At 44.0% G+C, this 72089-nt stretch overlaps 1 protein-coding gene across 2 annotated transcripts; it reads left to right on the top strand.

Annotated features, from left to right (window-relative positions):
* The first annotated feature begins 21185 nt into the window (after nucleotides 1–21185).
* On the top strand, nucleotides 21186–57467 carry LOC148535459 (galactoside alpha-(1,2)-fucosyltransferase 2-like). Of its 2 annotated transcripts, XM_088462635.1 has the most exons (3): nucleotides 21186–21232; nucleotides 43793–43937; nucleotides 55574–57467. In XM_088462635.1, the coding sequence occupies exon 3, from the start codon at nucleotides 55591–55593 to the stop codon at nucleotides 56653–56655; it is 1065 nt and encodes a 354-aa protein (XP_088318761.1). In that variant the 5' UTR covers nucleotides 21186–21232; nucleotides 43793–43937; nucleotides 55574–55590; the 3' UTR covers nucleotides 56656–57467. The 2 variants fall into 2 exon arrangements, with proteins under 2 accessions (XP_088318761.1, XP_088318760.1); XM_088462634.1 differs by lacking the exon at nucleotides 21186–21232 and having other exon boundaries at nucleotides 43769–43937.
* The last annotated feature ends 14622 nt before the right edge of the window (nucleotides 57468–72089 follow it).

Below are 72089 nucleotides of genomic sequence, written 5' to 3'. Positions count from 1 at the left end.
CAGCCTGTAACTCATGTATCCAAAATGACTCATTTTGTAGCAGCATTCTGCCCCGATCTCCACCTCTCAGCCTGGGAGCAACCCAGTCAATCATCTTGTACTTAAGACACGCCAGGTTATGGCGATACTGTTTAAAATGTCTGGGTACCGGTAAGTCCAAATGTTTGCCCTCCATTGCTAGCCTTATAGAGGACAGATGAAGAGCCATCCGCTCTTTGAATATTCTAGTAGTTTTACCTACATATAAGAGTCCACAGGGGCATTTGATGTAATAGATGACAAAGCGTGAGGTGCAAGTGAGCGGGTATCTAATTTTATATTTTTTACCTGATCTTCATCCTCTCCTGTAGCAGGGCAGTATACATTTGTTTTTCAAGGCGGGGAGGTCTGGATCCTCATTAATCAACAGCCATGTATGTTTGGCAACCTTTGTTAGTTGGTGACTCGCCGTCGAGTAGTCACCAACCCAAATGATTTTATCACTGGTATCCTTCTTAGGAGATGATATCAGAGTTTTGGTCTTCGATAGAGCCTGCACTCTTTCCTTAGCCTGTTTCAGCATCTTAGGATCATAGCCACTACCAACAAATTTGTTGAGCATCAAATCAATCTCAGTAATAGCGTCTTTTAAGTTACTGCAGATGCAAAAAGCCCTTAAAAATCGGGAAAAAGGAAGCCCTCTTTTGAGGGGTTCAAGATGGTAACTGCCTGCTTCAAGGAGAGTATTTCTGTCAGTATTTTTGTGATAGACAGAAGTACACATTACATTGTCCTTAACACAAATGAAAACATCCAAAAAATGAATAGATTGGAAACTGGTCTCACAAGTAAATTTTACAGTATCACCGGATTGATAACATCAATCATAGCCATAAAAATCCTCTTCTTTGCCATCCCATAGCAAAAAGACATCATCTATATACCTTGTGTAGCCTTTACTTTTTTTCTGGTTGCTGCTGAATAAATTGAAGGAGGAGATGTCGTAGTGCTTGTGAGACTTTCCAACTTGCTCACCAGTAGCTCTTTGCATCTTTTAAGGTCTGGGTCAGTTGGAAAGAAAGACACAGCATACAACTTAAACCAATCAAAGCAAACTTCAAGCAAAGTTGCTAAAATGTAGTGATCAGATTTCAAGATCATGGTCACCCGTGGATCCTGGCGAAGCGAATAAAGGACTTGATCTACAAGTCCAGCATACTTTGCGTATTCGCTTTGTTTAACCTCCTCCTTCAATTTCTTCAGCTGAATTTCCAAAAGTCTAATCAGGGGATTCACCTTGCTCAAGCTAGCAGTGTCAGCACTCCCTTCACATGTGGCTACTTCAAATGGTTTGAGCGCCTTGCACAAGACACAAAGTACTCTCCACTGTGTTGGGCTAAGCTACATTCCCCCTCCTCTCCCAGCTTATTACTTATTATAACAAGGAATAGTCCTAAAGCTGGCCACACACATAGCAATATTTTACCCGATCTGGCTGATTCCGACACTTTGGAATGACAGATCATGTAAAGTATGGCCAAATCCTGAGTAAATTGTGAGTCCCCACTCATGATCACGATGCAATGCGCGTCCCCGCTGGTCGCACATTGCATCTTCAGATCTGCCATGCTGTAGGGCAGATCTGTCAATCTGGGATACAAATGCACTGGAGAAAAGTCTGGCTGCGCGATATATCGTTTGAAGATTGGACACTGCAAACACCAAATCGTGTAGAGATCTGGAGAGGAGAGTTTTCAAAGGAAATCGTGGACGATGTTGGATCGTGAACACATCGCTATGTCTGTGGCCAGCTTAAGAAATATTATATACAGAAATGTATTAAAGAAAGCACTGCAGATAATATGTAAATATGAAGTAATATCATAACAAAAATTCTATAGGTAATATAAATAGGAAAAATTACTCTGATATGCAATCATCTCCAACCATCATATGCTAATGTATGTATAGATCCAGAAAAATATATATAAAGTTAAACCAAATATATTTCATTATAGAAAGCAACCTAAATGGTTAGTCTCATTTAATCCATAAGGATTTATGGTATTCAGGGGTCTATTTACTAAGTAGTGTTAGGAGACAGAGTGAAAAGTGATACGAAAGTGATAAGGTGCCAGCCAATCAGCTCCCAACTGTCATTTTTCAAACACAGCCTGTGAGATGACAGTTGGGAGCTGATTGGCTGGCACCTTATCACTTTCTTATCACTTTTCACTCTGTCTCCTAACACTGCTTAGTAAATAGACCCCTCAAAGAGAAAAAACATTGTGCCTCTAATTGTAAGAGGCAATTGGCTCTGTTGCCCCCTCTAATGTCCTTTGGTACACAGTCCAGGATATGGTATGTACCGCGGCACTCTCTACTATATTGTGGTAACTGCAGCACCCTCTGTATTATATAGCGGTCACTGCGGCATTCTCTGTATTGCATAGAAGTCACTGTGGTACTCTGCAGTATATGATGGTCACTGTGACACTGCATTATATGGTGGTCAACTCGACACTCTCTGCATTATGTGGCAGTAACTCCGGCACTATGGGCCTGATTCAAAGCCGGACGCTATTTGCGGACGGTCGTTCTGAAAAAGGGGCCGGATATTTAAATTAAGCGCTCACTCTTTGTGGTCTGTTGACGCCTCGATGTCTGAACGAGTGACTGAAACATGCGCTCGCTATTTTTAAAAAAACGCCCCCTGGCCGCTCGCATCATATGTCATCTCCGCTATTTATTAGATTAATCGAGTACATCGAACGGCGTATGAACTGCTCACTATTCTTGTGGTTGGATTTTCCTACCGCAATCATGCGAGCAGTTCAGGCTAAAAGACAACCAAGTGACGTGGTCGATGACGCTGCTTTGTTAATTATGCACACCCTTATAACGCCCGTTTTGACCGTTTGGCACGCCTGCGTTCGGATCTCCACTCCCCCTTTTCAAGCACCTTCCCCTGTTACCACCCACAAACGCCTCATCCTGTCACTCAAATTAGCAGGCATTCGCTATTTTGCGAGCACACGATTTCCGACCACACTGACTGGTTCGCGCATGCATATTACAACCCATACGCATGCGCAGATGTGCGAACATCGCTCGGAACGAACGAGCGGCCGCTTACGAGCGGCTCTGAATCAGGCCCTCTGTGTATCATATGGTGATCACTGCAACACTCTGTATTATATGGTGGACACTGCGACACTTTGCAGTATATAGTGGGCACTGCAATACTCTCTACATTGTATAGTAAGCAATGCGACACTGTCTGTATTATATGGAGGTCACTATGGCACTTTCTGTATTACATGGCAGTCACTGCGGCACTCTCTGTATTACATGGCAGTCACTGAGGCACTCTGTTACTTGGCAGTCACTGCGACACTCTCTGTAAATATATGGCAGTCACTGCGGCACTGTCTGTATTATATGGCGGTCACTATGGCACTTTCTGTATTAATAGCAGTCACTGCGGCACTCTCTGTATTACATGGCGGTCACTGCGGCACTCTATTACATGGCAGTCACTGCGGCACTCAGTAATTATATGGTGAGCTCTGTGACACTCTGTATAACATATATGTCCGGCATTACGACACTCTTCACTATATGCTGGGCACTGCATAACTCTCTGCATAATATAGTGAGCAATGTGACAATCCTCTGCATTATTTGGCGGTCACTAAAAATCTCTGTATTATATGGTGGGAACTGTGACACTCGGGCATTGTGACACTCTCTGCATTATATAGTGGGCATTGTGACACTCTGCATAATATGATGGGCACTGCAACACTCTTTGCATTATATGGTGGGCACTGTAACACTCTACATTTTATAGTAAGCAATGCGACACTCTGCACTATATGGCAGGCACTGCTGCACTCTCTGTATTATATAATGGTAACTGTGGCACTCTCTGTATTACATGGCGGTCACTGCGGCACTCTATAACATGGCAGTCACTGCGAAACTCTGTATTATATGGTGATCACTGTGACACTCTGAATTACATATATGGCGGGCACTGCGGCACTCTGCATTATATGCTGGGCACTGCAACATTCTCTGCTTAATATAGTGAGCAATGTGACAATTCTCTGCATTATATGGCGGTCACTGCGACAGTCTGTATTATATGATGGGCACTGTAACACTCTGCATTACGTATATGGCGGGGACTGTGAAACTCTCTGTATTAAATGGTGCGCATTGCAACACTCTCTGCATTACATGGTGGGAATTGTGATACTCTCTGATTTGTATGATGGGCACTGCGGCACTCTGCATTATATGGTGGGCCTTGCGGCACTCTATATTACATATATGGTGTGCACTTCGATACTCTGCATTATAATGTGGGCATTGTGACACTCTGCATTATATGGTGGGCCTTGCTGCACTCTATATTACATATATAGCGGGCATTGTGACACTGCATTATATAGTGAGTAATGCGACAACTCTCTGCATTATATGGTGGGCACTGCGGCACAAAGTGTAGCAGGTGCTGGCACCTTAATGTAACAGGACTATCAATGGGTTTTTCCCTCACCATTCATACAGTCAGACTTTACAATGCTCAGAGCTGTATCCAAGGTAGCCCAAGGTGACTAAAGCTGCCGCTTCTAAACCCTATGCCTTCTGGAGACTGGACGTAAAAGTTATTACTTACCTGGTTTAAAATTTAAACTATAACTAGAATACCAGATTTATTATTATTATTGTTGTTATTTTTAATTTGGCTATGGACCTGTGCATTTTTTTAACATTTGACCTATGCGCCTCTGCTAGCCAGCCACACCCCTAGCTGGCCACACCCCTTTATCTTTGCTCTGCCTCCCTTCAGTGAGCCCCCACCATTGCATTCCCCCTGGTGGTCCTTCATGACCCAGTCCGACACTGTATCTATAGATATATATATATATATATAATCCAAAGGGTCCTGCACTCTGCTCACATATATGATAACTGCAGGGTGTCCCCAGAAAAAGAGACAAATACCATACAAGGTGCAGCTCTCCTGGCGATAATAACTGACAGACACTGGCAATGCTCTCAGCCTTGACCACCGTCTTCAGGATACAAAGAATAAAAACACATCTTACCTTATATAAGCACCCAAGTGAAGCCACATTGCCGAGGACAGGACGTTGCTCCTGGTCAGTGTAACGGGTAAATGACGTAATTGCACACTTGGCGCATGACGTCTGTGATACCACCCATCACCATAGAAACATAGGAGCTGTAGTCAAAGTACAGTACAATAGATACATATAAGATGATTAAACACATTACAAGTACACTAATTCTAAATGTAGCACTGTACAGCAGTAATGAGTTAAACCTTTTAACAGGCTAGATCTAATTGTTCATATTATAATAAAATACTCGTCTACTTACACAAAACATGCTAAGGGTAGACAATCATTTAATCCACTGGGGTTTATCACGTCCATGCGGTGAATCCACAGAGATTCACATTTTAATAAAAGCAGGTTATGATCACCCCCCCAACAGTGGAAGGGATATGATCTCTCTAGCTATATTTCAGGCTAGCTAAACTACAGTATGTCCTGCAATAAAAAATGTTGTTCCACTGGTTGTGTAACCGGTTGCTCGATATTGCCACTAGCAATTGCAGCCCTAAACTATGTCCTACAATAAAAAAATATTGTTGCAGACCTAAACTATGTCCTACAATAAAAAAATCCGGTTGCTCGCTATTGCCACTAGCAATATATATATATATATATATATATATATATATATATACATAGCAGCAGATGGGCGGTCCTCATAGGACTTGAATGTCAGAAAAGGTACTTGACCTTTAAGTCAGTCAATGCCAATGTTTCAATCCCGCTCAGGGGATTTATCTCAAGGCTCAACAAGATAATGCAAAAGACAAACACTTAAATACAAACAAACAACTCACCCAAGTGCTGAGACTGGACGCCGCGAACCAGGAGGAGTGACATCACTTGGCTGCGTCCCGCAGCCCACGTGTTCACCACCCGCGTCCTTTTTGGTAACCGGGGCAACCAAGACTCCAGATTCAACAGGCAGGAGACGCATGTGGGGATACAGGGACCACATCGCAGCAGAGCACCTCCGTCACAAATCCTGAGGGGACATCAACAAAAATGAGTGACATCAAACCACACCCAATTATTAAAGAACAAGAGTAAATAAAGAAAACAAAATAAACATAAAAAGATACCTATAGATAGGGACTAAAGATATACACAAACATATAGGCAGAAAATATATACTGAAGTATTTATAAAATCCAGTATCAAGGATTATTAGGTAAGTAACAGAAGATAGTATTTCATGTAATATGTAAAAAATAAATCAATAATGCAGTACAGAGCTCCCATCAGAAATTACGGGGCCGGGGACTAACAAAGTAGGCAGGCCCCCGCCGGAAAGGGAGGGGGGCATGGCAGAGGTGGGTGGAGCTACAGCAGTGGGTGGTACGCCAATTTTTTAAAAAAGCCAGTTTAAAAAGCTGTAAAGCAATTTTGATTTCTGAAATATATATATATATATATATAAATTAGGGATGAGCGGGTTCGGATTTCTGAGATCCAAACCCCCCCCGAGCCCCACCGGACCGAGCCGGGAACCGAGTCCGGCTCAGGTTTTTACGCCTGACTCGGAACTGAAATCTAGGCAAAATGTCATCATCCTGCCTTCCGGATCTCGTGGATTTTAGATTCTATTAAAGGTCCCTGTGTCGGCGCCATTTCTCACTCCGGCTGTGGGCAGTGAAGAGGGAGGGTGGCAGTTAGGGCTAGCTGGGCTGTGTTGTGTTGTGCTGTGCTGCTGTTGTCCATAGAGGCTGTGTCCACTCCTCCAAAGTCCATAGGGGCTGGCTGGCATGTGCTGTGCTGCTGTTGTCCATAGGGGCTGGCTGGGCTGTGTTGTGCTGCTGTTGTCCATAGGGGCTGGCTGGACTGTGTTGTGCAGTCAGTTGTCCACAGGGGCTGTGTCCACTCCAAAAGTCTATAGGGGCTGGCTGGGCTCTGTTGTGCAGTGTCCCATAAAGACTGTAGGCCTAAAGGGGTGCTGTAGTGTTGTCCAGGGGGTGATCTGTCTATCAGGGGTGCTCCACCCAAGTGCAAAAAAAACATTTATTTCTGTGTTTGTGAATTGTGTGCACTGTGGCTGCATGTGCATCAACAAAGGAGCAGCGCCAAGCGTGCGCCTGTGTCATAAGTAAAGGGCCAGCTGGCTCATCTCTTAAAGGGTGGTGTAACTCCCGAAGTGCACTTAAAAAAAAATAAAAAATTCTTCTTTTCTGTGTTGTGAATTGTGTACGCTGTAGCCGCACGTGCATCAACAAAGGAGCAGCACCAAGCATGCGCCTGTGTCATTAGTCTGTTAAAGGGTGGTGTAACCCCCAAAGTGCACTCCAAAAAAAATTAAAAATGATTTTCTATGTTGTGAATTGCGTGCGCTGTAGCTGCACGTGCATAAGGAGCAATGCCAAGTGTGCGCCTGTGTCATAAGTCTGTTAAAGGGTGGTGTATCCCCCAAAGTGCACCCCAAAAAAATTTAAAAATTCTTCTTTTCTGTGTTGTGAATTGTATGCGCTGTAGCCGCATGTGCATCAACAAAGGAGTAGCGCCAAGCACCTGTGTCATACGTAAAGGGCCGGCTGGCTCGTCTGTTAAAGGGTGGTGTAACCCCCAAAGGGCGCTACAAAAAAAAAAAAAATTCTTATTTTCTGTGTTGTGAATTGTATGCACTGTAGCTGCATGTGCATCAACAAAGGAGCAGCGCCAAGTGTGCGCCTGTGTCATAAGTCTGTTAAAGGGTGGTGTAACCCCCAATGTGTGCTCCACAAAAAATAAACATTTCTTTTTTCTGTGTTTGTGTGTGAAATGTATGCGCAGTAGCCGCACTTGCATCAACAAAGGAGCAGCGCCAAGCATGCGCCTGTGTCATAAGTCCAATAAAGGGTGGTGTAACGCCAAAATGCGCTCCACAAAAAATAAACAATTCTTTTTTCTGTGTTTGTGTGTGAAATGTGTACGCTGTAGCCACACGTGCATCAACAAAGGAGCAGCGCCAAGCATGCACCTGTTTCATAAGTCCATTAAAGGGTGGTGTAACGCCAAAGTGCGCTCCACAAAAAATAAACAATTCTTTTTTTCTGTGTTTGTGTTGTGAATTGTATGCACTGTAGCTGCATGTGCATCAACAAAGGAGCAGCGCCAAGTGTGCGCCTGTGTCATAAGTCTGTTAAAGGGTGGTGTAACCCCCAATGTGTGCTCCACAAAAAATAAACATTTCTTTTTTCTGTGTTTGTGTGTGAAATGTATGCGCAGTAGCCGCACTTGCATCAACAAAGGAGCAGCGCCAAGCATGCGCCTGTGTCATAAGTCCAATAAAGGGTGGTGTAACGCCAAAATGCGCTCCACAAAAAATAAACAATTCTTTTTTCTGTGTTTGTGTGTGAAATGTGTACGCTGTAGCCGCACGTGCATCAACAAAGGAGCAGCGCCAAGCATGCGCCTGTTTCATAAGTCCATTAAAGGGTGGTGTAACGCCAAAGTGCGCTCCACAAAAAATAAACAATTCTTTTTTTCTGTGTTTGTGTGTGAAATGTATGCGCAGTAGCCACACGTGCATCAACAAAGGAGCAGCGACAAGCGTGTGTCTGTGTCATAAGTCTGTTAAAGGTGGAGTAACCCCCAAAGTGCACTCCAAAAAAAATTAAAAATACTTATTTTCTGTGGTGTAAATTGTGTGCGCTTTAGCTGCACGTGTATCAACAAAGAAGCGCCAAGCATGCGCCTGTGTCATAAGTCTGTTAAAGGGTGGTGTAACCCCCAAAGTGCACTCCAAAAAAAAAAAATATTTTCTGAGTTATGAATTGTGTGCGTTGTAGCCGCACGTGCATCAACAAAGGAGCAGCGCCAAGCGTGTGCCTGTGTCATAAGTAAGGGGCTGGCTGGCTCATCTCTTAAAGGGTGGTGTAACCCCCAAAGTGCACTTCAAATAAAAAAAATTCTTCTTTTCTGTGTTGTGAATTGTGTGCGCTGTAGCCGCACGTGCATCAACAAAGGAGCAGCACCAAGCGTGCGCCTGTGTCATAAATCAAGGGCCGGCTGGCTCATCTGTTAAAGGGTGGCATAACCCCCAAAGTGCGCTGCACAAAATATAAACCATTCTTCTTATTTTCTGTTTGTGTGTGAAATGTATGCTCAGTAGCCGCACGTGCATCAACAAAGGAGTAGCACCAAGCGTGCACCTGTGTCATAAGTAAATGGCCGGCTGGCTCATATGTTAAAAGGTGGTGTAACCCCCAACGTGCGCTCCAAAAAAATAAAAAATTATTTTCTGTGTTTGTGAATTGTATGCGCTGTAGCCGCACGTGCATCAACAAAGGAGCAGTGCCAAGCATGCGCCTGTGTCATAAATCAAGGGCCGGCTGGCTCGCCTGTTAAAGGGTGGTGTAACACCCAAAGTGCGCTGCACAAAAAATAAACAATTCTTATTTTCTGTTTGTGTGTGAAATGTATGCGCAGTAGCCGCACGTGCATCAACAAAGGAGTAGCGCCAAGCGTGCTCCTGTGTCACAAGTAAAGGGCCAGCTGGCTCATCTCTTAATGGGTGGTGTAACCCGCAAAGTCCACTTCAAAAAAATAAAAAATTCTTCTTTTCTGTGTTGTGAATTGTGTGCGCCAAGCATGCGCCTGTGTCATAAGTCTGTTAAAGAGTGGTGTAACCCCCAAAGTGCACTCCAAAAAAAAATTTAAAATCTTCTTTTCTGTGTTTGTGTGCGCCTTAGCCGCACATATATATCAATATTACATAAATGGAGGACAAAAGTTTGTCCGATAAAAATAAAATAGGGAAAGATCAAGAACCACTTCCTCCTAGTGCTGAAGCTGCTGCCACTAGTCATGACATAAATGATAAACTGCCATCAACGTCGTCTATCAAGGACGATGCCCAATGTCATAGTAGAGGGCATATAAAGTCCAAAATGACAAAGTTCAGGAAAATTACCTTAAAAATAACATTTAAATCATCTGAGGATAAACGTAAACTTGCCAATATGCCATTTACGACACGGAGTGGCAAGGAACGGCTAAGGTCTTTTCCTATGTTCATGATTAGTGGTTTAGCTTCACATGATGATGGAAACCCTCCTCCCTCTACAAAAATCAAACGAGTTAAGCTGGCAAAAGCACAGCGAAGAACTGTGCATTCTAAGAAGATATCACAAATCCCCAAGGAGAGTCCAAGTGTGGTGGCGGTTGCGATGCCTGACCTTCCCAACACTGGATGGGAAGAGGTGGCTCTTTCCATGATTTGCATGCCTTCTGCAAGTGCTGGAAGGAGCACCCACAGTCCACTTGCTGATATGCAAATTGAAGATGACACTGTTGAAGTACAACAGGATGAGGATACTGGTGTAGCTGGCACTGAGGAGGAAGTTGGCGAGGAGGATTCTGATGGTGATGTGGTTTGTTTAAATCAGGCTCTGGGGGAGACAGTTGTTGTCCGTGGGATGAAAAAGCCCATCACGGTCATGCCTGGGCAGAAGACCAAACATACACATCTTTGGTCTGGCAATATTTCTATCCAAATCCCGACAAAAACTGTCTTGCCATATGTACCATATGTAAAGGTGAAATAAGTAGGGGTAGGGACATTAACCACCTAGGAACATCCTCCCTTATAAGTCACCTGCAGCGCGTTCATTAAAAGTTACTGTCAAGTTCAGAAACTTTGGCTAAGACCGTAAGCAGTCCAGGGATACCTAAATCCCTTTGTCCTGTTTTATCCAAGCACCTGCAAATCACACCGTCAACTCTCTCCTCGTCAATTTCCTCCTTAATCAGGATCGGAAGTAGTCCTGCAGGCCATGTTACTGGCATGACTCACTCTCCTATCCAGGATTCCTCCGGAGGATCCTGCATTGCTACGCCCACTGCTGCCGCTGCTGCTGTTGCTGCTGGGAGTTGTTCATCATCCCAGAGAGGAAGTAGGAACACCACTACTTTTGCTTAACAATTGACCCTCCAACAGTCCTTAGCGAGGAGGATGAAGTACGACAGCAGTCATCCGGAAGTAAAACGTATAACTGAGGCCTTGACTGCTATGTTGTTGTTAGACGAGCGTCCGGTATCCGCCATTAGTGCAGTGGGATTTAGACAATTGATGGAAGTAGTGTGTCCCCGGTACCAAATCCCATCTAGATTCCACTTCACTAGGCAGGCGATACCGAGACTGTATGAAGTCACTCCCATAGTTCCGAGGAACGTGCGCCAGGAACGGAAGGCAGCAGCACTGGAGCGGGTTTTCAGGTAAGTATTGTTTTTCTTGTATGTGTGTGCGCTCACGGGGGGGGGGGGCTCACTACAGGGGGCATTACTGGGGGCTCACTACAGGGGGCATTACTGGGGGCTTACTACAAGGGGCATTACTGGGAACATTACAAAGGGCATTATGGGGGCTTACTACAGGGGCATTACAGGGGGCTTACTACAGGGGGCATTACAGGGGGCATTATGGGGGCTTACTACAGGGGCATTACTGGGGGCTTACTACAGGGGGCTTACTACTGGAAGCACTACAGGGGGCTTACTACTGGGGGCACTACAGGGGCCCTTACTACTGGGGCACTGCAAAGGGGGACCACTACTGGAGGTACTGCATAGGGGGACCATTACTAGTGGGCACTACATAGAGGGACCTCTACAGAGGGCACTGCACAGGGAGACCACTACTGGGGGAACTGCATAGGGGGGCGGCAGCTAAGGCTGGCATAGGTGCTGGGGGGGTGGTACATTTTAATTTGGGGGGCACCAACATTTATCTTGCCTCCGGGCACCTGGGTGAAGTTATGCCACTGGTGGGCATTACATCTGGGCAAATTCCAGCACGTCCCATATTTTGCTCACACAATAAATTTGGTGGTGCAGGATTTTCTGAAAAATTACAGGGGCATGCAGGAGATGCTTTGAGTGGCCCGAAAAATTACTGCCCACTTTTGCCATTCAGCGACTGCGTGCCGAAGACTGGAGCACCAGCAAACACTCTTGAACCTGCCCCACCATCACCTGACTCTCCTGGGGATTTGGGATATCTGACAACGCCACCAATATTGTGCGGGCATTACATCTGGGCAAATTCCAGCACGTCCCATGTTTTGCTCACACAATAAACTTGGTGGTGCAGAATTTTCAGAAAAGTGACAGGGGCGTGCAGGAGATGCTTTGGGTGGCCCGAAAAATTGGGTGGAACTCAACCCTCTATATGCTTCAGAGGATGGAGGAGCAGCAAAAGGCCATTCAAGCCTATACATCCACCTATGACATAGGCAAAGGAGGGGGTATGCACCTGACTCAAGCGCAGTGGAGAACGATTTCCGTGTTGTGCAAGGTTCTCCAGCCCTTCCAACATGCCACATGTGAAGTCAGTTCAGACACTACCAGCTTGAGTCAGGTCATTCCCCTCATCAGGCTTTTGCAGAAGCAGCTGAAGAAAGTGAACGAGCAGCTAAGATGGAGCAATTCCACTCAGCATGTGGGACTTATGGATGAAGCCCTTCATTCGCTTTGCCAGGATTTGAGGGTGGTCAATCTGTTGAAATCAGACCACTAATTTTGGCCACCGTGCTCGATCCTAGGTTTAAAGTCTACGTGGTCTCTCTCTTTCCGGTGGAAAAAAGCCTGCAGAAGTGCAAAGACCTGCTTGTGAAAACACTGTCAGCTGAAGCGGAACATGATACGGCAACAGCTCCTTCTTCATTTTCTCCCGCAACTGGGGTTGCCAGGAAACAACTTAGATATCCTAACCAACCCACTGGTGGTGATGTAGGCCAGGCAGGACCAAGTTTGGACATCTGATCCGGACTGAAGGACCTGCCAACAATTTCTGGCATGTCTACTGTCACTGCATATGATACTGTCACCATTGACAGAATGGTGGAGGATTACATCGGTGACAGCATCCAACTAGGCATGTCAGACAGTCCGAACCTGTACTGGCAGGAAAAAGAGGCAATTTGGAGGCCCCTGTACAAACTGGCTCTATTTGACCTGAGTTGCCCCCCCTCCAGTGTGTACTCCGAAAGAGTGTTTAGTGCAGCCGGGAACCTTGTCAGCGAAAGGCGTAGGAGGTTGCTTCCACAAAATGTGGAGAAGATGATGTTCATCAAAATGAATTATCAACTCTTCCAGGGAAACCAGCCTCCAGAACGTACAGAGGGACCTGTGGTGGTGGATTCCAGTGGGGACGAATTAATACTTTGTGATGATGAGGATGTACACAGAGGGTGAGGAATCGGTGGATGAGGAGGATGAGGACGACATCTTGCCTCTGTAGAGTCAGTTTGTGCAGGGACAGATTAATTGCCAGCTTGTTTTGTGGGGACCTGAACAAACCAATCATTTCAGCCACAGTCGTGTGGCAGACCCTGGCGCTGAAATGATTGGTTTGTTAAAGTATGCATGTCCTGTTTATACAACATAAGGGTGGGTGGGAGGGCCCAAGGACGATTCCATCTTGCACCTCTTTTTTTCTTTGCAGTATGTACTGTTTGGGGCCTAGTTTTTCAAACTTTCATCCTGTCTGCCACTGCAGTATCACTCCTAGATGGGCCACGTGTTTGTGCTGCCCACTTGTGTTGCTTAGCATAGTCATCCAGCTACCTCGGTGCAACCTTTTGGCCTAAAAACAATATTGTGAGGTGTGAGGTGTTCAGAATAAACTGGAAATGAGTGGAAATTAATGTCATTGAGGTTAATAATAGCATAGGAGCAGAAAAACCCACAAATTCTGTGATTTTAGCTGTTTTTATGCTTTTTGAAAAAAAATACAGATCCAAAACCAAAACACAAAAAGTGGCCAGGTGCACACCCTAGTTAATATAAATAAAGGCCAGAAGCACATAATACATTGAAAAATACAGACTGGGCGTGGGGTTGGCACATGGCAGAGAAGACTGGGTGGACTGGGGGGACATGGCAGGGATGGCTGGCAGGACATGGAAGGCTGCCTGGACTAGTGGGGGAAGCACAGTGCAGAGAAGTCTGGCTGGACTGGGGGGGCAGGACAGGGAAGGCTGGCAGGACTAGGAGGGAAGGAGACAGGGCAGGCTGGCTGAACTAAAGGGGGAAGTACTGGGTAGGGATGTATGGCTGGAACGGGGTGGACAATGCAGGGACGGCTGGCTGGACTGGGGGGGAGCACAGGGCTAAGTCAGAGATTTCTGAAAGTGTACCTGTTGAATTTCTTCAGCTGGCTGCGCCAGCGCAGCCAGCCCACCAGAATCGCAGCTGACTGCATTTGAAGAGAGAGGGCCCGGGTGGCTCTGGCAGTAGTGCTGCACCAGCGGTGGCATTTCAAATATGGTGCCGGCCGTGAGCCAATCACAGCTCGCGGACCGGCAGCCAATCAGGAGCGCCTGCTCCTAATTGGCTGCCGTTCCGAGAGCTCTGGCTAACTCACAGCTGTGCACCATACATGCCTCCGGAATGTTTATAATTCTACCTGGCTTCTGGCGCAGCACCGCTGCATCCAGGCCCCCCTCTCTTTCAGCTCTCTCCGGGCCCGGGACTCCAGGCCTGCCGGTCCCCCCCCTGATGGCGGCCCTGATGCAGTAATTCAAACAAGGAAACCAAGAAAATAAAGCATATAGATTAAATTAGTAAAATGCTCCAATACATCAAAAAATCTAAAAATTTACAGATTAATCGAAAAGTGCTCCAATAAGTCAAAAAAAGGGGGGGGAAAAGATAAGAGTATGGGACAAACGAAGAACAACCAAACTAATAATAAACACTATTAATGAAAAACACAAAAAATTGCCAAGAAGAGGGTTATGATACACCTAGATATAACAGGTCTCAAAAGTAGATCAGAAAAAAATTAAACAAATGGGGAAAAAAATTGGGAAAATATTATGAAAAATTATAAAAAAAAAGAAAAACAAAAGTTGTAAATTTTCTTTCAGCCCATGGGGGACCACACTGTTCATCCGATGGATCTATCTTGCTTCCAGTCTCAAAAGGGCTTTTTCCCTATCGCCTCCTCTAATAGGGGGTGGAATATGGTCAACCACTTTGTAAAGTAATGTAGCTAGAGAGTGATTATTTGTTTTAAAATGTTGTGCAACCAGCTGGTCTAATTCTCTTCCATTTAAAGCAAGACGGATAGCTGAACGGTGTTGTGTAATTTCTGCATTATTGATTTATTTTTTACATATTGCATAAAATATTCTTTTCTGTTACTTACCTAATAATCCTTGATACTGGATTTTATAAATACTCCATTATATCTTTTCTGCCTATATGTTTGTGTATATCTTTAGTCCCTATCTATAGGTATCTTTTTATGTTTATTTTGTTTTCTTTATTTACTCTTGTTCTTTAATAATTGGGTGTGGTTTGATGTCACTCATTTTTGTTGATGTCCCCTCAGGATTTGTGACGGAGGTGCTCTGCTGCGATGTGGTCCCTGTATCCCAACGTGCGTCTCCTGCACGTTGGATCTGGAGTCTTGGTTGTCCCAGTTACCAATGGGGATGCGGGTGGTGAACACGTGGGCTGCGGGATGCAGCCGTGTGACGTCACTCCTCCTGGTTCGCGGCGTCCAGTCCCAGCACTTGGGTGAGTTCTTTGTTTGTATTTAAGTGTCTGTCTTTTGCATTATCTTGTGGAGCCTTGAGAAAATTCCCTGAGTGGGATTGAAACGTTGGCATTAAATGACTTAAAGGTCAAGTACTTTTTCTGACATTCTACAAGTCCTATGAGTGCCGCCCTTCGGTTGCAATATTGTTTGGGGTTTTCACCCTTGGGAAGGCAACAAGGCAAGTTTTTTTACGGTATTGTGGAGTGCCAGTCTCTTGTTTATATATATATATATATAAATATATATATGTAAATATTATAATAACACTCAAAGTATTCTTAGTAAATTCATAGACACGTCTTCTTTAATGAAGCAAAGTAGTAATTAATAAAATTCTTAAGGCTGTGCAACTGTATTGCCATTGTTTGTAACTGACCATAAAAATTCTCCAATCTGAGGTCTTAGGTGCAAAGTCTGTACGATAAAGTTGGAGAGGTTAGGTTCAAGCACTAGGGGGGTAGGTTAGGGTTAGACACCAAAGACGGAGGATTAGGGAATGAATAGGGGAAGGGTTAGCATACAGAACAACAAGTGTCGGTATGCTAGCCCTGTCGGGATGCCGGTGTCGGGATTCTGACAGCCAGGATCCCGACTGCCGGCATTCCATACCCAACCCATATATGTATATACAATACATATCTTATATATAAAATTCATTGGTCTGTTTGTCTGCATTCGGACCCCTCTGCATCGATTGGGATGAAACCAATGCGAGAAGGTCCAGTTGGATCCTATCTATATTTTAGGGGGTTTGGGTCCCGGTTGGACCTCCTGTTGGTGTATACTGGTAGAACTGTTATTTCGGTCCAGCATGGTGGTCATTACTGGAAAAATTGGGGGACCATACCGGTTTTCCCAAAAAAATTTCAAGTATCAGACCAGGCTCAGAGGTCCGGTGCTGGTATTGCTTTTAGGGGGGACCACACCCACATTTAGCTTTTTTGTAATATTAAACCTTTATTTCCACTGTCACACACCAAAATCTTTATAGATCATACTGATCTGTGCAGTGCTTCAGACAAGCATGCCTGCCACAACCAGGTTTTTTGATTGCCTCTGCAAGTTTGGTGTGATTTTGATTACGTTTGACAACAGGAATCTTAGTAAATCTTGTTTTACGGGATCATTAAGTCATTAGGGGGTTTGTGCATGTTGCTGGATGTTGGATATCGAACACCCAGCACATACAGGACGATCAGATAACGATTGTTATCGTTAGCTGATAGTCTTTAAAGTCTGACCGTGTGTACCCTCCATAAAGGTGATGATTGTAAAAACAGGTTGCTTAAACTTGTTAGGAAAGACAGATGCATGGGAACATGCATCATTCTAGCGGGGAGGAATGTGATACCCCTAAAGTGTTTACTGTTAAACTCATAAATGTTTAAAAGACTTGTAGTTGATATATATATACATATACATAGTTGTATGTAAAACTGCCCATTTTATTCATATGTGTAACCCCCCCCCAACGGGGGAGAAATGGAACGAGCTGCTACTTAGGACTTCAGAAACTGTGTATAAAGATGTAGTACCCCAAGTATTGGGAGTGCTACTTGATGTTTAGATAATACTGTGTTTGTAAAAGTTATATTTATGCTGTCAAACTGGGAGTCAAAAACGCTGTTCACAATATTTAGTTAAGTGTTATTGATGTTTATAATGCCTTGTAATTAATGTTGGTGCCCAGGCTGGCATTACCCTATTCCCTTGGGAGTTATAGTTTCTCCCGTTCGGGCTCAAACTGCTGTTATATACGGGGGGCACAAGGCAAGGATGCTTCCATAGCACTTTTAGGGGAGCCCTGCACTGTGTTCAGAGAATGGAGGACTGCCATTATTTGTATAGGGAGCAGCACGAGATTGGTGGGAGGAGAGGCGGCGCGTGCAAAGGACCCAGAGGCAGTTGATATAAGGGGCTGCTGAACTGACTATTAGTGAGTACTGAGGGAGCCATCATGAGGAGGAGAAACAGCCTGTCAGGAGGTGATCGGCGCCCAGACACGGACAGCGCAGCGAGAGGTCCCGGCAGTGAAGGCAGAGAGTGAGTTCCAGAGTATCACCACCCTCCGGAGTGCAAGTGACAGGGACCAGTCAAGGCGGAGCTGGATGCGGACGGGAGGCATTCGTGACAGCCCTTCCCTGTTTCTTCACTATGTCCAGAGGCGGAGGAAAAGGCTGTACTAGGTGGAACCTTCGGAAAGAGGTCGGAGAAGCGCTGGTGAGTGACAGCTCCCTCAGGGATTTGCAGTACCCAACAAAAGCACTTTGCAGGATTGGAAGACAGAGGGCCATATTCAATGTGGGGTGAAAAGTCCGTTATCACCGATAATTTATCGCCGATGACGTAATTTTCGCCTATTTCCAATAAAAAGTGCAGAATTGGAGTTTAGGGGTGCAGGCTTATAAAAAATAGCCTGCACCCCTGGGAATAGCCCCTAAAAATTAACTGTGTCAAAAAAAGTTTAAAAAAAATAGGGACACCCAAAAAAATTATTTTAATTTTGGGGTTAAAAAAAAAGATATATGGAACAAGTTTTAACAAATGAAATTATTTCAGGGGGGGTTCCCAAGAATGCAGCAGGTGTTTAAAAGAATGCGGGTGGTAGTGGCAGGTGCATTTTTGAAGAATTTTCAAAATGCACTTTAGGGACTTAAAAATATGCTTGTACCCATTTTGATGTACCCCAAATTTAATGGTAATAGTTATTTTTCCCCCCCAAAAATGCAAACTAATATTCTTCACCACTTCTTCATAGCCGTTTTAATGCAAAATTCACAACAATATGTAAGGCCTAATCAGGGGTACCTATAGTGATTCAGTATATATATATATATATATATAGTGAAATATGTCAGGACATATTTTGGAGTGTGCCAGGATCAATTCCCGAAAATTCAGAGGACTTTTCAGAAGTGAGTTTTTCGCCAGGTCCCGATTCCGCACCTTTTAAATTGAATACAGGGATAAGCGGGCACTCGCGCGATACTTTATCCCCACTCAAACCTCCGATGTGGAGCTAAAAGTCCAGCACGAACTTTTCGCTCCCATATTGAATATGCCCCAGAGTCATAAAAAATCCCCATATAGTACAGTTATCAGGAAAGAGCTGTAGTCTCATTAAAAAAACCATAACACCGTCTGTCTACCCAGTCAGCTTTCAGGCTCCACAGACTTTAGGGACTGACCTAGAACTTTTATCTATTCCTCAATTTCTGTCAGCTATAATTGCTCCAGTTACTTACACTGCTCCCATCAAAGCCTTATTGAACTCTTCAAGTCAGTACCAGCGCAGCCATATTGAGGTTCAGCAAAGTAATCCTCCATCTTATTCTGCAAAGCTATCTTTTTGAGAGTGATTAGCAACAGTGACACAGAACAGGATTACAGTATAATTACAAACTTTGTTGACAATATAAGGCAGAAATAAACCTGTGCCTCATTAAACAAACAAGTTTTACAAAGATAGGACAGGACAATGCAGCAGAGTTAGTGTCAGGATTTAGGGCTCTATTTATTATCATTATTTTTACTAAAATAAAGTGAAAAGGGGTGTTTTTCACATTATTTTAGTTTCACCTAAAGTTACTACAGGGCAATTGGAGAAGAATTCGTAAAATTCTACTCCAACCCCCAAGTATCACTTATTTTTAGTAATCAGATCGCATATCACATAATTGTAATGGGAAATGCGATCTGGGTGCAAGTTACTAAAAATAAATTGTAAAAAAAATACAGGGGAAAGCCCTATAATAATAACGCCACCTGGAGGTGGTGTTATCCAGGGTCTCACCCGATTATCAGACTCCTGCTCTGCTCTAACGGGCAGAGCAGAGCCCAGAGCCGGCCCCAGTGATCAGCTGTGTGGTCTAAACAGACCACACACTGATACACTGTAAAAAATAAAATAGTAAAAAAATAATTCACCTACCTGAGTCCAGGGACCAGAGTTCGGGGCTCCGGTAATGTCTTCCCTCCGGTCAGCTGGTCTACCATACTGCACTGCGGCCCAGTCATCAGGTGACTGGGTCCCAGTGCACTATGGGATGTCAGCTGACCGGAGCCATGGAGGACATCACCGGATTCTGGATTATGCAGGTAAGTGCAATTAAGGGAGGTGGGGTCACGTGGGGGTCTGCGATCACAGAGGGCGGGGCTTAGCACCTGGGGGAATAGCAGCAGCAGCCAGTCAGTGCATGCACTGGCACTTGTCATGGTATTTTTTGCGAAAATACCGTGATAAGGCTGCGAAGGGGATTCGCAGGGACAGAGCTTTATCGCAAGCTCTGTCCCTGCAAGGGATTTTATTAAATCCCTGTGATATCCCTGCAATGTGAATTCAGTCGGTAATATGACACTACAATCTGCATTCCCAATGTGGATTGTAGTAAATAGAGCCCTTAATCACTTAATTAATGCAAGTCAACTGAATTTCTCATGAGATTATAGACTCATTGCGCACCACTGTTAATAACTTAACTGGCCAGCCATCTGTGAAGTATCATATCTTGAACACTTATTGTACTGTATGTTTTTATTATTGTTATTGTATTTGGGTAATGATACATTTATTGCATGGGTTCTGATACATGCCTAATGTATTGAGTTAACCACCTTAATTTACAAATAGACAGCCATGAAGGTTTCTCTGTTCCAGTGAAATAAATTATCCATTGGACTTGTGTCCCTTTACTACTGTGAACTGTTATAATATGTATGTTATTAATTGAATGTATTAAGTCATACCTTGTTACTAGTGTATCTCACTTGCTACCGTTTATTGTAATAATAAACAAAGACACTTTTAGCACCAATTGGTTTGATATATTGTGTAACCTGAATTGTTCCAGAGTGTGACTTCTCTGTCACATTGATAAGGCACCCACTATACATTACCACACAAGGTATTGCATTACAGGTGTGTTACACAGACCCTGCAGCAGTGACAGGGTTAAGTGCTGCTGATGAAATTAAGACAGCTCGAGGACACCGGAGAGGACGGTGAGAAGCATGTCGGTCTGGCGGGAAGGTAGCTGGCAATTGCAGGGAGAGAGATGAAGTCTATAAAAGACGCAGTCTCCCCAGTGGTCAGGGAGTCTGCGTGAGGTGACCATCTGAGGAGGCAGAGTTGGTCTGTAGGCTGATTACCTGTGGTCCTGTGGAGACCGGCGAGTGGCAGCTCTGACTCAAAGGTCCGGGTGTGGCAGGGACAGAGAGCTGGGGCTTTTGCTACAGTACAAGCATTCACTCGCCATGCTGCGGGCACGGTGGCTCGCTTCGCTCGCCACAAGAATATATTCCCCCTCTATGCCCACTTGGATGGTAGGGAATGATGTTGGACACTGGCAGATGACGTCATCGTACATCTACGGAAGGGGATCTATCTCTACCCATACGAGCAGCAGCAGCAGGGGACTGTGACAGAGAACAGTCCCTCCTCCCCATAAGGCGGGCAGTGGGTGGCAGTCTGCGGAAGGGACCTTCCCCCAGTGAGTGGCAGAGTTTGAAGCAGGCTCTCAGAGGAAAGAAGTACAGCGACTCGTTCACTGACAGAAGTCTTTTTCAGGACACCTGGAGCAAGGTCTGTAATAAATGACTTATCACAGTTCTACACATCCGCCTGACACTTCAGCTGAGAGCTCTAATCAATCACTTATCAGTGACTGTGTTAAGGACAGAGAGGCTCTATTGGGTATGGGCTGCACATCCCCACAGAAAAACGCTGTAGGGACAGAAAGCAAGAAAACGCAACTAGTTAATGACTGGATGTTCAAAGTGCAGGTCAGACTTTAATTACGCTGCCTTCCTCTGCTCACCTTATTACAGTATCCCTGTATAGTCTAATAGCCTGTAAAGGACTTTCTGCTACAGGACATATGCAGGCAGGTGAAGACAGACAGCACAAACTTTGACAGACTCCTTAGGAAAGCAATTGTAAGAAGCAGCATAAGTACAGTATTAAGCAGCTATTGCATCACTGCAGGCAGGAAAATGTTTGCTCAGTCAGTAAGTATACACTGTAACAGCCAGGATTTACATCCAGCTGGAGAAAACTAGATGTATCCTCCTTTTAAATTAACCCGAGCAAAGGTCTGCAGCATACCCTCAGCCAATGCTTATATAACCAACTAAAGTAAATTAACGTGCCACACCTCTACCGAACACACTGCAGTAATTTATCTGTATTTAGGTAGATCGGAAATTTGAGTTCTAAGAATACTTACAGTAGATAAGAGAAGTGTTTGTGAATCTTGAATGTATTGTTCTAATTATTACCAGTTATTTAGATAGCACACACATATTCCACAGCGCTTTACAGAGCATATTTGGCCATTCACATCAGTCCCTGCCCCAGTGGAGCTTACACTCTATGGCCCTTATGCAGAGCCGGACGCTCTGACAGAGCGCTCGCTCTGAATCAGGGCGTCTTTTTTTTTTTGCTGTGGGTTGTCACCCACAGCTAATGCGAGAAGGATGATGGTCGCGATGGTCAAGACCATCGCAACCATCGGGTTGTGGTAGGGTCTCGTGGCCGCAAGCCCCAGAGAGCTTTCGGCTCAAACAGAGCCGAAAGCTTTTCCACTGACATCACTTGTGATGTCAGTGGGGCCGCCCCCAGACGGTAGGCGTTCTCATGGGAATGCCTCCATCTGTGCAGCCACCCCCCCGGCCCGCCCACCAAAGGGGCCGTGCTGTCACTCAACATCGACAGCACGCCCCCTTTGGTGCGAGACCCAGAGCGACGGATTGCCCGTTGCTATCCGGGTCTCGCGCATGCGCACGATGGAGCCGGCTCTGTCGTGCGCATGCGCTCTGGGCCACCATCGGCCCGGTTGCGAGTGCTCAGCGCTTGCGACCGGGTCTGAATCAGGCCCTATATTCCCTACCACATGCGCACACACATACACACTAGGGTTAATTTGTGTTGGGAGCCAGTAACCTACCAGTATATTTTTGGAGTGTGGGAGAAAACCGGAGTACCCAGAGGAAACCCACGTAAGCACAGGGAGAATATACAAACTCCACACAGTTAGGGCCATGGTGGGAATCTAACCCATAACCTCAGTGCTGTGAGGCAGCAATGCTAACCATTACACAGTCTATGCTGCTAATCCGTGGTGTAAATTCATCCCAGATTACCGGAGGCAAGTTATAATTTGGTGCCCCCCCCTATAAAAATAGGGAAAATAAATATGGTGCATATCTATCTGTCAATGCTGCCGCCCGGCGGTAGATGCCTCCATTGTCTCCCATAGTTCTGCCCCTGATTATCACTCTGTCATGTAAGGGGGGAGGGTGATATATTTAAAGAGCATATGTTTTATCACTATAATGTTAGGGCGGGGGGGTGATATTTTTAAAGAGAATATGTTTTATCACTCTGTAATGTTAGGGGAGGTGATATGAGCATATGTTTTATCATTCTGTCATGTTAAATAATTTAACATGGCACTGGCAGAGTGACAAAAGATATGGGGGTATATTTGCTAAGCAGTGTTAGGAGACAGAGTGAAAAGTGATAAGGTGCCAGCCAATCAGCTCCCAACTGTCATTTTTCAAACACAGCCTGTGAGATGGCAGTTGGGAGCTGATTGGCTGGCACCTTATCACTTTTCACTCTGTCTCCTAACACTGCTTAGCAAATATACCCCATGATCTTTAACTATACCCCACTTGACATGAGAGTGATAAAATATGTGCATTTTAAGTATATAATCCCCCCCACCCCCCGAGTTCTACGCTGCGCGACGACCTCATCCCACCCTCATAGGGCTTGCACTTGACAGGCACTGAGAAAGACTTACTATAATGTTTTATACTGCCTGTCTGCAGTGCCACAGCCCACAGAACCTCTTTCCCGGGTCCCGGCCACTCTTTCTCCCCGCAGCCAGCCGCCGGTGCCAAGTAATTTGCAGCAGTGAGTCTCGGCTCCTCAGAAGGGGCAAGCACAGGGTCGCGGGTGGTCACATGATACGTGATGTCCGCACAGTGGCGGAACTTGTGAGTGGTGGGCCCAGGTGCAAAAATTTGCTTTGGGCCCCCCTCCTCTGCCCTACTCCAGGTTCAAAGTGCAGTGGGTGACAAGGAGAGGTAGAGGGTGACAGGGAGAGGCTAGAGGTAGACAAAGAGAGGCAAGAAGGTGACAAGCAGATAGTGACAGGGAGAAGCAGTGGGTGACAGGGAGAGATAACATGCAGTGCAGTGGCAGAACTAACAAGTGGTGGTCCCACTACGCAAAAGTAAAACTGTGGATACAGGAGATTACCAATTTAATTTAGCTTTCATTTATTGCACTCTGTGACACAAATAGTGTAATAAATGCAACACGAATTACATTTGTAATTTCCTGGGATGACAACGAGCACAAACCAGCCAGATGTTGGGCCTAATGATGTCCCTAAATATACAATATAATGGGTATATTACTACTTGCACACATAAGACTACACTATGTAGAAGAATCAGAAGTTTGTCCATGGTAATATAAAACTAGCTGCATTCTAATGTCTATTCAAAAATTGCTTGTCTGATCTGCATCAATCATATCATGTTTGAACCCTAAAATATAACAAGAAATGTCTGGTAGAAAGCACTTCAGATTTTTTTTCTACTGTTTTATTTCCCTCCATTTCACACTGCCCCCCTTGCAGCACACACTTACCTCCTCTCAGCTCGGGTGTAGTAGGTATTACCGCCGGCTGCAAGGCTCAAATCCCGACAGTGGAAGCCCGGCAGAGGTGAAGATCCTGACTGCTAATTAGGTGAGTATCGCTAACCTATTTCCCTACCCTAACCCTCCTTTAGGGGTGCCTGACCCTAGCCTCCCCCAAGTGCCTAACCCTAACCCCCCTCTAAGTGCCTAAACCTAACCCCCCTTTCCCTGCAGCCTAAACCTAAGTCTCCCAGGGGGATGGGGGTGCCTAACCCTATCCTCTCCCCAGGGGTGCCTAACCCTAACCCCCACTTCCCCTAGCCTAAATCTAACCCTCCCGGGAGAGTGCCTAACCCTACGTACCCCTGGGAGCCCTAAAACCTAACCCTCCCCCCCTCACGGCTGTGCGCTCCCGGGTGCTCGGTATACCGGGCATTGGTCGCCCAGCGTAGTTCTAATGACAGACTTCGGGATTTCGACACCTGTCATTAGTACTTTGCCGGGATTAAACAGTCGGGAAGTCGGCGGTTGGCATTTAGACTGTCGGCTTCCTGACTACATCGCCTCAGTTTACAGCACCCTTCACAGCTCACTGCCCCCACACGACACTCACTGCAACCATCACACACTGCTTACTACCCCCCTTATAGATCACTGTCCCTCCTTGCAGCACTCACTCCCCCCTCATAGCACACACTGACTATCTAACAGCTCACCTCCCCTCAAAGTTCACTGCCCACCCACTTGCAGCACTTACTGACCCCCCCTCAAAGCTTACAACCCCCTCATAGCATGCACTGACCCCCTCACAGCCTACCTCCCTCTCATAGATCACTGCTTCTCCCACAGATTATGACCCCATCATAGCACGCACTAAGCCCCTCATAGCTCACACAGTCCTCCCTCGCAGCACTCGCTGCCCCCTCACAGCTTTGTTCCCCATCATAACACACACTGCGCCTCCGGCCCCCTACAACAGCTTGCACCCAGAGTGGCCAGGGACCAGTACTTTGCACAGCGCTGGTAAATAAGGGGTATGGTCTCATATATGAGGGTGTGGCCTCACTGATGGGGGCGTGGCCACGCAACCCTGGCCCCCGTTTTTTGCCAGAGGTACAGGCTGCCCACGGGCCTCGGGGGCCCTGTAGCAACGGTAGTTCTGCCTTTGGGAAGGGACCGTCCCTCCTATGGCCGGACCGCGCCAGCATCCTCATTACTATGCATCTGATAATGCTGTGGTGGAACCGGAGGAGGAGCGCCGCTGATGCTGATCGGTGCTCAGCTCAGCCGCTCCTCTACTACTAATTGGAACTGAAGCCCAGGACCGGCTCTAGGGGTGTTCGACCAGTGCGGTCGAACAGGGGTGCCACCCATAGAGGGCGCACCCGTCCCCAATAACCCGATTTCAGCGGGATAGTACTGTGCCAAAGTGGCCCGCGGGGGGTCAAATCGGGAGGTTGGGAACCCCCACCGCCGTGTGAATGGATGCAGCGGGCATGCGCGCGGCATCCATTCACTGATGTGAGAGGGCTGGGGGTTGCCCAGCCAGTGACGGAGGGCTAGGCTTTACCCCCAACCTGACATTATTTGAAGGCATGCCATGCGGGCACGCCTTCAAATAACGTCACTTACGAGCGTGGCCTATGGTAATGAGGCCACGCCGCGCGATTACAGGGCGCATCGTTCCGGGCTGGCACAGGGTGCTCAGATCCCTGGAGCCGGCCCTGCTGAAGCCAGTAGGTGGAATGGCCGGGACCCGGGTGACAAGGAGCCAGGTGCCCCCTTCAGGGCTTGCACCCGGCAGCACCTGACTGCCACTAGTTCTAATACATTCATTCCTGTTTATAGTATTGTATGATATACATTTAATTGTATGTGTTTGTTATGTTAACCTACTTGAATTTCCCAGTATCTCCACTTTGCTGTTCTCTTCGTTGAAACGAGTCCTCAGCCATTCAAGGTTCCAGCGGAATAAAACCTTGTTGATCACAATGTAATTTACTAGTAAATGTACTGATGGGAAATTGATATTTTCTGAGCTTTCTCAGAAATTGCCTAATTAATAAATTGTAACTCTTATTTGAAACTAATCTGGTGACCATCTGTGCCTGTATCTCCTCCTTACCTATCTATAGGTGGGTACACACATGACAGATATATCTGCAGATCAAGTGATATATCTGCAGATGATGGTCATTCATACACACTGAATGACCATCATCTGCATGCTGCAGCAGGTCGGGCCGGACTGGGGGAATGTAGGGGGTGTGGCCTAATTGCGGAAGGCGTGGTCACGCCCCCTTCGGACTAAAAACACACAAAAAAACAGGATGCAGTGCTGTGCACTGGGAAGGGGGGCGCTGGGTGCCCCTCAGCCCGGTGCACAGCCAAAGGGGAGCACGATCAGCGTGATCACTCCCCCCTTTGGCATAGGAGACTGCTCGGGCTGCTCCTTTAGCAGCCTCGGACAGTCTCTCAGTGCAGCCCAGCACACAGCAGCGTGTGCTGGGCTGCTGTGGATGGGGAGCTGTGCCCGCTCACGGCTCCCCCCCACTCTCTGCACCCCTGTGTACGAGCGATCGGCTGATCATCCATAAAATATGCACTAACATTGGGGATCAATGTATTTGTCCCCGAATAGCCCTATTGAAGTTATTTGGTTTACTTAAATGTTCTCAATAGCTGCTAATTAGAGTTTTTGCACAAGTGGTGAAGAATGGCATTTAGCTGTTTTTTTTGGAGGAAATAACTTAGTCCCAGCAAATTTGGGGTACATGAAAATGGGTGCAAGCATGGTTAAAAATCGCAAAAGTGACATTTTAAAAAAAGTGAAAAACAAGCAAGCACCTGCAATCAAAAAACACCTCCCCCATACTTGCAGACCCCCCAAAAGCTTATTTTGCTAGTTTTTAAGTGTTTACCCCACTTTGTAATTTTTCACCCCCTTTTTCAATGTAATTTTTTAGGGTGTTCTTTAATGTTTTTTAGGATTTTTTTGACTTAGGTAATTTTTGGGGACCTGACCCAAGGGTGCCAAGTGGTTTCCCCACCTTTGCACCCCAAAACAGCAATCCTGCACTTTTTTCCCCTGGTTTCATTGACTTTCTGCATAGGCGAAAAGTCTTTGGATTTAAATACGGGGATAAGTTTTTGCCTGGCAAAATGACGTCATCGGTGAAACTTTTTGCCCGAAACGGCTTAACGCGGCTAATTGAATATGCCCCTGAACCGAGAATGAGAACCAAGAGACCCAAGATCTGGTAAGGGTCGAGACACCATCCAACACGACACTCTAATTAATACAAAATACTGGTTAGGATACCACAAATGTATGTGTGACATATATATTTGTGTGTAAGGTATGTGTGACATATGTATGTGTGTACATATACAGTATGTGTGTGTGTATATGTATGTATGTGTATGTATCTATGTTTGTGTGTGTGTAAATATATGTACAGTATGAGTGTATGTCTGTGTGTATATATGTATGTATGTATGTATGTATGTATGTGTATGTATCTATATGCGTGTGTATATATTAGGGATGAGCGGGTTCGGATTTCTGAAATCCGAACCCCCCCGAGCCCCCCCGATCCGAGTCAGGCTCGACTTTTCCCGCCTGACTCGGATCTGAAATCGAGGCAAAACATCGTCATCCTGCCTTCCGGGTCTCGTGGGTTTTGGATCATATATAAGGTACCCGCGTCAGCGCCATTTTCTCACTCGGCTGTGGACAGTGAAGAGGGAGGGTGGGAGTTAGGGCTGGCTGGGCTGTGTAGTGTAGTGTAGTGCAGTGTAGTGTTGTGCTGTGTTGCGCTGTGCTGCACTGTGCTGCTGTTGTCCATAGGGGCTGTGTCCACTCCTTCAAAGTCCATAGGGGCTGGCTGGACTGTGTTGTGCAGACAGTTGTCCATAGGGGCTGTGTCCACTCCAAAGTCCTGTGCAGTGTCCCAGTCCTAAAGGGGTGCTGTAGTGTTGTCCAGGGGGTGCTCTGTCTATCAGGGGTGCTCCCCCCAAGTACAAAAAAAAAAAATATTTTTGCTGTGTTTGTGAATTGTGCACTGTGGCTGCACGTGCATCAACAAAGGAGCAGTGCCAAGCGTGCGCCTGTGTCCCATTAGTAAAGGGCCGGCTGGCTTGTCCATTAAAGAGTGCTGTAACCCTCAAAGTACACTCCAAACAAAACAAAAATATATTTTCTGTGTTTTTGAATTGTGTGCACTGTGGCTGCACGTGCATCAACAAAGGAGCAGCGCCAAGCGTGTGCCTGTGTCCCATAAGTAAAGGGAACGCTGGCTTGACCATTAAAGGGTGCTGTAACCACCAAACTACACTCCAAACAAAATAAAAAAATATTTTCTGTGTTTGGGAATTGTGTGCGCAGTAGCAGCACGTGCATCAACAAAGTAGTGCCAAGCGTGCGCCTGTGTCATAAGTAAAGGGCAGGCTGGCTTGACTGTTAAAGGGTGCTGTAACCCCCAAAGTACACTCCAAACAAAATAAAAAAATATTTTCTGTGTTTGTGAATTGTGTGCGAAGTAGCCGCACGTGCATCAACAAAGTAGTGCCAAGCGTGCGCCTGTGTCATAAGTAAAGGGAACGCTGGCTTGACCATTAAAGGGTGCTGTAACCCCCAAACTACACTCCAAACAAAATAAAAAAATATTTTCTGTGTTTGGGAATTGTGTGCGAAGTACCCGCACGTGCATCAACAAAGTAGTGCCAAGCGTGCGCCTGTGTCATAAGTAAAGGGCCGGCTGGCTTGACTGTTAAAGGGTGCTGTAACCCCCAAAGTATACTCCAAACAAAATAAAAAAATATTTTCTGTGTTTGTGAATTGTGTGCGCAGTAGCCGCACGTGCATCAACAAAGTTGTGCCAAGCGTGCACCTGTGTCATAAGTAAAGGGCCGGCTGGCTTGACCGTTAAAGGGTGCTGTAACCCCCAAAGTACACTCCAAACAAAATAAAAAAATATTTTCTGTGTTTGTGAATTGTGTGCGCAGTAGCCGCACGTGCATCAACAAAGTAGTGCCAAGCGTACGCCTGTGTCATAAGTAAAGGGCCAGCTGGCTTGACCGTTAAAGGTTGCTGTAATCCCCAAAGTACAGTCCAAACAAAATAAAAAAATATTTTCTGTGTTTGTGAATTGTGTGCGCAGTAGCCGCACGTGCATCAACAAAGTAGTGCCAAGCGTGCGCCTGTGTCATAAGTAAAGGGCACGCTGGCTTGACCATTAAAGGGTGCTGTAACCCCCAAAGTACACTTCAAACAAAATAAAAAAATATTTTCTGAGTTTGGGAATTGTGTGCGCAGTAGCCGCACGTGCATCAACAAAGTAGTGCCAAGCATGCGCCTGTGTCATAAGTAAAGGGCCGGCTGGCTTAACCGGTATAGGGTGCTGGAACCCCCAAAGTACACTCCAAACAAAATAAAGAAATATTTTCTGTGTTTGTGAATTGTGTGCGCAGTAGCCGCACGTGCATCAACAAAGTAGTGCCAAGCGTGCGCCTGTGTCATAAGTAAAGGGCCGGCTGGCTTGACCGTTAAACAGTGCTGTAACCCCCAAAGTACACTCCAAACAAAATAAAAATATATTTTCTGTGTTTGGGAATTGTGTGCACAGAAGACGCACGTGCATCAACAAAGTAGTGCCAAGCGTGCGCCTGTGTCATAAGTAAAGGGCCGGCTGGCTTGACCGTTAAAGGGTGCTGTAACCCCCAAAGTACACTCTAAACAAAATAAAAAAATATTTTCTGTGTTTGTGAATTGTGTGCGCAGTAGCCGCACGTGCATCAACAAAGTAGTGCCAAGCGTGCGCCTGTGTCATAAGTAAAGGGAATGCTGGCTTGAACATTAAAGGGTGCTGTAACCCCCAAACTACACTCCAAACAAAATAAAAAAATATTTTCTGTGTTTGGGAATTGTGTGCGCAGTAGCCGCACGTGTATCAACAAAGTAGTGCCAAGCGTGCGCCTGTGTCATAAGTAAAGGGCCGGCTGGCTTGACTGTTAAAGGGTGCTGTAACCCCCAAAGTACACTCCAAACAAAATAAAAAAATATTTTCCCTGTTTGTGAATTGTGTGCGCAGTAGCCGCACGTGCATCAACAAAGTAGTGCCAAGCGTGCGCCTGTGTCATAAGTAAAGGGAACGCTGGCTTGACCATTAAAGGGTGCTGTAACCCCCAAACTACACTCCAAACAAAATAAAAAAATATTTTCTGTGTTTGGGAATTGTGTGCGCAGTAGCCGCACGTGTATCAACAAAGTAGTGCCAAGCGTGCTCCTGTGTCATAAGTAAAGCGCTGGCTGGCTTGACCGTTAAAGGGTGCTGGAACCCCCAAAGTACACTCCAAACAAAATAAAAAAATATGTTCTGTGTTTGGGAATTGTGTGCGAAGTACCCGCACGTGCATCACCAAAGTAGTGCCAAGCGTGCGCCTGTGTCATAAGTAAAGGGCCGGCTGGCTTGACTGTTAAAGGGTGCTGTAACCCCCAAAGTATACTCCAAACAAAATAAAAAAATATTTTCTGTGTTTGTGAATTGTGTGCGCAGTAGCCGCACGTGCATCAACAAAGTAGTGCCAAGCATGCGCCTGTGTCATAAGTAAAGGGCCGGCTGGCTTGACCATTAAAGGGTGCTGTAAACACCAAAGTACACTCCAAACAAAATAAAAAAATATTTTCTGTGTTTGTGAATTGTGTGCGCAGTAGCCGCATGTGCATCAACAAAGTAGTGCCAAGCGTGCGCCTGTGTCATAAGTAAAGGGCACGCTGGCTTGACCATTTAAGGGTGCTGTAACCCCCAAAGTACACTTCAAACAAAATAAAAAAATATTTTCTGAGTTTGGGAATTGTGTGCGCAGTAGCCGCACGTGCATCAACAAAGTAGTGCCAAGCATGCGCCTGTGTCATAAGTAAAGGGCTGGCTGGCTTAACCGGTATAGGGTGCTGGAACCCCCAAAGTACACTCCAAACAAAATAAAGAAATATTTTCTGTGTTTGTGAATTGTGTGCGCAGTAGCCGCACGTGCATCAACAAAGTAGTGCCAAGCGTGCGCCTGTGTCATAAGTAAAGGGCCAGCTGGCTTGACCGTTAAACAGTGCTGTAATCCCCAAAGTACAGTCCAAACAAAATAAAAAAATATTTTCTGTGTTTGTGAATTGTGTGCGCAGTAGCCGCACGTGCATCAACAATGTAGTGCCAAGCGTGCGCCTGTGTCATAAGTAAAGGGCCCGCTGGCTTGACCATTAAAGGGTGCTGTAACCCCCAAAGTACACTCCAAACAAAATAAAAATATATTTTCTGTGTTTGGGAATTGTGTGCACAGAAGACGCACGTGCATCAACAAAGTAGTGCCAAGCGTGCGCCTGTGTCATAAGTAAAGGGCCGGCTGGCTTGACCGTTAATGTGTGCTGTAACCCCCAAAGTACACTCTAAACAAAATAAAAAAATATTTTCTGTGTTTGTGAATTGTGTGCGCAGTAGCCGCACGTGCATCAACAAAGTAGTGCCAAGCATGCGCCTGTGTCATAAGTAAAGGGCTGGCTGGCTTGACCATTAAAGGGTTCTGTAACCCCCAAAGTACACTCCAAACAAAATAAAAAAATATTTTCTGTGTTTGTAAATTGTGTGCGCAGTAGCCGCACGTGCATCAACAAAGTAGTGCCAAGCGTGATCCTGTGTCATAAGTAATGGGCCGGCTGGCTTGACCGTTAATGGGTTCTGTAACCCCCAAAGTACACTCCAAACAAAATAAATAAATATTTTCTGTGTTTGTGAATTGTGTGCGCAGTAGCCGCACGTGCATCAACAAAGTAGTGCCAAGCGTGCGCCTGTGTCATAAGTAAAGGGCAGGCTGGCTTGACTGTTAAAGGGTGCTGTAACCCCCAAAGTACACTCCAAACAAAATAAAAAAATATTTTCTGTGTTTGTGAATTGTGTGCGCAGTAGCCGCACGTGCATCAACAAAGTAGTGCCAAGCGTGCGCCTGTGTCATAAGTAAAGGGCCGGCTGGCTTGACCGTTAAAGGGTGATGTAACCACCAAAGTACACTCGAAACAAAATAAAAAAATATTTTCTGTGTTTGTGAATTGTGTGCGCAGTAGCCGCACGTGCATCAACAAAGTAGTGCCAAGCGTGCGCCTGTGTCATAAGTAAAGGGCCAGCTGCCTTGACTGTTAAAGGGTGCTGTAATCCCCAAAGTACAGTCCAAACAAAATAAAATAATATTTTCTGTGTTTGTGAATTGTGTGCGCAGTAGCCGCACGTGCATCTACAAAGTAGTGCCAAGCGTGCACCTGTGTCATAAGTAAAGGGCCCGCTGGCTTGACCATTAAAGGGTGCTGTAACCCCCAAAGTACACTCCAAACAAATTAAAATAATATTTTCTGTGTTTGTGAATTGTGTGCGCAGTAGCCGCACGTGCATCAACAAAGTAGTGCCAAGCATGCGCCTGTGTCATAAGTATAGGGCCGGCTGGCTTGACCATTAAAGGGTGCTGTAACCCCCAAAGTACAATCCAAACGAAATAAAAAAATATTTTCTGTGTTTGTAAATTGTGTGCGCAGTAGCCGCAAGTGCATCAACAAACTAGTGCCAAGCGTGCGCCTGTGTCATAAGTAAAGGGCCAGCTGGCTTGACCATTAAAGGGTGCTGTAACCCCCAAAGTACACTCCAAACAAAATAAAAAAATATTTTCAGTGTTTGTGAATTGGGTGCGCAGTAGCCGCACGTGCATCAACAAAGTAGTGCCAAGCGTGCGCTGTGTCATAAGTAAAGGGCAGGCTGGCTTGACTTAAAGGGTGCTGTAACCCCCAAAGTACACTCCAAACAAAATAAAAAAATATTTTCTGTGTTTGTGAATTGTGTGCGCAGTAGCCGCACGTGCATCAACAAAGTAGTGCCAAGCGTGCGCCTGTGTCATAAGTAAAGGGCCGGCTGGCTTGACCGTTAAAGGGTGCTGTAACCCCCAAAGTACACTCCAAACAAAATAAAGAAATATTTTCTGTGTTTGTGAATTGTGTGCGCAGTAGCCGCACGTGCATTAACAAAGTAGTTCCAAAAGTGCGCCTGTGTCATAAGTAAAGGGTCAGCTGGCTTGACCTTTAAAGGGTGCTGTAACCCCCAAAGTACACTCCAAACAAAGTAAAAAAATATTTTCTGTGTTTGTGAATTGTGTGCGCAGTAGCCGCACGTGCATCAACAAAGTAGTGCCAAGCGTGCGCCTGTGTCATAAGTAAAGGGCCGGCTGGCTTGTCCGTTAAAGGGTGCTGTAACCCCCAAAGTATACTCCAAACAAAATAAAAAAATATTTTCTGTGTTTGTGAATTGTGTGCGCAGTAGCCGCACGTGCATCAATAAAGGAGTATCGCCAAGCGTGCACCTGTGTCCCATAAGTAAAGAGCTGGCTGGATCCTTTCTTAAAGGGTGGTGTAACCCACAAAGTGCACTACTCTCCAGCAAAAATAAAAAAATATTTTTTGTGTTTGTGTACGCCTTATCCGCACGTATATATCAATATAGCATAAATGGAGGACCAAACTTTCTCCGATAAAAATAAAATAGGGAAAGATCAAGAACCACTTCCTCCTAGTACTGTTGCTGCTGCTGGGAGTTGTTCATCATCCCAGAGTGGAAGTAGGAACACCACTACTTTTACTAAACAATTGACCCTCCAACAGTCCCTAGCGAGGAGGATGAAGTACAACAGCAGTCATCCTGAAGCAAAACGTATAACTGAGGCCTTTTACTGCTATGTTGGTGTTAGACGTGCGTCCGGTATCCACCATTAGTGCAGTGGGATTTAGAAAATTGATGGAGGTAGTGTGTACCCGGTTCCAAATCCCGTCTAGATTCCACCTGCATCCTCAAAGCAGCAGCGACAAGCGTGCGTCTGTCTGTTAAAGGGTGGTGACACCCTCAAAGTGCGCTCCGCAAACAATAAAAAAAATATTCTTTTTTTTCTGTCTTTGTGAATTGTGTGGGTGGGCTAGAGGCGCACCTGCATCCTCAAAGCAGCAGCGACAAGCGTGCGTCTGTCTGTTAAAGGGTGGTGTAACCCTCAAAGTGCTCCAAAAAATAAACAACTATTTTTTTTATGTGTTTGTGACTTGTGTGCGATGTAGCCGCACGTGCATCAACACAGTAGCAGCGCCAAGCGTGCACCTGTGTCATAAGTCAAGGGCCGGTTTGGACATCTGGTCCGGACTGAAGGACGTGCCAACAATTTCTGACAAGTCTACTGTCACTGCATATGATACTGTCCTCAAAGCAGCAGCGACAAGCGTGTGTCTGTCTGTTAAAGGGTGGTGTAACCCTCAAAGTGCGCTCCACAAACAATAAAAAAATTCTTCTTTTTTTTCTGTCTTTGTGAAATGTGTGGGCTGTAGCCGCACCTGCATCCTTAAAGCAGCAGCGACAAGTGTGCGTCTGTCTGTTAAAGGGTGGTGTAACCCTCAAAGTGCGCTCCACAAACAATAAAAAATTTATTCTTTTTTTTTGCTGTCTTTGTGAATTGTGTGGGCTGTAGCCGCACCTGCATCCTCAAAGCAGCAGCGACAAGCGTGCATCTGTCTGTCAAAGGGTGGAGTAACCCCCCAAAAATGCGCTCCACAAAAAATAAAATAATCTTTTTTTCTGTGCTTGTGTGTGAAATGTATGCGCAGTAGACGCACCTGCATCCTCAAAGCAGCAGCGACAAGCTTGCGTCTGTCTGTTAAAGGGTAGTGTAACCCTCAAAGTGCGCTCCACAAAAAATAAAAAATTCTTTTTTTTCCTGTCTTTGTGAATTGTGTGGGCTGTAGCCGCACCTGCATCCTCAAAGCAGCAGCGACAAGCGTGTGTCTGTCTGTTAAAGGATTACATCGGTGACAGCATCCAAGTAGGCATGTCAGACAGTCCGTACATGTACTGGCAGGAAAAAGAGGCAATTTGGAGGCCCCTGTACAAACTGGCTATATTTTACTTGAGTTGCCCCCCCTCCAATGTGCACTCCGAAAGAGTGTTTAGTGCAGCCGGGAACCTTGTCAGCAAAAGGCGTAGGAGGTTGCTTCCACAAAATGTGGAGAAGATGATGTTCATAAAAATGAATTATCAACTCTACCAGGGAGACCAGCCTCCAGAATGTAGGGACCTGTGGTGGTGGATTCCAGTGGGGACAAATTAATACTCTGTGAGGATGAGGATGTACACAACACTGAAGAGGGTGAGGAATCGGTGAATGAGGAGGATGAGGATGACATCTTGCCTCCGTAGAGCCAGTTTGTGCAGGGCCAGATTAATTGCCAGCTTCTTTTGTTGGGGCCCAAACAAACCAATCATTTCAGCCACAGTCGTGTGGCAGACCCTGGCGCTGAAATGATTGGTTTGTTAAAGTGTGCATGTCCTGTTTATACAACATAAGGGTGGGTGGGATGGCCCAAGGACAATTCCATCTTGCACCTCTTTTTTTTCTTTGCATTATGTACTCTTTGGGGCCTAGTTTTTCAAACTGCCATCCTGACAGCCACTGCAGTGCCACTCCTAGATGGGCCACGTGTTTGTGCCGCCCACTTGTGTCGCTTAGCATAGTCATCCAGCTACCTCGGTGCAACCTTTTGGCCTAAAAACAATATTGTGAGGTATGAGGTGTTCAGAATAGACTGGAAATGAGTGGAAATTAAGGTTTTTGAGGTTAATAATAGCATAGGAGCAGAAAAATCAACACATTCTGTGATTTTAGCTGTTTTTATGCTTTTTTAAAAAAAAATACAGATCCAAAACACAAAACCAAGAACCCAAAACACGGAAGGGTGGTTTTGGCAAAACCAATCCAGATCCAAAACACGAAGAAAGATCCAGATCCAAAACCAAAACACAAAATACGAAATGTGGCCGGTGCACACCCCTAGTATATATGTATGTACTACAGTATGTATGGTATGTATCTATGTGTGTGTGCGTACATATATTCACAGTATGAGTGTGTGTGCGTATATATGTATGTATGTGTATGTATCTATGTGTGTACTACAGTATGTATGTGTATCTATGTGTGTGTGTGTAAACCCCCCTGGAAAAATCCTGCGTTTGCCACTGTGATCTGTTCCATGCATGTGCTGGGGTGGGGATGGGGTGGAGATGCCAGCCTTTCTAGAAAAAGTGCCAGCAGGCTTTAAAAATATTTTTGCACAGCAGCTGTGTCCAAGCGCAAATCACTCACACAGCCAACTTGCAGACGCCCACTTCCCCTCTCTCACATCCATAATACCTTGCAAACATCGGAAACAACGAGTACTATCGACCCCTAGCGCAGAATTACAGCAGACCTGACCATACCTCTAAATTGCTAACCTGGTTGCACGCAGTGAGTACTCCAGCTGCGTATGCAATCGCAGAGGTTAATTTATGCACGCCCATGTAACGACATTCAAACGGACAGGCACGCCTGCATTTCTCCGACCAATCCCCCCGTCACCACCCCCAATCGCACACTGCCTGTCAATCAATCTGCAATGGCTCTACGTGGTCTCCATGATCGCAGTGCGATTGCAGTGGTGCCTTCGTGCATGCACAGTACACAACAATCAGCCATCTGCATACGCTTTGGCAATAGCGATCCTTAGTGAATTAGGCCCTTAGCCCACAGGTTCTATTTGGAGCCTGTGCACTGGCATAGAGCATGTAGATAAATTTGTGTGAAAATTTTAATTTACACTTTATGAATTTGGACAAAACAAATAAAAATGAACACTTCCGCATTAAAAACATGAATTATAATTATATGTAGAGCCCTGAGAGTAGGCAAATATTTAACCACTGTTCAGTTCTTCTAAGGACTTTTTGTTCTTGATCTTATCATATTTGAACTACCTACTGTGCAGTTCCATGTACTCGATTTTTCTTAATCATAGAATAAAACGGGATATTGCATCTCCCAGTTCAGGCTGCTTATGACTGCTTCATTCACCCCCCTTACCGTATATCAGCAGGTAGGAGAGAGATGATTGCAGGGGCATTTCTAGAGAGGAGGGGGCCCGTGTGCAGTCTCCAACACGGGCCCCCTCCTCTCTGTCCAGCAGTCGGCTGCGCACTGAGCATATCAGTGAAATCCAACAAGTTGGATTTCTGCGATCCTGCGATTCCAGGTTGCAGCATCGTAGGATTGCGACAATCCATTGCAGATCTATGGGGCCCTTTTATTAGAATATAGAAATAATGAAGCAGCCTGGACTCAGGGGTTAGTATGTCTACATGTCTGCTTTTGTTTCTATTTGCACCCTCATATTTGTGACTACAGTACGTTGCTTTTAAGAAAGTTTTAAATGTAAAGGGAAAGGTAGTGATTGGTGTTCCTGTCACACATGGAGCAAACATGAACATTTCCAGTAGCCCGAACTTTTGGCTTTATAATATGTGTGTATGACGTGTAACAGTGCTAAGGCTTAGTGATAGAGCTTTGCTTGTGCATTAAAATATATAAATGCTTTGGTGATCATGAAGTTATTTCAACAGAGTAGACACCAAGCATAAAATAAATCCATGTCCATGCTTTCAGAACTTTATATGGCTCTACCTTTCATGATTAACATATGTTTAATGAAAATAAATGGATACAATACTTAGTGGCAATCGAGTATGTAGTAAATGCTAAATATTTAAGGTAGTATTTAAGTAGAATTTATCTATCGCTATATACGGTAATAAATTGTAATGGAGCTACAGCAGGGGTAGCCAACCATGGTCCTCGAGAGCTACCAACAGTGCATGTTTTCCAGGGTTCCTCACAGAATCACAAGTGATCTAATTAGCTCCACCTGTGGATCTTTTCAAATGTGTTAGTGAGTAATGAATACACCTGTGCACCAGATAGGTGGTATGGAAAACATAAACTGTTAGTAGCTCTCGAGGACCGAGGTTGGTTACCCCTGAGCTACAATATACAGCATGAACATTATATATATATACATACAGGTTGAGTCTCCCATATCCAAAATGCTTGGGACCAGGGGTATTTTGGATATCGGAATATTCCGTATTTTGTAATAATTGCATACCATATTGAAATGTCTTAGGAATAGGGCCCAAATCTAAACACAGAATGCATTTATGAATCATATCAACCTGTATATAAATATAACAGTGGAAGCTGCCTAAATTGTTTATTATGCAATTTGTGTTTACAAAGAGAAACTTAATCATTAATATTCCTTCCGGGCTCTCTGCTGTTCTCATACTCATCAGGGAGACAGGGCTGGAGAGGCACTAATCTGGAGCAGTACAGTGCTGTGTTCATCTGTGTGTGTGGCATAATGTGTAAGGTGCACTACTACTCTGAGCATTGTGTATAAGGGGCACTACTACTGTGGGCATTGTGTATTAGGAGCACTACTGTGTGGCTTTATGTGTATAAAGTGCACTACTATGGGACATTATGTGTATAAGGGGCACTACTGTGTGACATTATGTGTATAAGGGGCATTACTGTGGACAGTATATGTATAAGGGCACTACTCTGGGCATTATGTGTATAAGGGTCACTACCACTGTGGCATTATGTGTATAAGGGGCACTACTTATGTGTGGCATAATGTGAATAAAGGGCTTTACTTCTGTGTGGTGTATCATGAATAAGGGGCACTACTTTGCAGAGCCATAACTAGAGTTTTTGCCCTGTGCCAGAGAGAGACTTGGTGCCCCCCCAATTTTTAAATAGGTACATCAGATAGTGCACCTGAAAAGGGGCTATGGTCTCATGGGGAAGGACCAGGGAAGATATAGGAGAGGCCAGGAGATGCTGGGGATAAAAGAAGAGGAAGCTACAAGTGAGAATGATAATAAACAGGAAAAATGAGAGGCCCAAACAGCGCCCCCTCCCATGCGGTGCCCTGTGCCATGGCACTTTTCGCACTACCCTAGTAACGGCTCTGCTATTTGATATAATGTGAATCAGGGGCACTACGTGCGGCGTATTGTGAATAACATTGCGCTGTGTGGCATCATTTGAATTGGGGGTACTATTGTGTGGCCACACCCTTTCTTGTGAGACCATGCTCCTTTTTTTGCATTCCTTTCTAGAAAATGGGAGAGCATGAATGTATAGTTTGCAGGGGGCACCGAACACAGGATTTCTAGAGGGGAGATTTCAAATACTTGATTTTAGATCAAGTGTGGCCACCCCATGATGTGGGCATAATTAGAATGTGAGAGCTATAATATGCAGTGCAGTGCAGTGCAATACTTCAGACATATACAGGGCTAGAGATCACAGTAAGCCATCACGTGCAGCAGTGGTTCCAGTCTGCCTGAGTTTTGTTTTTCTTTCTGAATGTTGGCACCATTTCACAATCTACGTTCGTTGCTCTGCCGAGCATTTCAGCAAGTTTGGGTGTTTTCTGGAGCAGCAGAACAACCTAGCACCAGCACTGTGCACAAATATATATACACTGTATAATATTAGAATATACTTTAGCCACAAAGTGACAGTCCCTGTCACTGAACTGCTTGGTTTGTCAAACTGTACATGTCCTTTTTAATATACAGCATAAGGGTGGAAGGGAGGGCCCAAGGACAATTTAATCATGCACCACATTATGAGCTTTGCGAAGACTGTGGATGTTTGACAGGCAGTGTATAATACTGTAATTTACTGGGGTGTTCATGTTGTTTTGTATCTTGCAATGCCATCCATAACAGCTTCTCATCCAGGCATATAGGCCTCATTTTCTGCAGCATCTCAGTAGATACAGAGTAGAATCATCAAATCATACTGTATAATCATATAATTAATTATTCATTGGCTAGACTGATACTCTGCCTTGAATCCTGAGGTCTGTGATTCAGTTTCCACTTTAAAAATGTCATTGGAATTTTGGATGCTTGCTTTTTTTTCAATAGTTTGTTTGATGTATCAGATTTGTTTTTCTTTAAAGTTATACATATATATTAGTACTGTAAACAATCAATCAATCAACATCATTGCGATTTTGGATGCTTGTTTTGTAATAGTGTTTTCCATTTATCTGATTTTTTTATAGTTAAATTATTAACATCAATCGATCAATTGAGTCATGGTCATTGGGATTTTGGGTTCTTGTTTTCAATAGTTCCATGTATAATTTTATATAGCTATATTCTATAATCAATCAATCCTTTACCTGGTTTCCTGGTTTCACTAATATTACTGTGTTGAACAACGCAGCTCGGTTAAGTAATGCACAGGGGACATGATGCCTCCTGTGCATTACCATATCTGCAAATTATTGCAATTGCAAAGCCCTATGCCCTTCTGCTCCACAGGAGGTTTCTGTTCTCCCTGAGCTCGCCTTAGGACACCTGTGTTATGATCTGACTGGTGTACCACCCCAGTCAAACTTCCCACATTTGCAATTACAATCCTTACAGAATCAGGCCCACAGTACACAGTCTCCCAGGAACAGCTGGAAATAAAGGGTCACCATCCAGCATTAGACAATCTAGTAAAAATTGTTCAGTATGTCCTCCACTGTGGTCAACAACAGTTTCCATTCAAATGACAGCATTCTCTATAGAAGATGGTAACATGTCAGGTGGAATAGCCAACACATGATATCTAATGCTGTCTTTCAGATCTGACTGTATATGCCACCATTCTTGATACACTTTTTTTTTTTAAAAAAAACACAACAACCTAAAGTCACATGGTGTGACTGGAGTTTTCATATTTGGGGGGCAACAAGTGCAACTAATATTAGTCCATCCAAGGAGTGCCAGAGCCTTTGCTACTTTATTTTTTTTTAACAAGAATTGTATTACTTTTATTAATAAGCTGAAGGAAGAGGGTACAGAAAAATAAAAAAATGTGTGCGTGGAAGGAGGGGTAATCAGGATAACAAAGTATTTTGATGAATTGCAGTCAAGACAGTATGTAACAATAGATGTTCCTTGTAATATATACAGAGAAAAATCTAAACACAATGATTTATGCAATTTTGTACAATGAAAAGGAGGCACAAAGGGAAAAGGGAATACCTGGGGAAGTTGGTATGGGAGATTGGAAGAGGGAAAAGGAAGAGGGACATCTGAGGTTGCATCTGCTGTATTGGGCAATCTAGGAGTGGTGTAAAGAGGAGAGCTGAAGTCTGAGACGAAGTGTGGGCATCAAAATAGGCCAGCCAATCGCTCCACACCCTAATAAAGTGAGGGCGTTGGTCATGCAGTATACTGGTGATATTCTCATAGGAATACATTTGCCAGATTTGAATAATCAGGGAAGGTATCGTTGGCGGGTCCACTTGTTTCCAGTTGACTGCTATAAGATGTCTGACTGTGATCAGGACATGATTAATGAATTTCTAGGTGGCCTTAGGAGTGTCAGGAAGTGGGCGAGAGAGTAGAACATAAGAAAGTTGAGTTGGGGGAGTGACACTACTCACAGCGCATATTAAATAAAAAAATATTACGCCAGAATAGTTGAAATTCAGGCAGGACCACCAAATGTAGGACAGGGTGCCAGACATGCTGCAGTTCCTCTAGCAGAGATGTGAGGTCGTCGGGAAGATGGTATGTAAGCGATGTGGGTCGTAGTACTACCTGTACGTGAGCTTATAGGAATTGCAGGTGCGTATTGAACTTTTGGATAGATCTTGGCGAATTCGTTCCCATTCCTTTGGCTCTGACATCTCTCCCATGTCCATCTCCCATTGACACTCGGGGGGTTCTTTATCAGGTAGGCCATGTTTAATGAGAAGTGAATATAAAGTGGATATCAGGCCATGGGACAAGAACCTGCGCAAACATAAACCTTTGGTGCTCAAAGGCTGCAAAGGGAACCTCTGCTACCTAAGTTATATATAAGGAAACACTGGACAACTTTTTGTTTTGCACACCATTCTTTGTGAACAATTGTCCCCTGAAAATTGAAGGAGATCAGCAGTTTTGAGACATTCAAAACATCCCTTCTGGTACTATCAAACATTCCATGGTCAAGGTCACTTTATTCATACATTTCCCCATTCTGGTGTTTGGTCTGAACAACAACTGGGCCTCTTGACCATAACTGCATGGTTTTATGCACTCAGTTGCTATTATATTATTATCTGATTCAATATTGTATTTCTATTGATGAGCAGGTGCCCCTAATAAAGTGTTAAATGAATATATATATATATATATATATATATATATAGTATATATATATTATTCAGAGACTAATAGCAGAAAAAAGCCGTATAGGCTTGAGAATAAATAAGAATCCTGTTTTTTTTGCTGATTGGCTGTCTTGACAGCCTTGATACTTGGTAGATTAGCTGAGGTATTGGTCATGTGGTTGGTTATCTGACCAATGAAGTGAATTGTGGGTGTGTTTGAGGATTATGTATATAAGAGGTGGTTGTACATGTGATCAGTCTCTTTGTCATTTCTGGAGTGATAAGTAACAGGCAATTCTGCCTCACTGCTACACTTTTCAATCTGTCCCTCTCTCTTTGTTCTTTCCTGTTTCTTTACAATTTTTCCCCTTCCTTTTTGTGCTCCCCCCCCTTTTCCAGCTCTGTTTATTTGCATTCATTTATTTTTCCCCATTTTCAATATTTTATTCTATGTCCCTGCTGGCCCGGTCCGCAAACCCCCCCCCACACCTGCTGCTAAGTTCCCCCGCACACCCAGCGCTCCCCGTGCGTCACCCGCCCTCCTCGCCTGGCGCCTCCTTGTTGCCCTTCCCCTCGAAGGGCTCGGCATGTACTCTGCGTCCCTGTTCTCCTCCACTGCACCAGCGGGTGCAGCTGCCCTCGCTGCTCCCCCTGGGCACTTTGCAATGCCCGTTCGCGCAGTCACACTAGGTGGCTCGAGCCCCACCCCCTCAGACACCAGTGCGGTGGTCGGGCAGGGGGATGCATTCAGCTCACCCCAGATGCTCCGTTACCACCCGGCGCCAAAGCCGGGGGCCATTTTCACCTTGTGGCCATTTTCAGCCAGGCTGCTGGCTTTATTTCATACCCCCCTGCCTTCTGGGCCCTCAGGGTTCCTTTTTCCCCATTGGGAGCCCTATGGTCCTGGTCCCTCATTCCCCTTGCTGCCTGCATCAATTCTCCAGCCACGCTTATGGCACTGCTCTAGCCCCTTTTTGTCTTATCCCCGGGTTTTAGGCTCCTTCACCTCTGGTTTACCCCCCTGTTTAACCCTTTGTTTTGCTGTCACCCCCCCCCACCCTTCATTCTCCCATTCCCCACATATCTCCCCATGGTTTCAATTTTTGTACCCCCACCCCAAGCTATCCCTGCTTCCTGGCAGTTCACCATCCACCCCCTCAACTGTTCCCTCAGTCATCTCTCCCTGGCCTTGATCCCCCCTCCCCCTGTTCCTTCCCCCCTTTTCTTTCCCCCCTGCTTTCCTTTCATTTTCTCCTCTGTGAGCTTTGTCCTGTCCCCCACCATTTCCTTTGGGTTTTGACACTGCTCCCCCTCCCCCTTCTCCACCTTCCAGTCCCCCGCTCCCATTCTGGCTACTCACCTTTCTCCTTTAATTTCAGGTTTGTTGTCCCCACCTGTGAATTCTACAGACTTCGCTGTGGCTCATGCGGCTACAATTTTCCAGTGCGCGGCAAGGTGGGCTCGGATGTTGGTCCGGTGGTTCCTCCATGTGAAGTTTCCGGCAGTACGGTTCCCGTGGCATTGGTGAGTATGATAAGCATTGTTTTTCTTCCCTTGTATGACTCTACTTTTTGCTCTTACTCATTTGGTTCCCCTGGTCACCAGTGTAGACTTGCTTTGCGCCAACACCGCGATTCTTAAGCTTTTGTGCATGAGAGTTAAAGATTAGATTTGAATGGGTAAATTTGTTCATCGAAGTGATAAAGCTGGGTTTGGCATAGGCTATAGAACTGGGGGACATTGGGGATGGGGCTTAATGTTGTTTTAATTTGTGATTTAAAGAAATACTGAATTTTGCGTCCTGTTATCTGGAGACGTCTGCTGAGGAATATACAGTATGCAAGTACTTTACTATACTTGTTTGGTTTCATAAGTATGTATGTGGTTTTTTTTATCACTTTCTGTATTAAATTACATGGGTTTGGTGCTACATAGGGCGCCAGCTGTTGTAGGGTAGGCTTCGTATTGTAGTTTTAATTTCTGGGATCTTTGTCTTTGCGACTTGACATCTTGTGGACACGTATTTAGGAATATGCGAACTAGTTTAAATACTTATAATTGGTTCCTGATATGGCGACACGGTGCAATGGGCTTGCATGTGGAGAGTATAATTCATATTTATTGCTGATTATGCCCCTAGGAGGGCATTACGTGTAAGTGGGTCTTTTGGTTTCACGTGGTATGGGTGTGGGGATAGTCCCTTGGCACTGGTTAGGCTAGTCACACATTAGTTTGCGATGAGTTGTCCCAATGGTGGTAATAGTACCCCTAAAGTGTGTATGTTTTCCCATTTTCTTGCAAGTTTTCATGGTTGGTTGTGGTTTACCTTTCTGGGTTGTTTAATGTTAGGACGCCCTTCAGTTTACATGCTGTCGGCGGGCCCTGAGTTTTGTTGGTTAGGTGGTTGGCCCCTTTTCCCTTGACCCTCCCTACAGTATCTGTGATATCTTCTTTATAGGCAGTTCCCTTTTTAGGCCCCTGAGTGGTATCTCATTTTATGTTTACCTTGGCCTTTCTGTCCATGATGCCATACCAGAGCCAGCCCGTGTCGTGGATTTGTCAGCTGTTCATTAGGCCTTGTTGAATGATTTGTAGTTTTGGTTTCGGCATTTTGTTTAATAGACTAGTTATTGTGTCAGTATTATGGTTGTTGCCTTTCCATCCATATGTAGGAGCTATTTGGTTTCATTGGGACGTGGTGTATTTGTTTATACCTCTTTACTCCTGACCCTATTTTGAGAAATTTCTTCTTTTTACACTTGTGCATTTCCGCAGGAATTGCCATGGCCCGTATTGCTAATTTTTTATACCACATTGCTCTTTATAGGGCCAGGTGTAGTTATGTCGGTGCTTACCTCCTCTTTTCGGATTTCGGGTGTTTCTGTACTGCATATAGGACAGAGATTTTCCATTCATGATTGTTGGATCTGGGCACTTAGTTAGGTGTGGTTGATAGTTGTTGTCATTTGTTGCAGATAATTTGGTCTATTTTTTGTAAAGGTTTAAGCTGGGTACGGTGCAGTCATTGCTAGGTTCAATTGTTGTGCTTGTCATTTCATCCCTCTGGGCAGGGTGTTAGTATGCAGTTGGTAGGGGATATGTTCGGTGTTAACAAACCGTATCACCATGTGCAGTTGTCTTCTGAGATTTGAGATGACCTCCGCACTTGGTTCTGGTCCCTAGTTCAATTTAGTAGCTACCATGCTTATCCTTTGACCTATGGAGCAGTCGTGTAAGTAATTGGCAGGGGGGGGGTTTCTGGTATGACTCTTTCAGCTGTTGAGGCATTTCGTATACGGTACATTGTCTGGGGGCTGATATTCGATTATGAGCTTGTCGTGTGCCCGGTGCATTTTGCATATGCTTTGTCTTGCTTTCTTTTGCCCGTTTTTCATTGCTGTTTCCAGTGATTCCTGCAGTGGGGTTACCTTGCCCTTGGTATGGTGGATTGTCAGTCAGTCACGGAGGGCGCATACGCTTGCATCTCTGCAGACTTATATAGTGGCCTGGCAGGACTGGCAGGCTTTCTGTGCGCAGGGCTTTCAGGGGATTGGATCTTCAAGGGACATGTGTTTGTCAATTTGTATGTGGGTATTACCAGTGTGGCTTCTGTGGTTGCGGCGCTGATGGGAATCTCCTTCTTTTGTTTGTTTCAGGGTCTTTACGGCCCTGCTTAACCTTTCCCGATATTCAAGGCCCTTCAAGTTTGTCGTACGGGTTTTCCCATCGGTGCTAGCTCCCATATACCCTTTGCCTTGCAGCTTTAGGGGAGGTTGCTTGGGTTATGTATAGGTGGCTCCTGTCTATTTAGTGGTTGCCCTTTTATGTTTTGCCTTTCAGTTGCAATTTGGTTGTTTCCGGGTCAGTGCAATTGTAGTGCCCAGCAAGACTTTGTTTTCCTTGGTGTCATTGTTTTAATGCACTTTGTTCAAGGCTCTGGCATGTTGCGCAGGCTTAGGTTTTTCAGGCTGTTGGGAAGGGGCAGATGGCTTACCTTACAGAGGCTGGGTATCCTTTTATTTGCTCTGTGCGACCCTTTCCGTGTACATGGGTTGTCGCCCTTTAGTTGTGCCCAGCGGTAAGTTTATTGCCATTTTTTTTTTTAAACAATTTTATTGTATTCAATATAAGACATTAGTACAAGAAAATTTAAAACTTTTATTACAAAGAAAATGTCATTAAAGTAATACATTTTTTTCTACAGTAATAATGAATAAATTTTAGATAGAAAAAAGGAAAATAAAATAAAAGATAAAACAATAAGAAAAATTGCCAAACTATTATTGAAACTATATCGGGTGCAATCTTAAACTACCAAAATGTATAAAAGGAATGTTTTATTGAACAGATAGAGCTAGGTGAGACGTCGAAGTAATGACCAAGTGGTATCTGCAAATACTTTCATAATTTTATCAGAAGTTTCTGTGGGTAAATAATCTAAATACAAAGCCCATTTTGCGTAAAATGACTTGACTCCCTTTTCAATATCGCAAAGAGTAGGGATGTGCAGGGTTGGATTAGTTCGGACTTTCCCGCCAAATTCAGTTTTTTCCCACCAAAAATCGGGTCTCAGAAAAAGGCAAAATATCATCTTTCATGGACAAATATCATCTTTCATTGACTTTTGTCCAGGAATAATAATGTTTGTCCATGAAAGATGAAGTTTTGCCTCTTTCTGAGACCTGATTTTTGGCGAGAAAAATCCGAATTTGACTGGAAAATCCGAACTAATTCGAGCCTGCACATCCCTAGTAAAGAGTAGAACGCCTATCAAATAGAGTATGGATAACAATTCAAATTTTAGCATTTCTACTGGTGGAACTGTCCTTGAGAGCCAGTATTGTAAGATCAGTTTTCTAGCTAAGGTTGCAAGAACCGCTAACAATGGTAATACCATTTTAGGAATGATTCCCAAGTGAAAGGCAGTTGTTTCCCCGTGGTGTGATGAATAAAATTAAAGACTTTGTACCAAAATCTTTTAATCTTGGAGCATTGCCATACATTATGAATAAAGGTTACAGAGGAAAAAGAACATTTCAGACAACAGGCAGAATCAGAATGGGTTATGGCTCCATTGTGATTGTGATAGGTTTAGCCGATTTTATCCATTTCAAAATTGATGGAAATTGTTTGAAAATTCAGGTAGAAAATGTAAAATCAGGGGAATCTGTTGACCAGGAGGACCATACTTTATGCAACAGTTTGTCCATATCTTAGGGCAATAAGTCATTATAAAGAAAACATAGTTTAAATTTACAGTTCGAAACTAAAAGAGAATATATAGGAGCAGGCGTAGTATTATGTAGTAGAGAATCAAATGAACCAGGGCTTGTTTTGCTATTGATGTAGTGTTGGGTTTGTAAATATAGGAAAAAGTGTGAATTAGGAGTATCGTATAAATCCCTAAATTGCTGGAAAGAATATAGATTGCCTCCAGGGTCAAATACATTCCAAATGGCTGCCAAACCTTTTTTTTTCCATAAAGAATAATGAGAAATGGTGAATGAAGGAGCAAAATCCGAGTTTCCCCATAACGGGATAAATTTAGTGATGTAAGGGTTTGAATCAAAGCGTTTATGTATGACAGACCACACTCTATAGGTATCCATAAAAAATGAATTGTGTGTGATACCCCTCGGTTGCTTCAAGCGGGGTAAATGAAACAAAGCTGCAGGGGCATAAGGCGCAAATAATGCCTCTTCTAGCAATTTATTAGTAAAGTTTGATTGGCACAGACACCAGTCCGAGATATACCGAAAGGCCGTGGTGCAGAATTAGGTAGAAATGTCAGGAAGTCCCAAAGCTCCTTTACTTTTGGGGTGAAGTAGGTGGCTTCTAGCAATTCTAGGTGTTTTGCGGTTCCATAAGAAAACGTTGAAATGTTACCATACATTTAGCAATATCAGTTTTAAAAAGAAACATAGGTATCATTTGGAGAGGTTACGCTAATTTAGGGATAAAACATTTTTGATGACAGCTGCTAATTCCAATAAGGAAAGCGGAAGCGAGACCCAGTGTTGAAGTTTTTGTAAAATATTTGTTATGATTGGTGGGAAGTTGCCATTATATACTTGGTGAATAGATGGGGTAATAAAAATGCCCAAGTATTTCAGTTTTGAAGAAATGACAGAAAAAGCCGAAATAATGGGGATACATATTGACGACAAATCTGGTCTAGACAATGGGAGTACTTTGGACTTAATTACATTTATTGTATATCCTGCAAAAAAGCTAAAGAATGATATGACATGCAGGATAGCTTGAATGGATATAGAGGGGCGAGAGATAAAAAGCATCAAATCATCAGCAAATAAAGATAATTTAAGTTCAACAGTACCTACTCGGATACCTTTAATTGTTGATCAGACCGCAGCGCCACTGCCAAAGGTTCCAGGACCAATGCAAACAAAAGGGGGCATAAAGGACAACTCTGCTGAGTACCTCACTGGATGGAAATAGGGAGTGAAACATAATTATTAGCTACTATATGTGAAGAGGAAGATGCATTTAAAGTTTGAATAAGGGACAAATATTTAGGGGGAAATGAAAATCTGCTGAGCGACTCATACAAGTGGTCCCACACCACTAGATCAATCGCTTTTTCAGCATCTGAAAAAATTAATAGTTGATTAATCTTCATGGAATTCATCAAAGTGTTGCAAAATTGCCAGGACTTTGCGTATATTAGAAACGGCACTGTGTCCCCAGACAAACCCCGTCTGGTCAGGATGTACCAAGGTAGGAACCACCTGCCTGAGTCGGTCAGCAATAGCACAGACAGTGTAATGGTTAGCGTTGCTGCCTCACAGCAATGAGGTCATGGGTTCGATTCCCACCATGGCCCTAACTGTGTGGAGTTTGTATATTCTCCCTGTGCTTGCGTGGGTTTCCTCCGGGTACTCCGGTTTCCTCCCACATTCCAAAAATATACTGGTAGGTTAATTGGCTACCCTCAGAATTGACCATAAGTGTGTATGTGTGTGAGCATGTGTTAGGGAATATAGATTGTAAGCTCCACTGGGGCAGGGACAGATGTGAATGGCCAAATATTCTTTCTGTAAAGCGCTGCGGAATATGTGTGCGCTATATAAATAACTGGTAATAAATAAATAAATAAATAACTCTAGTAAAAATCTTGTAGTCAACATTCAATAAGGATATGGGACGATAGGAAGCAGGTTGGGTGGAATCCTTACCAGGTTTTGGTAAAACTTTAATGAAAGCATCATTAAAATAAATGGGTAATGCTTTTCCTAAAAGTATGGAATTATAAAGGTTCGTAAGGGGAGACACTACAGAGGATTTAAGGCATTTATAAAATTCTCCTGTGTACCCATCAGGACCCGGTGATTTTCCAGGTTTAAGTCCTTTAATAACTGAGAGAACCTCAGATTCAGTAATGGGTTCAATTAATAGAGAAATCTGATCTTCAGTGAGACTGGGGAGTATTATGGAATCCCCAAAAAGTTGTTTATTATATAAATTAATGGAATCTTGGGAGTATAGTTTAGAATAAAAAGAATGTAAGACGTCTATTATTGTGGGTCCTGAAGTGTGGGATGAACCGGACTCATCAGTTAAAGCTAAAATCGCTGCGCTAGTTCTATTACCCTGCAAAAGATTAGAGAGAAGCTTACTATTTTTATTACCATGAGTGTGAATTAAAGTGTCAAAAGCCAATTTGCATTGATTAAATTCTGCTTTATGAAGAGTGGCTGGAGAACAGCGTAATAGCTCGTAAGCTTGTGTCAAATCAGACTGAGCGGACTGTAACTTCTCGGACTGGTGTCTTTTATCATGTGATACAAATGATAGGATTCTATCTCTCAGAACTGAATTTGCCGATTGCCAGTAAAGAGCAGGATCCTGCTAGTGCTGGGAGTTAGCAAAATGACAATCATTCCAGGCAGATTGTAGGACATACTGTAACTTAGAAGAGGAAGTTAAAAAAGAAGGAAAGTGCCATTGTCTAAAGCCCCCAGAAGGGATCACAGTTTCCAACCTAAACAAATAAGAGCATGGTCTGATAGTCCGAAGTCTCTATACCAGAATCAGAAATTTGAGAGGCTAACGTGGAAGAAGGCAAAAAAGAATCGATTCTAGAAAACATAGCGTGGGGGGGCAGAATAGAAAGTGTAGTCCTGGTCTATTGGGTATTCTTTATCTATTGGGTGATGGAGGCGCCATATATCTACCAAGTGCAGACGTCTAATGAGATATTGAATACCTACACGTTGGGGGCCTACTGAGAGTGGAGGCTGCGGACTGTCGATCCATAGAATGCGAAGCCACAATATTGAGATCTCCACCCAAATATGGACACAATAAGTTAGTGAGAGAAACAAAAAATTGTTTGTCATATATATTTGCGGGAGCATAAACATTGCAAAGTGTGTAAGGTACTTCCAATATTTTGACCACTAGAAGAACATAGCGACCTTCTGGGTCTGACTGTTGGTGAAGAATGGAAAAAGGTAGATTTCTCTCTACTAAAATTGCCACGCCTCGTGACTTAGAGTTATAGGATGCATAAGCAATTACTTTTTGTCCCAGCATGGAGAGTTTTTCATGTTCCGGGGCTAAGTATGTCTCCTGTAAAAAGGAAATATCAGCCTTTTGCACATTTAGATATGAGATAATTTTGCGGCGCTTAGCCGGGGTGTTAATGCCCTGGACATTCCAGGAACAAACTTTTAAATCATGCATAATATATAAAAGGATGTAGAAAACAGCACCATAGTCAGAACCAGATCAGCTTGAAAATCTAAACAAAGTATTGGCAGAACAGATTGCATCGATAAATGATATTGTTCAATAGTTGGTACATAGAGAACCTATACAGATAAACATATTCTGAAAATGGACAAAAAAAATAGAAAAACAAAAAAATTGTATTCAGAACACAAAACCAATTAATCAAATTAGTCGACATGAGGAAGCACTGGATAAGTGATCCCTATCTATTAATAGACAATATAGTGATACATTAATTAAACAGCTCGAGACACAGTACAGATATAAAAACCCAGTATTAAGTCTGTATGTATTAATAGGAAACATTGCCTCAGAAATAGTAAATATTAGATAATATGAAGCAACAAAATTACGTAATTAACACCAAACTTGAAAATATGATGAAATAATCAGTGGTAACTATACGGTCAGCTCAGAGACTACAAATGTTAAACTGGACACACTAATAGGAGACACAGCATAATATAACAATTACGGATGGTAATCAGGTAGGTAAAGCTGAAGACTCAATCTCCTCTTCCTCCAGAAACGCCAAAGCTTCTGCGGCAGATGTGAAGTCCTTATAACCTGAGTCCTGAAAGATTCGAAGTCTCGCTGGAAACAATAAAGCAAATTTCTTTTGAGCTTTTATTAGTTTAGAACACACAGGCAACATTTCTTTGCGGGCGCAAGAGACTTCAACCTAATAGTCTGGAAACATCAATAAACGATGACCCTGCCATTCAATGATGCCCCTTCTATGCGTCGCCGCCCATATCGCAGATTTATGAGTGAAATTGAAACATCGGAAGATGACCGTACGTGAGCGTTGGTATAACGAAAAGGGTCCAACCTGTGCACTCTTTCTATTGCGAAAACAGATATTTCAGCAGATAAATCCAATATCTGTATCAAGTCCTTGTGTAGAAATGAATAGAGGTCGGGACCCTTAAGCTGTTCCGGAAGGCCAACAATCCTGAGATTATTTCACCAAGAGTGGTTTTAGAGATCGCTCACCTTATTTAATAAATGTTGATTATTCTTTCGCTCCTGATTCAACTATTGCTGTAATTCAAAAAGAGCCTGCTAATGTTCCTCAATCTTATTTTGGTTAGTAACCACTTGTAAGTCCGTAGAATCTAATTGGTACTTTAAATTCTAAACTGCATCAGCAAGTTTGGATGCTTGTGATTCCATTATAGGAGTAATAATGTCCTTTATAGCTCGGACTACGTCGTCATATGTAAGTGGCTTAATAGACTCCATATCTACGTTACATGGAAACTGAGAATTAGAGTCAGCTAGTGAGTGGTTCAGATCAGGAGAGTCAGTTGATACTGAAATATCTCCTTTTTGCCCTGCACGTGTATGTGGGGTTTGAGCAGGTGTAGAGGATTTAGTGAATTTTCTCTCCATAACCACTAGATGGCGGCGAAACACAAAAAGTGGCCCACAGAACAGCAGAAGGTCCCAGAGTTAGCTATCACATACAGTGGTATTGACGAATCATTGGAGAAAAAAAGAGTTCTTGAGATTATAGTCATCCAGATAAGCCAAAAGAGGTAATATATGACTCACAGTAATGCAGTTGGTATCGCTGAAAAATATGTATTATAATCAAGTGGTAGGGATCCTTCCCAGGCATGATTACTTCAAAAAGCTAGGCATTGATGATGGAAGGTATTTAGAGAGCTTCCAAAAAATCCAAACAGAAAAAAAGAAAGAATAGTGTAGAAATAATAGCTTTGGGTGATTTCTCACAGCAGTGGAGTATGCAATATTTTTTACGGACGCTGTGTGTCTCCTCTGATGTTGCATGGTTGTATTGAGGCAGACAAAATGGTGCCGTCTGACTCCTTCCACAGCCCCCTCCAACCTGCAGGTGTAACAAAGAGACCCTGCAATACCGGCTCTTCTGTGGTCCAGTAACAGGTGTCCATCAGCGTCTCCCAATCAGCCCCCCCCCCCACCGGGTAGTGAACCCACACTCCCAGGCGGGAAAGGAGCCTGTAGGGGACAGCAGCAGGGAGAAGCAGGCCGCAGTTAGGAGCGCCGGTGGCGCGCTATGGAGAAGTAGGTACGAAGACGCGGGCATCTCTCTGCAGCTGTGTCACAGTGTCACGGGGGCCGGTGGTAAGTGTTGCTGGCTGGAATGTTGCAAGGGTGCAGCAGCAGGAGGTCACTATCAGAGCCCTTGTACAGGAGCTCAATGGCGCCGCATCCTTCTCCCTCGGCTTCCAAGCCATGCCCCCGTTTATTGCCATTTTAATTCCACTCTTCAATTTAGTTTAACTATGTTCTTCAGCGGCATTTAGCTGAGTTGGTTTTAGATGGTGCTTTGCATGTAATTGGGTAGGTGACGGTCTCTGCTTGCAGATCTTCTGTGCGCCGCAATAAGCTTTAGTAGCGCTTCCTGCTACAACCCGAAAACGTTGCTTACCCATCAGTTATCAAATGGATAGCATTCAATAAGTGGGGGTATGTAGGGATTTTTTTATTTTTCCTCCCGGGGACCATTATCTGGCCCACCTTGGCTCAGGGGGAAGGTTTTTAAGTTTTTCTTCTTCACTCAGTTTACATGTGTTCCCCATTGGCATCCCTGCTAGTTAGTTGCTGTGTCTTTCAATTTTGTTGTGTGCGGCTTGGTTTTGGTGCGGTGGCTCATGGTTAAGGTGTTCTTTTCTTATGATGGAAGATGCTGGAGAAGAGCGGGTTTGGCTAGTTGGCCATTCCTATATTCGCTGGGCAGAGCAACAAGGTTTGGCTAGCCATGCCATTTTGTTGCTGGGTAGCAGGCATGTCCACTGGATTGGTGTGCGTGGCCTGTTGTGTTGTATTCAATTCATAACTAAAAATAGAGCAAGTGCTTACAGGGAGTGGAGGTGCAGATGGGACACAAAGAAGGCTCTATGCGTGATAGCATACTGTGCTTAACCATTGATATTTCTTATTGTTAAATCTCTAATCAAGAATTTAATTGGTAAAAACTGGTAATACAGTGGTGGTCACTGTTAAATATATTGCTTGCAAATTTACTTTATTTAGGCCATAATTATTAATTTTCAGTAATTGGTCCTGATAAGTGTGATTATATTTGTATCACGGCAATAAAAATTGAGAGTTGCCGGGATGCACAATTATTTACTTATAGGAACTGGGGATCTGATAGGAACCCATCCCTGTGATGTCTAATGCGAGCCATACACGGTGCGATAAAGCAGTTAATCTACCAGATTTAATTATTTTCCTGCTATATCGCACTGTGTATGGGCCTGATGTTGGACCGAGTGCGCACACACGAGGGACGTACATCGCACCCCCTGATCTTACTGCAGGAACAGTCGATCTGGGGATGCGATGTGCAATCCCATGCAGCGCTATGCGGGTGGGGGAGAGGGGAGCCTGCATATTGGGCGGTCGGCCACCTGATCGTCCTGTGTGTGGGGACCACCCAATATGTCAGATGTCAGATCCCCTGGCGCGTTGCACGGTGCCTATCGCACTGTGTATCACTTTATTTCCGGGTTTGGGACTGGCCATACTATTATGTGAGTGGAGAGCACCGGGGAGGGATATTAGCAGAGTGTAGACCATGGGTTACAATTACTAATACTTTCTGCAGATGGCGTTGGCTACCAGGACCAGTCTCCAGACATCTTGGTAAATTTTGACATTTTCACAGTCCCCGTAAATACCTTTCTCCGATATCTGCTGTGGTTCCCCATAGATGCGATCTCGGGATGCTTCACATTTGTTGGTAGCCCCAGAAAACAGGTGTTTTCATGAGATATCCCATAAATATTTATATATATATATATATATAATTATATATATATATATATATACAGTAATATAGTGTGTTGTCTGGGGCACTCAGCAGGGCACACCTGGGGGTTAGGGTTAGGCTACTGGGGAGGGAGATTAGGGTTAGGATATGGACAGGGGTGTGTGGGTTTAGGCACCTCTGGGGAGAGTTAATTTTAGGCACCAAGGGGGATTGCTAGGTTTAGGCACTAAGTGGGGAGGGTTAGGTTTAGGCACCAAGGGGGAGGGTTAGGTTTAGGCTCCAAGGGGGAGGGTTAGGTATAGGGTGCGAGTTGGTGAGGGTTAGGGTGAGGATGCAGAAACAGAGGTTTAGGGGTTTGAAGGGGAGGGTTAGCATACTTACCAGACCCCTGTCAGGATACTGAGCACTGGGATATTTCTGTTGGTAGTTTGACAGCTAGCATTCCCAACTACTGGTATTTCATACCCAACCCCTTTGCACACATGCCCTAACACACCATTCCATGCATTCTCTGATATATATGTTTCCCTAATGTTTTTCTAAATTAAATAGTAATATAGATATGTGGCATGCAGTTTATTGAGCTATTAAATGTTTTATGGAAATACTTAATTTGGACCTTTTCTCTATTTGTCTATAGCTTGGAGCCCTGGAAAGATGAAAAAATGTCTATTCTGGACCATTGGAGCTATCATACTTGTCCTTTTTATTATAAATTTTTCATACATTCATTATGCTGAGCTGAAGCTTAAGAAACTCATGGACAAAGTTAAAAATCCTAAAAATCACAATATACCAGAAAAAAATCTTGATGGAAAGGATATATCACCTGTTTTAAGCAAACCAAAAAAAAAGAATGGTATGTGGACTGTGAATGCTATTGGGCGCTTAGGTAACTTAATGGGGGAGTACGCAACACTTTACGCCCTTGCGAAGATGAATGACCGTCAAGCTTACATCTTACCAGAGATGCACAGCCAGCTGTCAAAGATCTTCCGAATTAGATTGCCTGTGCTTCACCAGGATGTCATAAATCGCATCACCTGGAAACCTTTACTACTACACAACTGGCTGTCTGACGAATACAGAAGTATTGAGGGCGACTATGTTAGCTTTCAGGGTTACCCATGGTCATATACTTTTTACCATCACATAAGGGATGAGATTCTTGAAGAATTTACTTTCCATGACTTTATAAAAAGAGAGTCTAACGCCTATCTTGCCAAACTGAGAGGAGACCGGGAAAATGTCACCTTTGTAGGGATCCATGTACGCAGAGGAGACTATTTGCATATCATGGCAAGCACTAAGAAAGGAGTGGTTGCTGACAGAGCATATTTGCAGAAAGCCATGGAGTATTTCCGAAACAAATATAAAAACCCACTGTTTGTGGTGGCCAGTAATGGCATGGGTTGGTGTAAACAGAATATAAATAATTCACTGGGAGATGTTCACTTTGCTGGGGATGGTCAGGAAGGCTCTCCGGAGCGTGACTTTGCCCTCTTGGCACATTGTAACCACACCATCATGACCATAGGGACATTTGGTATTTGGGTTGGCTACTTTGTGGGAGGTGAAACCATCTACCTATCAAACTACACTTTGCCAGATTTTCCATTCTTTCAAACTTTTAAACCTGAAGCTGCTTTTCTACCAGAATGGATTGGAATTCCAGCTAATCTCACCCCACTTCTGAATGAACAGATTACTAGGGTACCATGAAATTAAGTATGAGGCCAATGGCCATATTAGTATTGGATTGTCTTAAAATCTTTACCCAGCATGAGTTATTTATTGTAATATTATTTCATGCTGTCTCTCATCCTTTAAATATGTCTCAATCTTCCACCTAATTTATAGCATAACAAAATATGTTGCCTATAATCAACTGTAATCAATAGCTTCCTTTTCGTGGTATATGCATAGCGTTGAAAGCTTACGTATGGAGACATCTATCTGTCTATCTATCTATCTATCTATCTATCTATCTATCTATCTATCTATCTATCCAGGGCTGTAGCTAGGGTAGTGCGGCCGGTGACATCGCACAGGGCACCACAGGTCAGGGGGCGCTGTTTGGGCCTGTCAAATTTCTGTTTATTATCATTCTCACTTGTAGCCTTCTCTTATTTCATCCACATCACCTCCTGGCCTCCCCTATCTCTTTCCTGGCCCTTCCCCATGAGGCCATTCCCCTTTTTTGGGTGCATTATGTCCTTTTGAAAAATGAGGGGGGCGCCAATGCTCTTTCTGGCACAGGGCACCAAAAGTCTAGTTATGGCTCTGTATCTATCTATCTATCTATCTATCTATCTATCTATCTATCTATCTATCTATCTATCTGTCATATCTATTTATTTATCTATTTATCTATCTATTGTGACACAGTTAGGTTAGGGGGTCCCTCTCCTGGGTAGAGGACTCCTTCCTTACACACACACACAGCAGCAGGGAAGCAGCACACCAGTCTGGATGCAAGTACAAGCTGGTCGGCGCCAGTCTTTATTGTACAATGTCAGAAACATAAAGAAAACATAAATATAAATCCTAGCCCTGTCGGGGCACTAACTTCACAGGTAGTTCCCTCACTACCAGAACCTGGCAGGGCCTAATGCCCTCGCCAGCAACAAAAGCACAGCACAACACTCACAGTTAGGTATCCAAGTGTCTCTGAGCAAACTCCCTGCCTGCTCTCCCAGGTGAGACAATCAGCCCTAAACAAACTAGGCTTATATTGGCCACTCTCAGGTGGAAAACTAATCAAGCCTGTTACCAGGCTGCGAGAACCAAAACCTGGAGTGGCCGTGGGTGGAGCCCTCCCTCTCCTCTCACCCACAACCCCCAGGTCCCAAACCGGCTTTTCAAAAAGCCGAAACTCAAGCCTGCTACACTGCAGACTTTCTCCTGGGGGTTTAAAACACAAAAGATAGGAATCTGGGACAAATGTACCTGCCACAGACCACTTTACCAGTGATCCTATCACACTATCTATCTATCTATCTATCTATCTATCTATCTATCTATCTATCTATCTCATATCTATTTATCTATCTATCTATCTATCTATCTGTCTCATATCTATCTATCTATCTATCTATCAATCTATCTGTCTCATATCTATCTGTCTATCTATCTATCTATCTATCTATTTATCTGTCTCATATCTATCTATCTATCTATCTATCTATCTATCTATCTATCTATCTATCTATCTATCTATCTCATATCTATTTATCTGTCTATCCCATATCTATCTATCTATCTATCTATCTATCTATCTATCTATCTATCTATCTATCTATCTATGAAGAGCTGTTTGGCACAACTGTGGCAATAGTGTATGAGGCTATATCTGTATGATATCATTTCACCTGATTAGTTTAAAAGTAAGAGAGCCCTATTTCAATACCAAAAAGAAATAGTACATCATATTCCTGGTGAAGCTGATTCTCGACAAAATGCATTGGATTGTTCTATTTCGCTTGGCTCTACAAACTAAAGGCATGCTTCAGAGATGTACACTAACCCGATGGTTAGCGCACATCTCTGATGCTGCCTCCCACCATGTGTACTGCGCATGTACAGCCCTCTGTCTGCGAGTTCGCTCACAGTGCCTCCCAGCCAAAGCCTGATTGACAGGCTGCAGCGTTTGGCAGGCAGAGCGTGGGTGTTCCTGGGCAGCATTCCTGCAAATGGGGGCATGTTGTTCCTGTTTTCCGGAGGGACGAGGCCAGGGCCTGGCAAACTGCTGGGACCCTGTCAGGCTGCGCTAAGCTTCAACCTCCATCACAGCGCTGGGATTACGCAAATGCAGCAAGAAGGTGTCTGACACACCAACCTTCTGCATTTGCATTTTAAATGGAACGGAATTGCACAGCTGCTTGTGTGCGGCTGTGCAATTCCGTCCATCTGCAAATCAGGCCCTAAGGACCTGATTCAGAAACGGACGGTAATGCAATCGCAACTGGATTCAATCATGGATCACCGTTGCTAAAGTATGAAAGTGCCTTCCAGGGTAAAGCCGAGCATAGGGACGCCCACTGTTGCCTTCCCATATCGGTCCAGCGACGTGCAATAGAATAAACATCGGTAACATCGATGCACATCGGCCAGTCACACAGTATGTAAGTCAAGTCTTATGTGCCTCATACACTGCGGCCCTCATGACACGCAGAGAGCTCTCATGCTGCACAGGAGAACGCAATGGCTAATTTATCCATGCCCATGGCGTTAAAATGGTCAGAGATATGCCTGCTTTCTTCTAACAACCCCCCCACCGCTACCACCCCCAAACGCTGAATACCTATCACTCACATTGTGACTGGTTCCTTTGTACAAAAGAAACTGCACTGCATTGCGTCCGTCTGTACATCAGGCAATAAGACATCACTTGGTTAAGCAAGCCTGCTGGAACGTCATAGTCAGACAATTGCAGTGGTTATTGCCATCTACTAGGAAATGAGAAATTATGTTTTATATATGTGTTTATAAACCCAGATTTTAAATATATTACATTTTAAAAGGGTTACACAATCAGAGTTCTTTTGTGTGTTTGGTGCTGTACTTTGATTATAGATCTATAAAAGAAAAGACTAAGGAGTACCTGTGTCTGCTAAGGTGGAGAAGGTCCAATATTTAAGTAAAGAACCTTCAGATAAGCTATAAATATCTTCATAAGAGAATATTTGTTAAATGATTAGCAATATTATCATCCCTACATACTGCACTATAAGCACCTTCTTGTGTTGTATCTCTCTCTCTTTATACATAAATACAACCATCAGCCATAAAATGAAAACCACTGACAGATGGATGACATTGATTGTCTTGTTACAATGGCACCTGTCAGAGGGTGGGATATATTAGGCAGCAAGTGAAGAGTCCGTTCTTGAAGTTTATGTATTGGCAGCAGGAAAAATAGGCAAACGTAAGGATCTCAGCGACTTTGACAAGGGCCAAATTTTGATGGCTAGACAAGTTGTGGGATGTTCCCGGTATACAGTGGTATACAGTGGTTAGTAGTACCCACCAAAAGTGGCTTAATGAAGGACAACCAATGAACCAATGGCAGGGTCATTGGTGCCCAATGCTCATTGATGTGTAGGGAGTGAACATTAGCCCATTTGGTCCAATCCCACAGAAGAGCTACTGCAGCACAAATTGCTGAAAAAGTTAATGCTGGCTATGAAAGAAAGAACACACATTGCAGTTTTCTGTGTATGGGGCTGCGTAGCATCAGACCGGTCAGGCCGTCAGGGTGCCTATGCTGTCCCCTTTTCACAGCCAAGAGTGCCTATAAGGGGCAGGCGGCACATATCAGGGTTCAGCTCCCAGATACAGGACTGCTATCAGAAATTGTGGGGCCCAGGACTGACAAAATAGGCTGGGCCCTTTTTCCGCTAGGTCTCATGAGTCATGACTTACCTTATCGCCTTGAAGAATGCTCATTCCGTCTGTTCTTCTCCTCTAGGGACGGGATGCACCATTCATTGCCTATTTAAATCCACAAATACCAGCACCTATTGCGTTTTTTTAAAAAACAAAAATAACTTTTACTAACGCCGGTATGCACTAATATCTACCTGACAGACAAGTCACTGCGGTAACCGGCACTCCATGCGATGTCCACCGGGTAGGCGCCTGTTGTCATTGTGCATGTGTGATGTGCAGAGCATCTATAAGGAGGACAAGCTCTCAGTGTCCGGTGCCACTTCTGACAGGACGGCTATTGCACATAGCTTGTAATATGGTTTCTCATAAAATATGTTAACTTATTAACTATATGTTCAATATATATTTTTTCAGTATTACTACCTAGATATTATATATATATATATATATATATATATTACAAAGCACTTTTCACACAAAAAAGATCCGGCTATACAAGAGTATTTCCGCAACCGACAGCACCAAATGGTGGTTTCCTCATAAACATGCAACGCCTCCTACAAATGACGCATGCCTGGAAAACGGGCACATCATTAAGGCCTATGGAGAAACTCCACACAGCTGCCGGTGACTGAAACCAAAGGGAATGCGGAAGATGTAGGCAACGCTGAGGCACTGTAAGGTTTCCTGCATACTCTGAAACTAGTATTAGTGGTAATTAGTTGCCAATTCTGTCTCTAAATCAATGGTACATCCCGCCCCAGGTCTGGCTGGCGCTGCTCCTCCTCGATCCAGCGGCGTGTCAAAGGAAAACAATTTTTTTAATTGAACAAGGGCAGGAGCAAACGCAAGATTTTGGGGGTAAGGGCTCGAATTGTGCCGGGATGCAACGGTATGGTATATCGGCACTTCAAGCACTTAATATTTTTTTTCACCCAAGTTCCATTGACAGCAGAGCTGAGTGCGGAGACATGGCCTCCATTTGCTGCCCTGACACAGCTCACAGGTCACAGCCTCACAGGCTATCAGTCACAGGAGAACAGCCCCAATGCCAGCCGCAGAGAGTGTTTGTGCGCTAGCTCTGTGTTAAAGAGTCCAGCAGCAGGGTCAGGCTGCCCCCCAGACAGGTACAGTTTAGGGCACTTCAGGTCCTTCTGCACTCTGTGGCGGGCTGCTGACTTGTATGGGCCAAACGGCAGCAGTGTAGTTCCCTCCCTCCTCCCATAGCAGCTAGGGGCCGGTCACCTCCTCCTCTATTCCTTCACACACCTGCAGCAGTAGCAAGAGTGGCTGGGGAGGCTCCGCGGTCTATCTCTGACAGGCAGTCCTACTGTGATACTCTGTAAAGACCCCCATATTTGTGGACATTTGTATGTTGCCCTGAGCTGGAGAATGTTCTGGAACTGAAGTGAGGAGTTGCACTAGGACCCAGGAGATCTGGCAGAGTGTGCTTCACTAGTGAGCTCAGACTAAAATCTGGAACAAAAAGGGGAGGAGTGAGAAGGATCCTGAAACTGGCTGAGAAAGCACATGTCTGGTGTGTTAGGGGACTGAAAAGTAGGCTGTGTGGTAGGGATGAGTAGAACGATTCACTACACTGAGTAAAGCCACATGGCTCAACTCAGTGAAGTGTCTCAAGTCAGTGTCTCGAGACACGACTCATTAGGTAGTGCAGTGCTGTAGCCAGCAGGGGAGCCAGCGACTTAGAGTGAGTCGCTGACAGCTCCGCCCCCCGTAGCCCAGCACTACAGCTCAGGGTTCTCACTGACTCTCCACCTGAGTCAGTGAACTCCCCGAGCCCTGGCAGTAGCTGCACAACTCAGAGTGAATCACTGACAGCTCCGCCCCCTACACTGCTGATCTGACTCAGTGCAGAAATATAATCAGGTTGGATCAGCAGTGTAGAGGGCAGAGCTGTCACTCACTCTAGCTGCCACTGACAGAGAGGCTAGGGGAGGTGGGTGTCTTGACTCACCAAACACTGAGTGACTTGAATCATTCACTCATCTGAATGATTTGAGTCAGTGTGTTGAGATACTCACTCACTAGCCATCTCTACTGTGTAGAGTGCTGCACCTGGGATTGTTTGCTGGGCTGTGACTAGAAGCCAAGCAATGGAGTGAGGAAGCTGCACTGCCAGGTCAGAGGATGCAGTGGGCAGCAAGTAGCCGGCAATATGAAGTAAGAGACTCCCAGTGAGACAGAGAAAGAAGGAGCAGATGCAGTGATCGCAGGCACAGTGATATCCTAAAGTGTACTGTGGCTCCCATTATCTATTATGGAAGACTCAGTAAGGCACAGTGATATCCTAAAATGTACTGTGGCTCCCATTATCTATTATGGAAGACTCAGTAAGGCACAGTGATATCCTAAAGTGTACTGTGGCTCCCATTATCTATTATGTAAGACTTAGTAAGCACAGTGATATCCTAAAGTGTACTGTGGCTCCCATTATCTATTATGGAAGACTCAGTAAGGCACAGTGATATTCTAAAGTGTACTGTGGCTCCCATTATCTATTATGGAAGACTCAGTAAGGCACAGTGATATCCTAAAGTGTACTGTGGCTCCCATTATCTATTATGAAAGACTCAGTAAGGCACAGTGATATCCTAAAGTGTACTGTGGCTCCCATTATCTATTATGAAAGACTCAGTAAGGCACAGTGATATCCTAAAGTGTACTGTGGCTCCCATTATCTATTATGAAAGACTCAGTAAGGCACAGTGATATCCTAAAGTGTACTGTGGCTCCCATTATCTATTATGAAAGACTCAGTAAGGCACAGTGATATCCTAAAGTGTACTGTGGCTCCCATTATCTATTATGAAAGACTCAGTAAGGCACAGTGAGTAACAACCCTTGCAGCACTGTAAACTGAACTTTATCCAAGATTTATTTTCCCTCCCTTTGCTACCATGGGATATTTACCTTAAGAAAGCAAAGCAACCAGCTACCACTCTATAGTAACCAGTGGTGTGCATTGTATGTGACTTGGGATTTATGCTGTTTAATGAACTGCTCAGAATAACAACCTGCATAGTACACAGTTAACCTAATTTAAATACTTTACCTCTTTGAACTCAATCCATGAACAGAACTGTGATATATATTCTGTTAGCAGACAACCCAAGAGAACAGGGTGTTACTCCCTTTGCATACAGTTATCAAGGACAGAACAGTTATACATATATGTATATTCTACCATCCGGAAGTCATTGAAAGCAACGTGACCATTAGTCTGGATATATTTAAGATATCATCTCAGTGCCACCACCTTGTGGATAATAGTAATACATTGACATTCCCAGTCCAAAGTGTGGAGAGAACTCTTTTGCTTTCTACCTGTAGCCATTAAGACTTTGGTGCAATATGTGTTATTGAGGGAGACTACATTAAGGGAAAACTATCTGTTGCAGAACTTCCTGATATTTCCTAATGGTAATGCCAGAGTGTTAGATTATTTGTGAGATATTAGAGCGTTTATCATCATTGTATTGTTCTTTGTAAAATTGCTTTAACTTATTATGAAAGGTTAAACTAAACTGTGTGTGAACCTGAGTTTACTGTTAACAAAGTCATATTGCCAAACTGTGTATTTATATTGAATTAACATTACAGTGATCTACCATTCAGGCAAAATATTAAATTTTGTCACTGTCCACACGTGTAGTGACTTGTCAGGGGTTTTGGGGGGGGGGGGGGGGGTTCGCATCTCTCTGCCTAACCACTACAGAATCCAAGAGCAGCAGCAGGTCAAAGACTATTTGAAAGGCCAGGATTGACGACTTCTGCAGGGAAACAGGTACGACTCACCTACCAACACCCCACTACTAGTGACTTATTACACTACTCCAGAGTGAAAGTGCAGCAGGAGCCAGGGACAGTTGTTGGTAGTGTTTTTTTGCTTTCCATAGTGACAGCATGGCTTAGTCATGGCTCCCCCTCCCTCTCTGTGTTGCCACAATCAGTAGTTCATATCTCCCCAACACTGTCTGTCCTGCTAACCTAGCTTGGTCTCTGCCCTGCCAAGCTTCTGTGGCTGGTCCCTCCCCCAGAGGGAGGAAAGTGGGCTCCTCTCCTCCCTCACATGACCTGCTATATTTCCCTCCACTTCCCTCCTGGCTGCCTTGCCAGGCTAAGGATCTAGCCTGGATCACAGCCTACAGATGGGTGATGGACCGGGAACCTACCTTAGCCATGCTACATCCCGGAGCACATAGCAGCAGAGACTAAGCGGACTTCTCCCAGAGACCTCCAGGTAACTGTGGGGCACATGCATTGCTGAGGGTAAAGCTGATGTATAGCCCCTCCCCCCCAGCACCATGTATATTCCTGAATGTCGCTTCCCTCAGCTCTTAATTTACCAGTCTCCCTGATGTCTCTGTATGTCAGTGATTTTAAACCTTTTTCAACTCGAGGCACGCTACGCAAGATTATAAAATTGCCAAGGCACACTAACCAGCAATAATGCGTGCGCAACCTATAAAAAAAACATACATATTGGCTCCCACGTCAAAAAACACATACATTGGCCTCCACAGGAATAAAACGCACTACATTGGCCTCCACAGGAATAAAACACACTACATTGGCCTCCACAGGAATAAAACACACTACATTGGCCTCCACAGGAATAAAACACAATACATTGGCTGGCCTCCACAGGAATAAAACACACTATATTGGCCTCCACAGGAATAAAACGCACTACATTGGCCTCCACAGGAATAAAACACACTACATTGGCCTCCACAGGAATAAAACGCACTACATTGGCCTCCACAGGAATAAAACGCACTACATTGGCCTCCACAGAAATAAAACACACTACATTGGCTGGCCTCCACAGGAATAAAACAAACTACATTGGCCTCCACAGGAATAAAACACACTACATTGGCTGGCCTCTACAGGAATAAAACGCACTACATTGGCCTTCACAGGAATAAAATGCACTACATTGGCCTTCACAGGAATAAAACACACTACATTGGTCTCTACAGGAATAAAACACACTACATTGGCCTCCACAGGAATAAAATGCACTATATTGGCCTCCTCAGGAATAAAACACACTGCATTGGCCTCCACAGGAATAAAACACATACATTGGCCTCCACAGGAATAAAACGCTCTACATTGGCCTCCACAGGTAAAAAATGCACTACATTGGCCTCCTCAGGAATAAAACACACTCCATTGGCCTCCACAGGAATAAAACACTACATTGGCCTCCACAGGAATAAAACGCACATCCATTGGCCTCCACAGGAATAAAACAAACTACATTAGCCTCCACAGGAATAAAACGCTCTACATTGGCCTCCACAGGAATAAAATGCACTACATTGGCCTCCACAGGAATAAAATGCACTACATTGGTCTCCACAGGAATAAAACACACTACATTGGCCTCCACAGGAATAAAATGCACTACATTGGCCTCCACCGGAATAAAACGCTCTACATTGGCCTCCACAGGAATAAAACACACTACATTGGCCTCCACAGGAATAAAACGCACATCCATTGGCCTCAGGGATGTATCTAGGGTCCGAGCACCCCTGGAAAACTAAGGGACTGCTGCGCCCCCCCCCCAATATTTTCAGAATTACACTCTGTGAAGGGGAAGGGGTCACTGGGTGCAGCTGTTCAGTACCTGCTCTGGTTCACTTCCCTGTCTGTGTTATTTTGGTCACCCCTTCTCCCCTTCTGTGTTATTTTGCTCCCGCCTCCTCCCCTTCTGTGTTATTTTGCTCCCCCCTTCTGCCCATCTGCGTGATTGTGCTCCCCCTCCTCATCATTGTTATTGTCCCCCCCTTTCTTTCTATTTGTGTTATTCTACTACCCCCCTTCCTCTTCTGTGTTATTGTGTCCCCCCTCCTCCCCAACTGTGTGTTTGTGCTCCCCCTCCTCATCTGTGTTATTGTCCCCCTCCTCCCAATCGGTGTTGTTGTGCTACCCCCCTCCTCATCTATGTTACTGTGCACATCCCCTTCTCCTCATCTGTGTTATTGTGCTCCCCGCTTCTCCCCATCTGTGACTGTTCTGCTCTCTTCCCCCTCTTCCCCATCGTTGTCTGCTCTGCTCTCTTCTCCCTTCTCCCAATCAGTGTCTGTTTTGCTCTCCCTCCTCCTCAAAGGTGTCTGTTCTGCTGTCTCCCCCCCTCCTCCCCATCAGTGTCCATTATTCTGCTCTCCCCCCCTCGCTTTCCCATCGGTGTCCGTTATTGTTTGTCCCCCACCCCATTCACTTACCTTACCAGCTTCTTCACATCCCCCGTCTTCTCGGCTCCTCCTCAATGGTGGGCAGTCTCCGCACGTCTTTGAAGGGCTGGGTGAATGGCTGGGCAGACAGGCAACACGGCATGCGTGACCTGTGATGTCACGCCGCCGCATCTAGGCATGGTCCAGTCACATCTAAGCCTCCCAGAGGAGCTCAGCGGCAGCGCTGCTCGGTTTGTCCTATAATGTGACCGGCAGTGGGCTATCACACTGCGGCACACTAAACAACCACCCATGGCACACTAGTGTGCCATGGCAAAGCAGTTGAAAACTGCTGCTGTAGGTTGCCCTCACCAGGCTAGATTATGAGATCTTCTGACCAGTCTCATTCTCCTGCTGAGGAGTCCTCATTAGGATACTGTAGATTGCTCTCATCATTCTAGATTACAAGCTTTACTGTTAACAACTTAATTTTCCAGTGCAGTTTAGCACATACATGGCTGATGAGCAGTATTTAGTAGTAAAAGATGAGCAGTGAAGGGGGCTGTATCCATGTCTCTTTCCATCTTCCTCCTGTTTTCTCTCTCTCTCTCTTCCCCATGTCCCTCTCTCTTCCCCATGTCTCTCTCCCCCATTTTCTCTCTTCCCATGTCTCTCTCTTTTTCCCTGTCTCTCTTTTTCCCTATGTCTCTCTCTTTTTCCCTATGTTTCTCTCTCTTCCCCATATTTCTCTCTCTCACATTCCCCATGTCTCTCTTGGCTCTGACACCTGCTTCCACCAGGCCATCAGTGCAGAGGGTGCCTTAACTAGGACCCTGTGGCTGCTCTTGACACCTACCCTTTGATCATCTCATGTGCAGGGAAAACAGGAAGCTGCTTGGACTCCGGTCTGCAGGAGGCTACAAAGTGAGGGGAGGGAGTGAGAGGTGCAGAGGTGAGAAAGGGAAGGAGGTAGTGAGAGGTACAAAAGGTGAGAGATGAAAGGAAGGAATGAGAGATGGATGAATGACACACCAGCATTTTGAGTAGCCACACCCCTTTTAACATACAGCCACGCCCATTTTCCCTGCACCTTCAGCACATGCACTGTATCTCCATATCCCTACTTCAAAATTCCCACTTTGACCACTGTGTATGTATATATATATATATATATATATATATATATATATATAGATAGATAGATAGAAATGTCCATATCAATAGACGACCAGCATACCAAAATAGATGCAAAAAAAGTAAAAATCTTTATATATCACCACAGCATATCTCAATACAGCGTCAGTTCACAGTAAAGTGCAACAGTGCAAAAAAGCTTAAATGTGATACTCATCAACTCAGTGACCCAACGCTGCAGCATGGTGTGTAGCCCGGCCCGACAGCTGTTTAGGCACCCTCAGGTACCTTCCTCACGGGCATAACCACACAATTGCCAGCCTATGTTCTTATACCCTCTGTGTAACACACCTGAATTCCATAATGATGATGTCCCATAACACTCACCTGTGTAGCCTGCACTCACTGGAACCTCCACGTGTCAGAGCGACGCATCCAACGGGGAACCGGAAGTGATGCATGCGTCCCAACCGAGCTTGCGTTCCACAGCCCGGAAGTCATATTCCGGTTTTGCTGTAAATCTCTGATATTAAGGTGCATTACAAAAGATAATCTCAGGCTTATCTGATATTAAGAACTATAGTCAGAGTGAATTGACAGCATCATATAGTACAGGCTATGTCTCACAGAGGGCAAGAAACATACAAAAATTACAAATATAAAAAAGACACAAACATAGAAATAGAAGACGTTATTATGTGCAATACTATTATAAGAAACAACTGAGGTTTAGCTTTTCATTAAGCCCCACAGGTGACATGGAGCGTAAGTCATAAATCCAGCGACATTCATTCTGAAGCAGTTTTTTACCATGATCTCCACCTCTAACAGAAGGAGGTATATGATCGATTGGCATCACTTTGAAATCCAAGAGACTATGACCCATATCCACAAAATGCCTAGCAACAGGAGGAGTATTACCATCTACCACTGTAAACGCTTTGCGTATAGATGAACGGTGTAATGCAATCCGTTCTTTAAGCATACGAACAGTCTTGCCCACATAAATACGATTGCATGGACATTTGATTATGTATACAACAAATTTGCTTTCACAATTTAATCGATGGTGAATTTTAAACACTCGCTTAGTTAACGGATCCTCAAATTGATCACTGATGATTAAAAATCTGCAATTGATACATCCAGAGCAGCGAAACACACCGTTCCTCAAAGATAACCAGGTTTTTGATGTTTTCATTCCAACATTCGTTTTGGTAACCATATCTTTGATATTACTGCTACGTCTGTAGCTAATCAGTGGTAAGTCTTTACAGCTCTTTTTATAATGCTGGGTCTGTTTGCACAATATGCCAATGGCGAAAAATAGCACTCTTAATTATCTGTGAACTGACAGAAAAAGTGGTGTTAAATACCAATCGTTCCGGTTTCGCTACACAAGCAGTATTCTTATCCTCCAATAGTGTGGTCCTATCAAGTTGCAGGCATTTTTCCATTGCTTGTCTAATCTCTTTTTGGTCATAGCCTCTCTCAATAAACTTATTAGACATCTGTTGAAGAGCCTTCGGTAATTCATTTGTATCGGAGGTTATGCGTGTTACACGTAATAGTTGTGAAAAAGGTAGACCTTTTTTAAGGGGTCTTGGATGAAAACTATCCGCTGCCAGAAGGATATTCTTATCTGTTGTCTTTGTATATACAGATGTCTTAATTTTGTCACCAGTGAAATCAATCGTTACATCTTGATAGTTAATCGATGTCGCACTAAAACTACAGGTAAACCTAATAGTACTTTCAATAGAGTTAAGATAATTAGTAAACTCAAGTAGATAGTGTTCACCACCAGACCATACCATGAAAACATCGTCGATATAACGAACATAAAATAAAATATATTTAGCCAACGGATGTAACATAATATATCTTTTTTCGTAATCGTGCATGAATAAATTAGCATACGCCGGGGCCATATTCGAACCCATCGCGGTTCCCCGCATTGCAAATAAAAGGTGTTATCAACTAAAAAATAATTTTTATGTAATATGATATTTATCAATAACATGACATAATCGACTGGTGGTCCATCATAATATTGACTGGTGGTGATCATATCCCTAATTGCCTGCATTCCCTCCTCATGGGGATTGTTTGTATACAGATTAACGATATCCATAGTGATTAGCAAAACATCGGTAGAGGCTGGAGTAAAAGCTTTCAGTAAATTCAAAAAATGAGAAGTGTCACGGATATAAAAATCAGAGTTTTGTACAATAGGCTGAAGCAGAAAATCAACATACTGGGAAATAGGTTGACACAACGATCCCTGAGAGGAAATGATCGGTCTACCTGGCGGACAAACGAGAGATTTATGTATTTTAGGTAGAATATACAATAAAGGTATAAAAGGATATTCCTGTTGAAGAAATTTAGTTACATTTTCATCCAACCAAAGATTAGTATGTCCCATGTTAATTACATTATCTATCTCTCACTTGTACCACCAGGTAGGGTCACTGGCCAGCTTTTGGTAACAAGATTCATCAGACAATTGTCTATTTACTTCATTGATATAGTCAGAAAGATTTAATATAACAATGCCTCCGCCTTTGTCGGCTGGGCATATTATTATATCATTATTCTCTTTTAATGATTTAACTGCATTAATCTGATTCAAAGTCAAATTATGGTATGAAATTTTCTGTTTACGGACAGCAGGAAAAATATCTCTCTTTACTAGTTTAATGAAAGTATCAATAAAGGGGCTATTAACGTTAGGTTCAAAAGTGCTTTTCCATCTAAATCTTGTCTTAGAATATGTTGACTTAGTTTTATTACTTTCAAAATTTTTTTTACATTTTAGTTGTCTTTCAAATTTAAACAGATCAACCTCCATATCAAAAGGTTTCTGTTTAAAAGTTTTAATGAATGATAGTCCCTTTGATAATACCTCTAGTTGACAATCAGATGGATTATAGTTAGAAAGATTAAACACCACTACTTCTTTTTGTTTCTGTTCCTGCCCCTGTCTGATTTGTCTTTGCTTTGATTTAGTCCTGCTGCCCCCTCTCCTACAGTGTTTTTGTTTTCTGATTTGTGTTTGCTGCGGGTGTGTCTGTTTCCTTGAAAAAAACGTGATTTAGATTGTGCACTGTCGGAATCACTCAAAGAAGTGTTGGACTCCAAATCAGTGTAAAATCTATTACTTTGTTGTTTCTTATGACCCTGTCCAATATGCCAAGGGCGTCTAGTATCTCTTCCTAGAAGCCAGTGGTAAACACGATTTTCTTTATAGTCCTCACGGACCATTTTATATTTATTTTTTTTAAAGGACAACAGATCTGATCTAAAACTAGAAATAGTTGATTCCAATCTGACCAGCCAATCCATCTCTGTATCACTAGAAAGTATATTAAGCCCAGTATTTTCACATAAAACAATCTCCTTTTCTAATGCTACAATCTCTGTATTGACTTGTTGGATTACTAATATCATGAGATCAAATGAACATTGATTTAAAATGAGACACCACTAGTGACAAAATTCATGATTAACGCGACCGATAGTTGGTTGATTCCTAATCCGAAATCTACGAGGGATAAAATTTTCTTTGTGGTATTGAGATAAGGTTAGTCCATACAGGGTTAATTTCACATGTCTTTTCTTTAATTTAATCAAATCATTGTAAATCTCCCTTTGACTATCTTTATCAAATTCCAAAGTCTCTGTATTAGGAAATAAGATCTGGGAAATATCTTTATCGCAGAATCTTTTTGTCCCTGTAAGGTCTCCCAAGTCCATGGATTGTGCATCCTTAGTGTCTTAATGGCAAAAAATGATATATTATGTTACATCCGTTGGCTAAATATATTTTATTTTATGTTCGTTATATCGACGATGTTTTCATGGTATGGTCTGGTGGTGAACACTATCTACTTGAGTTTACTAATTATCTTAACTCTATTGAAAGTACTATTAGGTTTACCTGTAGTTTTAGTGCGACATCGATTAACTATCTAGATGTAACGATTGATTTCACTGGTGACAAAATTAAGACATCTGTATATACAAAGACAACAGATAAGAATACCCTTCTGGCAGCGGATAGTTTTCATCCAAGACCCCTTAAAAAAGGTCTACCTTTTTCACAACTATTACGTGTAACACACATAACTTCAGATACTAATGAATTACCGAAGGCTCTTCAACAGATGTCTAATAAGTTTATTGAGAGAGGCTATGACCAAAAAGAGATTAGACAAGCAATGGAAAAATGCCTGCAACTTGATAGGACCACACTATTGGAGGATAAGAATACTGCTTGTGTAGCGAAACTGGAACGATTGGTATTTAACACCACTTTTTCTGTCAGTTCACAGATAATTAAGAGTGCTATTTTTCGCCATTGGCATTAGTGCAAACAGACCGAGCATTAAAAATGAGCTGTAAAGACTTACCACTGAT

This window comes from Taudactylus pleione, unplaced genomic scaffold (assembly GCF_031769625.1).
Source record: "Taudactylus pleione unplaced genomic scaffold, aTauple2 ptg000051l, whole genome shotgun sequence".
Classification (NCBI taxonomy): Eukaryota; Metazoa; Chordata; class Amphibia; order Anura; family Myobatrachidae; genus Taudactylus; species Taudactylus pleione.
The sequence above is the reverse complement of the archived record's forward strand: the minus strand, read 5'-3'. Positions and strand labels throughout refer to the sequence as shown.

Coding starts and splice junctions, on each gene's coding strand:
- LOC148535459 (XM_088462635.1), top strand. CDS start 55,591: ATGAAAAAATGTCTATTCTGGACCATTGGAGCTATCATACTTGTCCTT.